The sequence below is a fragment of the Oncorhynchus tshawytscha genome, linkage group LG23 (assembly GCF_018296145.1).
Source record: "Oncorhynchus tshawytscha isolate Ot180627B linkage group LG23, Otsh_v2.0, whole genome shotgun sequence".
Classification (NCBI taxonomy): domain Eukaryota; kingdom Metazoa; phylum Chordata; class Actinopteri; order Salmoniformes; family Salmonidae; genus Oncorhynchus; species Oncorhynchus tshawytscha.
Window position 1 is genome coordinate 15,786,663 of NC_056451.1, and position 72,089 is coordinate 15,858,751.

The following is a 72,089-nucleotide window of genomic DNA, read 5'->3' on the forward strand; positions in this document are numbered from 1 at the left end:
CGGATCGTCTCCTCTGAAGTGCGCTTGTGCAATAACTCAATTCCACCTTTGCATTCCTTCTAAACAGTTTAGTCCACAACACATTCTAGTTTTGGGAACTATGTGCAGAATGTCGCCCAAAATTCATCTCATTCCATCTTCTTCCACGGCCGGCCAGTGGGCTTCCTCTCACTATTATATTCCGTAGTGAGAGGAAACGCCAAGCTCTCCCACAACCGGCCAGTGGGTTTCCTCTCACTATTATATTCCGTAGTGAGTGGAAACGCCAAGCAGATGCTTCACATTTATAAATCCAGTGAATTACCGGTCTCATTGTTCTGTGGTTTTACTGCTCCAACCGTCGCTGGACTAGGACAATGCTGCCATCTAGTGGTCTTCCAGGGCGTTGCACCAAAACGCCTAAATATTGTATTTGCAATGGTGTGATTTTGATAGTACTCATTTAGTTTTAAATAGGCTAATCATACATAATCATTTGTGGGTACCAATGGACCTTTCCAATCCAATGTGAAAGTATGACATACTCAAATACACATCGCAAACATTTATTTTGTTGTGTAAAGAGGACAGTACAATGATGCCACGAGGCAGATAAGTAGCAGGAAGCTACAAAGCGACTCAAAGCATATAAAAGAATACAGCTATGCTTAAGGTTTACCTCCTTCAAAAAACATAGGATTGCACTACCACCTTATCGCCAGGTAAGAGATGATCAAGTTAACAATACAATTTCCCCCCAGTGTGAGACTGAAGCAGTCAGCCCACTGCTGGTTATATCAAGTAAACACAGACACAGAAGAGACAAAAAGACACCACTACACATATTCTACACACACACACCCCTCCATCCCTCATTCAAAAGGCACACTTGACTTGTGAATCAAACCAGGGACAGGGATATTTTATCTATTTATCTATTTTATCTCTTGATTACTTAGTTAATTTATTTTGAGTGACTCCATGACATGCTGGGAATCGCAGCTTAAAGGTCTAATCTAATTCAACTGGTTTGTTTATCCAACAGCACAACAGAAACATCATATGATGTGCATACAGTAAAGTACACATTTGAAACACATTCATATTACCTTCTTAAGGAGAGACCCTCAAGTCAATTCCTCCTTGGCTCACTGCTACTGCTGAGGGCATTAAGTGAAGCTAGGTACATATTGTTTTTGTGTCTCTTCAAATCGACTGAGACATTAACTGTTGTCTGTATATTTTATTCATGCAGGGCAAAAGCTTACAGTAAGTGTTTTAACTGATGCTCCCATAAGAGCTCTTATTTGTCTCATCATGTGTCTCATGGGTTATTATGATGTTCAGGACAAAACTGCTTATGAAACAGGGTTGGGGTCAATTCCTTTTCTATTCAGTCGATTAGGAAGTTAAACATTTTTGCTCAATGTTTCTCTATGAGAACATTTTGGAATTAGAATTTTAGTTTACTTTCAGAATTGACTGAATTGAAATGGGAATGGCCACAACTCTGATATAAGCTACCCGTTTATCTGGTATAAGATACCTGTGTCTCTTGTATAAGATACCTGTGTCTCTAGTATAAGATACCTGTGTCTCTTGTATAAGATACCTATCTTGTATAAGATACCTGTGTCTCTTGTATAAGATACCTATCTTGTATAAGATACCTGTGTCTCTTGTATAAGATACCTGTGTCTCTAGTATAAGATACCTGTGTCTCTTGTATAAGATACCGGTGTCTCTTGTATAAGATACCTGTGTCTCTTGTATAAGATACCTGTGTCTCTTGTATAAGATACCTGTGTATCTTGTATAAGATACCTGTGTCTCTTGTATAAGATACCTGTGTCTCTTGTATAAGATACCTGTGTCTCTTGTATAAGATACCTGTGTCTCTGGTATAAGATACCTGTGTCTCTTGTATAAGATACCTGTGTCTCTTGTATAAGATACCTGTGTCTCTGGTATAAGATACCTGTGTCTCTGGTATAAGATACCTGTGTCTCTTGTATAAGATACCTGTGTCTCTTGTATAAGATACCTGTGTCTCTTGTATAAGATACCTGTGTCTCTTGTATAAGATACCTGTGTCTCTTGTATAAGATACCTGTGTCTCTTGTATAAGATACCTGTGTCTCTTGTATAAGATACCTGTGTCTCTTGTATAAGATACCTGTGTCTCTTGTATAAGATACCTGTGTCTCTTGTATAAGATACCTGTGTCTCTTGTATAAGATACCTGTGTCTCTTGTATAAGATACCTGTGTCTCTTGTATAAGATACCTGTGTCTCTTGTATAAGATACCTGTGTCTCTTGTATAAGATACCTGTGTCTCTTGTATAAGATACCTGTGTCTCTTGTATAAGATACCTGTGTCTCTTGTATAAGATACCTGTGTCTCTTGTATAAGATACCTATCTTGTATAAGATACCTGTGTCTCTGGTATAAGATACCTGTGTCTCTTGTATAAGATACCTGTGTCTCTTGTATAAGATACCTATCTTGTATAAGATACCTGTGTCTCTTGTATAAGATACCTGTGTCTCTTGTATAAGATACCTGTTTTTCTGGTATAAGATACCCGTTTCTCTCTTTGGCAAAATCTCAACATGCTGTTAATTTTTTTTGGCTTCATGAAAACAGTGAACAGCTCAAACCTTGTGGGATACGAACTGTTTCTATCTCTACTTACTGTATAATGGTGCCAAACCATACAATGTTTTCTGACTCTTAAATGTTTTGAATTGTGAACATGTATAATGTGCAATCTTGTTTTAGGGACCTACACTATCCCAATGTTTTAATCAATATGCCCCTAAGGGGATAAATAATGGTGTACTGAATTGAATACCTCTACTAATCACTCCACTAGAGCAGGTAAACACAGCTGAGTGACCAGAGCCTGGATAAACCTCAGGCAGGATAAAGCCCCACATACTAAGTCCTTGCCTGTATTTTTAGCATGCTGGCCTTTCTCTAAAGTGATTTGGATGAACAGTTGGTTGAGAAGGGACAGGGCAGGGTAGGTGAGGGTGGAGAGGGGTTGTAGGAGCAGGTGGGGCATACACAGAGCCCTGAGGGGGGGGGATGCCCGTCTCTAGCCTGGCCTCTCTCATTTAGCATACTGGTGTGGAGTCAGAGCAGAACTCAGTCAGTCTGGTTTTTACATAGAACACATGCTTGAGTATTGTCAGTAAACCCTACACTACAGTAACCTATCAGGCAAAACCTTAACATCTGGATATGATTTGCTTCACTCACATACGCACCTTTAATTTAGTCACACTCACCAACACAAATTCACTGATTCACATACAACCACACATATAAATACACACATGGGATGAGACAGCAAAGAGAAAGGGCTGCAGTTACAGTATGCTGATGATGTAAACACAGTGAGATCACAGGAGGTTGGTGCCACCTCAATTAGGGAGGATGCGCTCGTGGTAATGACTGGAGCGGAATCGGTGGACTGGTATCAAACACATGGTTTGATGCCATTCCAGTCGCTCCGTTTCAGCCATTATTATGAGCCGTCCTCCCTTCAGCAGCCTCCATTGAGTGAGATCCAGGCCTGTATTCATATAGCATCTCAGAGTAGGAGTGCTGAACTAGGATCACTTTAGCCTTTTACTTCACAAGAAATAAGATAACATGGACACTCCTACTCTGAGACACTTTTTGAATACCAGCCATGGTCAGGTGGGGTTAGGGCCCTTTATTCATCAAGCATCTCAGAGTAGGAGTGCTGATCTAAGATCCGCTTCTAGGATCAATTTTGTCTTTTATATTTTAATGAATGGACAGGGGGGGACCTGATCCTAGACCTGCACTCTTACTCTGAAATACTTGATACTTACAGCTCCTGGTCCAACCCAGCCTGTCTAGTCAATGTGGATGGTCAGTGGGGCAGCTCCTGCATGACCTCTTCGGCCAGCTGTGTGATGAGTCGCCAGGCCTCGCGGATGTGACGTGACTCGGTGGTGCGGGCGCAGACAGCGAAGCGCAGCACAAACTGACCAGACAGCTGGCATGGTACCAGGTGGATCTTCCTGCCATTGTTGATCCTCTTCAGCAAGGTCTCGTTCACCTCGTTGGAGCCCTTTTAGGAGGAAAGGTAAGATAGGTTGCCTCCCAAATAGCACCCTATTACCTATATATCCCATTGGGCTCTGGTAAAAAAAAAAGTAGTGCAGTATATAGGGAATAGTGTGCCATTTAGGATGTAACAATAGTCAAATACTTTTAAAAAACTTAAATAAATGTATGCCGGCAATGTGAACTAAAACTATACTATACCATAGACCTAACGATAAATAATTTTAGTCTATTCCAGTCCAAAGATAGTTTCTGAACGTTTATGAACGTTTGATGATCATGTCCTGAACTAACATTCACAGTTGGCTGAATTGTCTTACCTTTAGTCTAAAGCAGACGAGCCCCAAGACGACGTCTGCACTGATCTCAAAGCGCTGGTCAGCGCGAACCAGGCTCTCAAACTCTTTGGCCAACTCCACATGCTGTGAAGGCAGAGAGACAGTCATTCATTCATACTCAGACAGCCTTCCACTGAAGTCTGAGGTGGTGCTGATGGAAATGCGTTACGGTGAACTTCTTGATATGGACACTAGGTGGCAGACTAGTAACTTAATTTGAATGAATTATTTTTCCTATAGGGTGGTGTCCTTACTGCAGCTAGCTAGCTGGCTGTTGTAATATACCTTCAGCAAATGCTGAAACCATACATTGTAGCTACATTGTCTTTCATGTTCATTTACCCTGGAGAAAGGCTCCATTCTCAATCAAAGGGTTAATGTGATGACTGTTAGACATGTGAAAATACTAGAACAACATTAAAGCACATAGCCCTATCCATACAACTCCCTGAATCGAGCAGAAAATGCATTGTTGTTTAGTATGCCCATGGAACCAGATATATCTCAGTCTTAGTACGGAAATTAAAAGCACAAGCTCTTTGACAATGAATCTAGTCATAGAAAGGTTAGTATTAGCCTAAAGGCTGGCAGATGGTGACTGTCCAAAGATGATCTACAGTATGCAGCCGGCTATATAGTTGTATCCCCGTGGATCGGTTAGTACATAAAACAATCTCCATTCAGGCTGCAAAGGCATCGATTTCCTTTTTAACTTGATTTAGTGGCAACAAAATGGTGGCTAATGCTACTTCCTGACATTGCGTACAGCGTTCAGACCAATGGTAAACAACAGTAGGCTGCAACCTGATTGGCTGAACGCGATTCACAACATCCGGGAATTGCAATTAGCCACTAGCATGGTGGTGGGAAATGGTGTTTCATAAAGTAAGTATGCTTATATCCCACGTTTTTTATGCCTTCTCAACATTATATCAAGTTAAGAAGCAAATCGATGCCTTTGCAGCCTGAATGGAGAATGTTTTATGTACGAACCAGTCCACGGGGGATATGAATGTATAGCCGGTTGCATAGATTCCCTTTGGATGATAAAATGAAACAACTCAATATCGCCATCTGCCGGCCTTTGGGCTAGGTCAGTATGTACTTTTATGTTTGTACAAAGACGCCCGGAAATCTGAAGAAAATAACCATGAAATAGTCGTCAAACTGTCCAACCTTCCTTGGAGGGAAACCTCCAAGCTAAATACCATGTCCTATTTCAGCTCACCCTGTTCAAACTCTTATTCACCACAGGATCAAACATGTCATTCATTCACTAATCTGTGTGTGGCATTGAATGCTTAATGAGAACCGAAACGTGCATCATTGCATGTAATCACAATTACACAGTAGTACATCATGATGTACAGTATTTGTAACCAAAGTCTGAGTGAGAACAGCCAGGACAGGGCTATTAGTAATAACTCCAATGCCAACTCAGTCATTAATGAGGCCAAAACTCTGGTCCTAACTGTGATTATTAGCTGACCACTCCACTTTCTCATTCCCAGCCAGTAGGTCACCACCACTATGAGGTTTAATGGTCCGTGTGTGTCCACTATAATTACTTTACTGTTTGTATGTCTATTCAGAAACTGCATGCTGCTGTACCAAGAGGACAGCAAAAGCCCCATACAGAGACATTTCTATGTAATCTGACCTACAGTAGTCAATGGTCAACTTGTTGAATAGCACTGTTTTGTAAAAAGACAACTGTAGCCTACATATGATTGATTACAAACATGCTTTACTGGAGTTGTTCTATCTAATATAGACAGTAGATGAATGCAGTATGCCTCAGTGTATGGCTGGAGGCCTTATGTGTTGCTGCTGCTGCTGTTGCTTCATTTACCGATAGAACTAGATAGACACAGACCAGGCTGATTTGATTGACAGACAGAGGAAGGGAACCAAAGCTGTTTCTCTGCTTTGCTGTTACCTTACGGATGTAGTCCTGAAGGCCTTTGAGCCCATACATCCGGAACACAAACCACATCTTGAGAGAGCGGAACCTTCGGCCCAGTGGAATCTGCCAGTGCTGTGGGGTAGTGTGAGGTAGAGGGGGAGATAGGGTGAGGCAGAGGGGGATAAGTGGGTTAGGGTTAGTGGAGCAAACAGAATGAACTCCTCTGATATGACATCCGGCGTCACGCTTACACATAGACAGAATATAATAATAATAGATAACCATTCAGCTTACCCTGTAATCTGTGACCAGCCCTGTAAATAAACAGATGAGTAATTATACTATTAGCAATTCACAGCCAACATTTTAATTCACTGTAGTCCATCACTTATAGTGTGTGTCTATACCATAGTTATTAGCATATTATGGAATGTTGTTACCATCGCTGAGCTTTATACCAAATCATTACAGCGCCTCTCTCTCTCTCTCTCTCTCTCAAAGCAAATGAGGTAGATAATAAACAAAAGTCAAATAAACAATCAAAATTAACAGTAAACATTACACTCACATCAGTTCCAAAAGAATAAAGACATTTCAAATGTCATATTGTAACGATGTGCAAATACTTAAAGTACAAAAGGGAAAAAATATAAATATGAGTTTCTGTTAGTCTCTCTCTCTCTCAATTAAATTAAAGTCAAGGGCTTTATTGGCATGGAAAACAGATTTGAACATTGCCAGATCAAGTCTCTCTCTCTCCCTCTCTCTCTCATTGCCTCCACATACAGTAGAAAAGCCCTGTTGCAGTGGCAATAACCTGTAATTTCATTGAGCTGGAGCTGGGGGAGCAGTGGCCTACTGTGAGCAGCCTCCCTCTGTGAGGAGAGGTTGGCCAGTCTTTTGTCTTTCTGTCAGTCCAATTAAGGAGGAGGCTTCAGGCACAGCTGCAGCCTGCCAGAGGCAGACTCTTGTGCTGTGTAACTGCGTCCCAAATGGCATCGTATTCCCTACATAGTGCACTACTTTGACCAGGGCCCATAGAGTCCAACATCTAAGGAATAGGGTTCCAATTGGGACACAGACTACATCTGCATCTAAGATGGGTGACACTCTGTCACTGGCTAACACTGGCAGGCAGCGATGCAACAGGACCATTAGTGGACTATTACAGTGCAAATGTTTTGTTGGGAGGACGTGAGGAACATCGGTAATTGAATTGGATTGTTTTAGAGTGACATATTGTGTAAGGCGTGTTATTAGGAGAGCGTTTGGACGCTTTATTGTATTAGCTCTAACACAAGCACACACAAACATACAGTGCAACTACAGTACATGAACACATGCACACACACACACGTTTGTACACACACACACTCGAGCATATGCACACACGTTTCCACGCGTACACACACACACACTTCCTAGCCATATAAAACATGGGGCTATGGTGGTGAGTATTAGTTCATCCACCTTGGGTTTATTAGCAAGCCTAAAGCCAGCAGGATTGTGAGGTGAGTAAGCCGACAGACCCTCAGATCCATGATGCGATGTACTGGGCTCTCACACTAACACCATTCACATCCCATTACATTACAGGGACTCCAGACATCATCTGCACTTGATCAAATTAAACCACTATACTGTAAATAGGCTGATGAGACTATTGCTAGATTTACCACATTTAAACCTAATAGATTGGGAATAACACAAAAAAGTGATGTCAATACAGACTATTGTCAGTGTAAAAATATCTACCTGACTCTTGATGATCATGTTTCAGGTATAGAGGATCCATCTTGAAGGCCCCAATGAGATCAGATCTTTTCCTCACCCTATGGACAGACACTGAATCACTTAAACTCTGTTACCCTATGAGAGCTCCCACAGAAAACAGAAGGGAAGGCTAAAGGGCAAGGCTTTTTAAGAAAAGCACAGAAAACGGCTCCCCCACATACAGAAGGTGTTCAGTGCTACATTAAGTCTTACAAAAGACACACATTACTGAAGTAATTTACCATCTCTATTTTATTGAGGTATATTCTCTTTTTGTTAACTTATATTGAACAATAAAGTTGTATTGTATTGTAAAGTGACAATGATCTAAAGGGACACCCTACAGGGGATGACATAGCAGCATAAATTATGTTTTTGTAAACAATGACTTGGCACAACTTGTGCTCTAGATTTGGTCTCTGAGAATGAGTTGAAAGAATTCTGTTTTCACAATCAGTTGAGCATGAAATAAGGAAGTAAGATTATAAAGTGAGACCAGGGTCTCTCAGTTACACATTCACCTGACGTATTGTTACAAACTGTTATAAACCAATAATACCACACTACTATTCATAAACTGAGATGCTACAAGTAATTTTACCTTTGTTCCAGTTATTAAAATACACTATAGCGTCATAAAAAAAGAAGCAGACAGCTATTTCTGAGCAGACTATACAAGTCTCTCCTTACATAAGTCATTTCCTTTGTGAACTGACTTTGTGAGCTGACTTTGTTAACTGACAACTCACCGGGGATGGAGGAGGGCATTGAGCGTTCTATCAACAAGAAATGTTGGGGTTGTTTGTGGGGTGATGAGAGAGAGGGCAGATGGGATGCCTATTCCCACCCACTCTGTTTAAAGAATGCTTTATGTGTCTAGATAGTACTTCTGGAGGTGACTTTGTTATGACGGCCCATTGTAGAGTAGTGTAGTCAATAGCCACAATAGCAACAGTGTAACTAAGGATGGGGAGAATAGTACAGCCTTAGATTTGAGGTTATAGACACGTATACAGTTGCACAGTGTCGTGCTGAGCTCACAAGGCAGTTTAGATTTGAATCAATATTAAAAACCATGTAGAAGCTGCTCCCCTCTCCTCATAGAACAGACAAGATGGAAGAAATGTTGGGAAAAATATATATATCTATATTATACAAATAAAGATTTTACTTAAGGAAGTTGTATGTTTTTATTTAAATGACCAGCAGGGAATTTTACAGACTGTCTCCCCAGTCAGATAAAACAACCTGTTCATTAATAAAACAATGTTTCTAGAAAGGCTGACTGTCAATCACTTGATAACTTACCACATTGTAGAGCAGTCAAAGTTGACTAACAACCATTTGTGTGGGTTGAAATTGAATGAGTCTGCAAACTGAAAGAGATAAAAGAGTCGGCCATTCAAATCAGCTGATTTCGATGCAAATGTACAGGTCACCATCATAATACACGAGCCATTTTTTTTTCCATTTCACTGTAGGAAAACAGTAATCTTATAATATATTTGACTTGTCAAAGCCCCTTGTTGCCATCACTAGGTTTGCACTGACTGCAGCTGGCTTACCAACACAACAGATAACATATTTCACTAGGATGGCTCCAAATATATGGCGTACGCAGCATATCTAACACCTAGGCAACCTTTATTTGAAATGCTAAATAGAGCATCTTGCACAATAACTCTATTGTCACCACCTTGATTCCTCAAAGAGAGAAATCTCCAGTCTCATCTATTTGCTCTCTATCTCTGCTTTTCTAATATCCTTCCCATCTGCCTTCACAGACGCAATAAAAGCAGACAGCAATAGGAGACAATATCAATCAGGGGGCTCGTGCCCAGTTGTTACCATGCTGACAGATGCAGGAGCCTGCCTATCACTCATATCCTAGCAACCAGCCTCAGCTGCAGAGGGAGCCGGTGTGCCTGACTGCCTGTCATTCAGGTGTGTGTGTGTGTGTGTGTGTGTGTGTGTGTGCCTGCCTCCTCTACTACATCCCTGCCCCCCCACCCCCAACCCCAACATTGTTTGAACTTGTGTCGCTAATAAACAGTGATATTTCTTGGACGAGGAGAGCAGCAGGGTTTTATCTAAAGGTCTGATGATGCCTGAGGAAATTACTTTAGCCTTATCTATGCTCTCAGTGTGTCTCTCCACTCGGCTTCACTCGGCTGGAGAGACGCATGCTGTTCAAAAGGCCAACGGATGCTCTTCTAATTTCCTACCAATTTTTGGGCATATTACTCATTCTAGCACACTTCCCTCTTGACAGTCAAATTAAGTTATTATCAAACACAAATTATAATGGGTGTAAATACAAGTATGTTCACTGACAATTTAACTGGAAGTGTGTGTATGTGTGTATTTGTGGCTGGTTTCTAACCTCAATGCCGTTCAACAGGGGTCTGAATTCAGGACAGATAAAGGAACTCCCAGCATATGCAGCATCAATGTGCATCCAGATTTTCTCTGCATTACCTGAGACAAAAATACAAATGTGTAGAACCAGTAGTACAGAAACATACAGAGCTGGTCCTGAGACATGGCTGTAGAGTAGATTCCTATGTCTTTATAAGTCTACAACCACATGTCAGTGCTAATAGACAGCCTTTAGGAGTGTGTTAATAATGCTTTGAGAATCATACTTACATATGGGCCCAAGTTCAGTAATGTGATCAAATGCACACGAGGGAGTGGTCCCAAGAGTAGCACAGAACTAAATGAAAGAACAAAAATCAACAACTCATAAAGTAACATCTTCATGACAACAATGAGTGAGGTGTATTATGATGGTCTAACAAAGGGCTCTAGCATAACTGAAAATATGCCATAATACATGAACGATATGATAATCATACCTGTAATTTCCTCCTCTAAAGACAGCCATAGAAAGAGATTTGTCCATTCAGATAAACACTGTGATTAGGACATATTTGTCCGTTGGGAGACAGACTAGGCCAGTATAGTAATCATTTACAGATACTGATCTCCTGGCGTTTATCATGGGTTAACAAGATCCAGTTTCATTTGGTTTGGCAGAGGAGGCGATTACAATTAACAGTTCATGCTATTTAGGCCTCAGGGCATGGTACACACAAACATTAGTGGACGGGGAGAGGAAGATGAACGGTGAATTACATCTTTCTCCCAACTGTTGCCACTGTGAGTCTATGTGTGGGTTCTAGGGCTAGACTGTTGTTTCAATATGCATGTTCTTTCTGGAAATATACAGGACATTACATTATATTCATAAGAGTGTGTTTGTGGACTGTATTGGACTATTGGTTATTTCTGATTGACTATTGAATATTGTCTGGACAGGTGATTGTGGCATTTTCTTTATAATAAGGGGAAAATGAATGTGTCCATTCTAAGTGGCAATCTGCCGCCTCAAAGCTTGTCCATGTAAATGGACATGTGTTCTGTTCTTACATAGAAGGGGATGAGTGTGTTCTGTTCTTACATACATTGCCTTGCAAAACAATTCACCCCCTTGGCATTTTTCCTATTTTGTAGCATTAAAACCTGTAATTTAAATGGATGTTTTATATGGTTTTCATGCACATACACAAAATAGTCCAATTTGAAAATAAAAATAAAAACTTGTTTCCAAAAATTCTAAAATAATTCTAAACGGTAAAGTGGTGTGTTCATATGTATTCACCCCTTTGCTATGAAGCCCCTAAATAAGATCTGGTGCAACCAATTACCATCAGAAGTCACATAATTAGTTAAATAAAGTCCACCTGTGTGCAATCTAAGTGTCACATGATCTGTCACATGATCTCAGTATATATACACACCTGCTCTGAAAGGCACCAGAGTCTAAGCAAGGGGCACCACCAAGCAAAACAGCACTATGAAGACCAAGAAGCTCTCCAAACAGGTCAGGGACAAGCTTGCGGAGAAGTACAGATCAGGGTTGGGTTACAGAAAAAATATCTGAAACTTTGAACATCCCACAGAGCACCATTATGTTTTTCCATCGGCAAGGACTGGGAAACTGGTCAGAATTGAAGGAATGATGGATGGCGCTAAATACAGGGAAATTCTTGAGGGAAACCTGTTTCAGTCTTCCAGAGATTTGAGACTGGTACGGAGGTTCACCTTCCAGCAGGATAATGACTGCTAAAGCAACACTCAAGTGGTTTAATGGGAAACATTTAAATGTCTTGGAATGGCCCAGACCTCAATCCAATTGAGAATATGTGGTATGACTTAAAGATTGCTGTACACCAATGGAACCCATCCAACTTGAAGGAGCTGGAGCAGTTTTGCCTTGAAGAATGGGCAAAACTCCCAGTGGCTAGATGTGCCAAGCTTATAGAGACATATCCCAAGAGTCTTGCAGCTATAATTGCTGCAAAAGGTGGCTCTACAAAGTATTGACTTTGTGGGGGTGAATAGTTATGCACGCTCAAGTTCTGTTTTTTTGGTCTTATTTCTTGTTTGTTTCACAATAAAAAAAAATTGCATCTTCAAAGTGGTAGGCATGTAGTGTAAATCAAAATGATATACAAACCCCCTAAAAATATATTTTAAGACCCCTTTTTTAAATTTTCGCCTAAATGACATTACCCAAATCTAACTGCCTGTAGCTCAGACCCTGAAGCAAGGATATGCATATTATTGGTACCATTTGAAAGGAAACACTTAAGTTTGTTGAAATGTGAATTGAATGTAGGAGAATGTAACACAATAGATCTGGTAGAAGAAAAGAAAAAGAAAAAAAAAAACAATCTTTTCCTACCACCATCTTTGAAATGCAAGAGAAAGGTCATAGTTCTAGCCATCACTCTCGTAATTCCGATGGTGTCCACAAGATGGCAACAGTGTATGTGCAAAATTTCAGACGGATACCTTGAAGCGAACTACATGACATTTAGTGTGAAGTCCCCAGGTACATTTGGGAAAATCATGAAGGAGACATTCACATTCATATTCCATTTTTCAACAAGAATATCGCCAAATCTGTATATTTGGACTTTGATTTAGCTTTTGAAGTATTAGTATCAATAATATAAGTTCAACATTTGCAAAACAACCAGTTTTCATAACTTCATAACTCTGAATATCCTTATAATTTTTGTCCAAAATGAAAAGGCAGGTCTGTCGTACAAGCTTAGTAGCTACATTTTACAACATATACATGGATACTCCCATAAAGCCCAGGGCATTGTCTATCGATCTAGCTTTGTTTGACCCTGATTGGTGCTTATTTGACAAAGATACAGTCGTTCAAGTGATGGCCGCCCACGTCATCGGCGTGCCATGAAGGCATCGCTCTCTGACTAAATATGGTGTCCTATAGGATATACTACACACCTAATGATATAGTGAAGTCTGGTTACGTTCTAGGATCTCTGAGGAATACATACGAATGTGATTTGACTCGTTGAAACAACGTTTAGGGTGAGATTTTCACAAATTCCTTTCTTTGCAAATTGAACGAGTGGAAATACAAAATCGATCGCGCATGCTATATGGACCTTTTTAGAATATGAAAAGGGATTTTATCTAACAAAACAACACTTCATGTTATCTCTGGGACCATTTGGATGATACATTCTGAAATCTTGCTCTGATTTAAGTACACATTTCACTCTCAGAGATGAATTTATCAATCCTATCGCGGTGAAAAATATGTTTTGTTGTTAGGAGCACTCCTCAAACAATAGCATGGTATTTTTTCACAGTAATGGCTACTGTAAATTGGACAGTGCCGTTATATTAACAAGAATTTAAGCTTTCAGACGATATAAGACATTTGTTGTTTCTCTACAATCTGCGATCTTGACATCACGCGCTGCATGATTTACAACTGTCCCATTGACGGGAACGCTGATTGAGCTTAAATTTATTTTATTTTTACATGGACAGTGCACATTAATCAACGTTTCAGTAAAAGTGCCGGTTTTAGCCAGCCGGCTATTTTTCAACAGCAGTCCCTGGGCATGTTATTAAAAACAATTACAATATAGACAATCATTGAGCAGTGAGCACACAGAGCAACATAGGACAAGCAAGACGTAGCATACAGACAGAGCAACATAGAACAAAAAGCCGCAAGACAAAATTCATAAAAGCAACAAAGTGTTTCCACACCTCACAAGCAGACAACCTGGAAAGCGGCAATACACAGCTAGGGATTATGTTCACAAATCTGATTGACCTTTAGCCATGTCTTCATGCATTTTGTGAAAGTGTGATATGTGGTGCAGTTAAAGTGCCTTGCGAAAGTATTCGGCCCCCTTGGACTTTGCGACCTTTTGCCACATTTCAGGCTTCAAACAAAGATATAAAACTGTATTTTTTTGTGAAGAATCAACAACAAGTGGGACACAATCATGAAGTGGAACAACATTTATTGGATATTTCAAACTTTTTTAACAAATCAAAAACTGAAAAATTGGGCGTGCAAAATTATTCAGCCTCCTTAAGTTAATACTTTGTAGCGCCACCTTTTGCTGCGATTACAGCTGTAAGTCGCTTGGGGTATGTCTCTATCAGTTTTGCACATCGAGAGACTGACATTTTTTCCCATTCCTTGCAAAACAGCTCGAGCTCGGTGAGGTTGGATGGAGAGCATTTGTGAACAGCAGTTTTCAGTTCTTTCCACAGACTCTCGATTGGATTCAGGTCTGGACTTTGACTTGGCCATTCTAACACCTGGATATGTTTATTTTTGAACCATTCCATTGTAGATTTTGCTTTATGTTTTGGATCATTGTCTTGTTGGAAGACAAATCTCCGTCCCAGTCTCAGGTCTTTTGCAGACTCCATCAGGTTTTCTTCCAGAATGGTCCTGTCTTTGGCTCCATCCATCTTCCCATCAATTTTAACCATCTTCCCTGTCCCTGCTGAAGAAAAGCAGGCCCAAACCATGATGCTGCCACCACCATGTTTGACAGTGGGGATGGTGTGTTGCTTTGTGTTGCGCCAAACATAACGTTTTGCATTGTTGCCAAAAAGTTCAATTTTGGTTTCATCTGACCAGAGCACCTTCTTCCACATGTTTGGTGTGTCTCCCATATGGCTTGTGGCAAACTTTAAACGACACTTTTTATGGATATCTTTAAGAGATGGCTTTCTTCTTGCCACTCTTCCATAAAGGCCAGATTTGTGCAATATACGACTGATTGTTGTCCTATGGACAGAGTCTCCCACCTCAGCTGTAGATCTCTGCAGTTCATCCAGAGTGATCATGGGCCTCTTGGCTGCATCTCTGATCAGTCTTCTCCTTGTATGAGCTGAAACTTTAGAGGGACGGCCAGGTCTTGGTAGATTTGCAGTGGTCTGATACTCCTTCCATTTCAATATTATCGCTTGCACAGTGCTCCTTGGGATGTTTAAAGCTTGGGAAATCTTTTTGTATCCAAATCCGGCTTTAAACTTCTTCACGCCCAATTTTTCTGCACGCCCAATTTTTCAGTTTTTGATTTGTTAAAAAAGTTTGAAATATCCAATAAATGTCGTTCCACTTCATGATTGTGTCCCACTTGTTGTTGATTCTTCACAAAAAATACAGTTTTATATCTTTATGTTTGAAGCCTGAAATGTGGTAAAAGGTCGCAAAGTTCAAGGGGGCCGAATACTTTCGCAAGGCACTGTATGTGTGTCTGATGGCAGTGTATTCCAGACATGGGAAGCTCTCACAGAGTAAGCGGATTTACTAAAGGTGCTTTTCCTTAAGGGAACAATACAGTCACCTCTCATGGCAGACCTTGTGGATCTGCTGCCATATGTTTGGGTTTTCTGTTTAACAAAAATACTGAGTGGAGGGGGAGCCAGGCCATTTAGGATCTTGAATACAAGACATGCGTCGGTGTATTGCACAAGATTTTCCCAACTCAGGAGCTCATGCTTTCTGAGGATGTAACAGTGATGATGGCCATTGGGCTTCCTATCAAGCACTTTGAGAGCCTGTTTGTAGACAGACTGAATATGTTTTAATGTTGTACAGCAAGCTTGGGCCCTACTAGTCAAGCAGTATGTTAAGTGGGGAAGTACAATTTTGCTACCTCTGTAGTCAAACAATTTTGTATAAATCAGAAATTAGCTAGGTGGAATTTGGTTATTTGAATTACCTTTTTCACATGCTTTTTAATAGAGAGGTTGGAATCGAGTATGATGCCAAGGTACTTAAAATTAGATACCACCTGGAGCTTCTCCCCTGACACATAGACATCTGGCTCAGTAGCATCTGTTGCCCTCTTTGTGAAGAACATGCAAACAGTTTTTTTCACATTGAGATGCAGACACGAGTCACTGAGCCACTTTGTAACCTGGACCATTACAGTAGTGAGTTCTTGTGCAGCTTGTTGTTTGCTCTTTGTTGTTTGCTCCTTTGAACTTCAGACCCAGTACAGACAGAAGGCAGATCATTAATGTACAGGCTGAACAGGAGGAGCCCCAGTATTGACCCTTGGGGCACGCCCACATCATAGCCAAGAGTAGGCGACAGCTCATTGCTCCCTCTGACACACTGAGTTCTGCCTTCAAGGTATGATTTCATCCATCTCAAGGATCCTTAAGAAGTTTTAAATTTAAGGCAGCAAAATAGGAAATATGCCAAGGGGGTGAATACTTTCGCAAGCCACTGTACTGTAGAAGGGGATGAGTGTGTTCTGTTCTTACGTAGAAGGGGATGAGTCCTGCAGCCTTGTCTTCCTGTATCATTCTCCGGAGGGTCTCTCCCTGGACAGCGTACTTGTCTGACTGCTCCGTTGGAATCTTCTTCATCCTCACTCCGGCAATCATACCTGCTCGTTCCACCGAGCAGTGAGCCTGTTCAAAGAGAGTAGAGTTAACACAGGTGACTTCAAGATAGCAAACTATGTCACAACCCAAAAAGAGTAGATGATATACATGTAGATCACTTCAAGAAATTGAACAACGTCAGACCAAAGAGAGTAGAGCTCCTAAGATAGCCAACAACATCACAAAGAGAGATAATGATTTTGGTGACTTAAAGACAGCCAACATTGTCACGGCAACCAGATTTAAGCAAGATCATGATAATAGGTTATTTTACAGTATTCTAAATGATCATTCTATCTCGGCATATAGTACTCTACATTTGGCCAAAGATTAAATAATGTTTGTAGTCCGTCCATCATGTAAGATGTTAAAGTACCAGTTGTACTGTGTAACATCACGGCTATTTTCCTCTTCCCCATAAAGGCCAGTGTTGTCCTAGGGGCAGAGCAATAATCTAATCCCATCCTACTCAGGTCAACAGAGCAGAGCTAGCATGACTGTGCTGCCTGACAAACAGACCCATATCACAAGAAAGGCTTACCAAGAAAAACTTCCAAAATGACTAATTCAAGGCAGAAAGGAGTTGGAGAAAGCTACAAAAAAAGCAGAAATGTATTTATTTTAGCTCACTTTAATTCATTGTACAGGATGTAAAAAGGGGTTGTCTCCCTCAGAGTGACCTGACTATTGCACTGACCATTTATAGCCCAGTTGCCCATTGAAGCAAAAGAATATAGGGGTCTCCCGAGTGGGGCAGCAGTCTAAGGCACTGCGCCATTTGGAGGTTTCGGCCAGTGGGGCTTTACTTGGCTCATCGCGCTTTAGTGACTCCTTGTGGCAGGCCAGGTGCCTGCGGGCTGACCCCGGTCACCAGTTCAACGGTGTTTCTTCTGACACATTGGCGTGGCTGGCTTCCAGGTTAAGCTGGCGGGTGTTAAGGAGCGAGGTTAGGCGGGTCATGTTTCAGAGGACACATGACTCCACCATCGCCTCTCGCGAGCCCATTGGTGAGTTGCAGCGATGAGACAAGATCGAATATTGGGGTGAAAAAGGGGGTAAAAAATATATATACAAAAAATAAATAATATTAATAAACACAATATAAAACAATTACGATGATAATATATTTCAAGGTAATTGGCAAATTATAGCACCAAATAATAATGTGCATTTGAGCATGTACAGTATGTGAAATTTGTAGTGCTACAATTAATGAAGCTTTGATTAACGAGACATTATTTATCTTATAATTTGTATTATTTTGTACTAGAATTTGCCGTTTACCTTGAATCATATTATCATTATTATTATTTGCCATTGTTGAGTCTCAATGGGCCACTAGGCTATACATAAATGCAATGGTCAGGTCACTGAAGGAGACGTCATCGTCTGGGCTCTGGCTGGGCCACTCAAGGACATTCAAAAACTTGTCACGAAGCCACTCCTCCGTTAGGAGTTGTTGTCCTGTTGGAAGGTGAACCTTCGCCCCAGTCTGAGGTCCTGAGCGCTTTGGAGCAGGTTTTCATCAAGGATCTCTCTGTACTTTGCTCTGTAAATCTTTCCCTCAATCCAGACTAGTCTCCCAATCCCTGCCATTGAAAAACATTCCCACAGCATTTTGCTGCCACCACCATGCTTCACTGTAGGGATGGTATTGTCCAGGTGATGAGCAGTGCCTGGTTTCCTCCAAACTTGACACTTGGCATTCAGACCAAAGGTGAATTCAAAGAGTTCAATCTTGGTTTCATCAGACCAGAGAATATTGTTTCTCATGGTCTGAGAGTCTTTAGGTGTTTTTTGGCAAACTCCAAGCGGGCTGTCTTGTGCCTTTTACTGAGGAGTGGCTTCCGTCTGGCCACTCTACCATAAAGGCCTGATTGGTGGAGTGCTGCAGAGATGGTTGTCCTTCTGGAAGGTTCTCCCATCTCCACAGAGGAACTCTGGAGCTCTGTCAGAGTGACCATCGGGTTCTTGGTCACCTCCCTGACTTAGGTCCTTCTCCCCTGATTGCTCAGTTTGGCCGGGTGGCCAGCTCAAGGAAGAGTCTTGGTGGTTCCAAACTTCTTACATTTAAGAATGATCGAGGCCACAGTGTTCTTGGGGATTTTCAATGCTGCAGACATTTTTTGGTACCCTTCCCCAGATCTGTGCCTCGACACAATCCTGTCTCGGAGCTCTACAGACAATTAATTCGACCCCATGGCTAAGTTTTTGCTCTGACATGCACTGTCAACTGTTGGACTTTATATAGACAGGTGTGTGCCATTCCAAATCATCTCCAATCAATTGAATTTACCACAGGTGAATTCCAATCAAGCTGTAGAAACCTCTCAATTTAAAGTCTCATAGCAAAGGATCTGAATACTTATGTAAACAAGTTACAATTTCTATATACACACTCACACACACACACACACACACACATACATACATACATACATATATATATATATATATATACACATTTGCAAACATTTCTAAAAAGCTGTTTTTGTGTTGTCATTATGGGTTATTATGTGTAGATTGATGAGGGAAACATTTTATTTAATCAATTTTATAACAAGGCTTTATGTAACAAAATGTGGAAAAAGTGAGGGGGTCTGAATACTTTCCTAATGCAGTGTATATAATATTTTAAACAATAGATAAAGAGGAACTAATACCCCAAATTATAACGATAAAAAGCAAACATTTGTTTATTATTTTGTGAATGATTCCCTCTTTATCTATTGGTTAATAACACACCTGCATTACGGTGGGTCTGATTGGGTTTAAGTGCTCTAAAGTGCTCATTTAGTTTTGTGGCCTGACCTGTTCAGGGTAGGAGTAGGATTAATAAGAGCAAGAGTAGAAACCTGACCTGGTCGGAGGAGTAGGCCACCAGTTTGGAGGTAATGCCAGTCTCTGGACGCTGTGGGTCACTGGCCAGGATCATTCTGACTGCCCTGGAGCGGGCAGCTAGGAGAGCCACCAGAGTCGCCTCACTGGCCGTACCCTTCAGAAAGACAGAGGAAAGTAAGTGGGGTGACTTTCAATGACTTCAGTCAAACCAGTAGGCCTTGCAACATGTACCTCATCTGGTGTCATAGGGAGGGTCAAGACAAACTGTCTTGGGAAGTCTGGTTAGATCAGATACCCAGTGCAAAATGTTCTATAAAACACGTACTTTACATGTGAAATCTGCTCCATACAAACCTGATGGTTTTCAAAGAACTCTTGTTCTTTGCTGAGGCTATTCATATGCACAGCCACTAAGCATCATCAATGCCTATTGAGTCAGCTTGTTGTGTTGTTAGAATATCCTTTGATCCTATCTGCTAGCCTGCCTGTTAACAATAATGTCCACACCTTAATGACTGAAAATAACTGATATGTCTCAGACACCCACAAGTCATTTGTTCAACTATTATTTAGGAAATTGTATGCGACACAACAAATGTTCAGATTGCAAATATCGAGCATGACTCCTGAACTAATGGAAATATCAAGTTAGATCACCTAAATCAATCCATCCTGAGTTTTACAATGGTGTGAAGTGGCGCTCTGGCTGTGGTTTCAGGCGGCCGATAAGTTGGCATGGTGTAAAACTCAGGATGAGGGTGTTTAGTCGATTAACAGGGAGTAAATAATAAAGCCGTCAAAAATATACACTAAAGCTGCGCTGTCAAATAACCTAAACCAGACCTCAATCATGCCTGCATGGGTCTCCCGAGTGGCGCAGCAGTCTAAGACATTTCATCTCAGTAAAAGAGGCATCACTACAGTCCCTGGTTTGAATCCAGGCTGTATCACATCCGGCTGTGATTGGGAGTCGTCTAGCGTCGTCCAGGTTCGGCCGGGGTAGGTCGAACCTAGTCGAACATAAATAAGAAAATAAGAATTAAATAAATAAGAATTTGTTCTTAACTGACTTGCCTAGTTAAATAAAGGTTACATACTGACCCCTGTCTACTAGATGAATGACAGATATTAAAGAGGATACCAATCATTAATCAACATGTTTCATAAAAAGGGCCTACATGAACATAGGCTCCAAATCATTATGACCATCTTCAGGTAAAGCATTTGACATTACATACTGTAATTAGGCTATACACTTTTAAATAATATTGTAGAACCATGCCTAAAGCATTAAAAACCCAGGATACATATTTCTCTCCCCAATGGTATTTAGCAACATTGCATTACCCAACACCACAAGATAATTGGCACTCCCGAACACAGCTTCAGACCCCCAACCTGAGCATGGTCAAAAGGAACAAACAATTCACCTCTTCAAATTCAAGGATTAAAGTAATTGTCCAGTGAAAATCTCCCTTTTAAAAGTTTAGAATCTGTTAACGTATACCCAAATGTTGTTGACTCATCCTATACTTGTATTTGTGGCCAAAGCAGGAATTGGAGAAAAAACTCCACCTCAAACTTGTATCACAAAGAGACCGTTTAAAAATGCGTGCTATTTCCTCATAGAAGATGATATCATCCTCCTGAGAAGGATGAGCTGGCCAATCAAATCAAATTTTATTTATCACATGCGCCAAATACAACAGCTGTAGAAATACTTACTTGTAATCCCTGTAATTATCTATGAATGTAATGACAATGCATAGATAATAAACAGAAAGTAAAAGAAGTGGGACAATGGGGGGCCGTCAATGCAAATCGTCCGAGTAGCCATTTGATTAGCTGTTCAGGGGTAGAAGCTGTTAAGAAGCCTTTTGGACTTAGACTTGCCGCTCCGGTACCGCTTGTGGTAGCAGAGAGAACAGTCTATGACTAGGATGGCTGGAGTCTTTGGCAATTTTTAGGGCCTTCCTCTGACAACGCCTGATATAGAGATCCTGGTTGGCAGGAAGCTTGGCCCCAGTGATGCACTGGGCCTTACGCACTACCTTCTGTAGTGCCTTGTGGTCGGAGGCCAAGCAGTTGCCATACCAGGTGGTGATGCAACCAGTAAGGATGCTCTTGATGGTGCAGCTGAACATTTTGAGGATCTGAGGATCCATGCCAAATCTTTTCAGTCTCCTCAGGGAGAATAGGCATTGTCGTTTCCTCTTCACGACTGTCATGGTGTGTTTGGACCAAAGAAACTCGTTGGTGTTGTGGACACCAAGGAACTTGAAGCTCTCAACCTGCTCTCAATCCACTACATCCCCGTCGATGAGAATGGGGGTGTGCTCGGCCCTCCTTTTCCTGTAGTCCACGATCATCTCCTTTGACTTGATCACGTTGAGGGAGAGGTTGTTATCACTGCCAGGCCTCTGACCTCCTCCCTATAGGCTGTCTCATCGTTGTCGGTGATCAGGCCTACCAATGTTGTGTCGTCGGCAAACTTAATTATGGCGTATTGGAGTCGTGCTTCGCCATGCAGTCATGAGTGAACAGGGAGTACAGGAGGGGACTGAGCACACACACCTTAGGGGCCCCCGTGTTGATGATCAGCGTAGCAGATGTGTTGTTACCTACCCTTACCACCTGGGGGAAGCCCGTCAGGAAGTCCAGGATCCAGTTGCAAAGGGAGGTGTTTAGTCCCAGTCCTTAGCACAGTGATGAGCTTTGAGGGCACGCTGTGTTGAACACTGAGCTGTAGTCAATGAATAGCATTCTCATATTGGGCATTCCTTTTTTCCATGTGGGAAAGGGCAGTGTTAAGTGCAATATAAATTGTTTCATCTGTGGATCTGTTGGTGCGGTATGCAAATTGCAGTGGGTCTAGGGTTTCTGGGATAATGGCCAGCCTTTCAAAGCACTTCATGGCTACAGACATGAGTGCTACAGGTCAATAGTCATTTGAGCAGGTTACCTTGGTGTTCTTGGACACGGAGACTATGGTGGTCTGCTTGAAACATGTAGGTATTACAGACTCGGTTAGGGACAGGTTGAAAATGTCAGTGAAGACACTTGCCAGTTGGTCAGCGCATGCTCAGAGTGCATGTCCTGTGTGGTCACATAGTCATCTGGAACAGTTGGTGCTCTCATGCATGCTTCAGTGTTGCTTTTCCCTCGAAGCGTACATAGATGTCATTAAGCCTGTCTGGTAGGCCTGTGTCATTGGGCAGCTCGCAGCTGTGCTTCCCTTCGTAGTCCGTAATAGTTTGTAAGCCCTGCCATATCCGACGAGCGTCGGAGCCGGTGTAGTAGAATTCAATCTTAGTCCTGTATTGACGCTTTGCCTATTTGATGGTTTGTCGGAGGGCATAGTGTGATTTCCTATAAGCGTCTGGGTTAGAGCCCTCTCCTTGAAAGCGCCAGCTCTACCCTTTAACTCAGTGCGGATGTTGCCTGTAATCCGTGGCTTCTGGTTGTGGTATGTACGTACGGTCACTGTGGGGACGACGTCATCAATGCACTTATTGATGAAGCCAGTGACTGATGTGGTGTACTCCTCAATACCATCGGAAGAATCCTGGAACATATTATAGTCTGTGCTAGCAAAACAGTCCTGTAGCTTAGCATCTGCGTCATCTGAGCGAGTCACTGGTACTTCCTGCTTTAGTTTTAGCTTGTAAGCAGGAATCAGGAGGATAGAATTATGTTATGGTCAGATTTGCCAAATGGAGGGCGAGGGAGAGCTTTGTACTCGTCTCTGTGTGTGGAGTAAAGGTGGTCTAGAGATTTTTTCCTGGCTGGCACATCTAACATGCTGGTAGAAATTAGGTAAAATGGATTTAAGATTTGACACATTAAATTCCCCGGCTACTAGGAGCGCAGCCTCTGGATGAACATTTTCTTGTTTGCATATGGCCTTATACAGCTCAGTGAGTGCAGTCTTAGTGCCAGCATCGGTTTGTGGTGGTAAATAGACAGCTACAAAAAATATAGATGAAACCTCTTTTGGTAAATACTGTGGTCTTACTGCTCATGAGATACTCTACCTCAGATGAGCAAAACCTTGAGACTTCCTTGATATTATATTTCGTGCACCAGCTGTTATTGACAAATAAACACAGACCGCTAGCCCGTCTTACTGGAGGCAGCTATCTTGTCCATGCACGGAAAACCCAGCTAGCTGTATGTTATCCATGTCATCGTTCAGCCACGACTCAGTGAAACATAAGATATTACAGTTTTTACAGCACTCCACTCGCATTAATATTTTTAATGACCAGCATACACCCACACCCTTCTGTTGTTGGGGTACGCCGCCCATACCCTTCCAACATCTAAAAACAGCTTTCTAACATACTTCATTAAACATTTTTGGAAGGAAAACTATTTCACTCATATTGTAATTAATTATAGGTCATATTACATATAAATGTGGAAACACTGTACCATTATGTTGGTCAATTTGCATCAATTCCATAAAGTAGAACATTAACAAAACATGTGCACTTTGTAATGATAACTTTAATCAACAAATAGCATGATTAGAAATATAAAGAGCTAATATTAGCGGAGCAAACAAACAGATGCTAAAAACCAATGATGACTGTGTCTGACTAGAGGCTTTACTGATACCCTCCCTGTGTCGGTCGCCAGGGAGGGGGAGCGGGAGCAGGCGTGACAGTAGCTGTCCATTTATCACCACACACCAATGCTGGCACTAAGACCGCACTCAACAAGCTGTATAGGGCCATTAGCAAACAAGAAAATGCTCATCCAGAGGCGCCGGCTCTTAGTGGCCGGTGATTTTTATGCAGGAAAACTCAAATTCATTTTACCTCATTTCTACCAGCATGTCACCTGTGCAATTAGAGGTGAAAAAACACTAGATCACCTTTGCTCCACACACAGAGACACATACAAAGCTCTCCCTCACCCTCCATTTGGCAAGTCTGACCATCATTTTATTCTCCTGATTCCTGCTTACAAGCAAAAACTCAAACAGGAAATACCAGTGAAGCGCTTAATATGGAAGTGGACCGATGAAGCAGATGCTATGCTACAGGACTGTTGTGCTAGCACCGACTGGAATATGTTCCGGGACTCATCCGATGGCATTGAGGAGTTTACCACATCAATCACCAGCCTGGGTTTCACTTTTGGCTTGTGGGTGTTTGTTTCCGTGTGAGTGTTTGTTGCCACACGGTACTGTTTCGGTTTTGTTCGTTTCACGTTTATTGTTTTGTAGTGTTCAGTTTATGTCTTTAAATAAACGTTATGGACACTTACCACGCTGCGCTTTGGTCCGATCCTTCTTCCACCTCTGAATGCCGTTACACTTATCAAAATGAGATAATAGTATTTATTCTCGGAGCGCGCTCCCATTGAACCACGAACAACAGTTTATATACAAAATATGACATCATAGGTTATAAAATATCATTCCTCCTATCGACCAGGACAAAGCAGGTTCAAAAGTTTATTCCAACCTCCTAGCGCACACACACATCAAGATTAACTTCTGAAGTCTCACCATTATCTATCACTATTCAGCAGACAGTTCCAGATAACGAAAACCTAGGGAATGCTCTTGCTGCCTTATCTAAACGCCCCAGAGTTTATAGTTGAGTCGGTTCAACCATAGGTTAACGATCCTTTTTGCTTACTCAAAACCCACAACCCATTCCTCCCCAACCTAGTTGGAATGGTGTTTATTATGTTTAATTACTCCTTGTTCATGCTACATAATCCCTTCCTTATGAACTAACAATATTAATCAGATATTGTAAAACAGGGTAGAGTTTAATTAGTTATAGTTCTATTTAAATGTAGATATTGTTTAGTCATTATTCATAAAATTCCCATCAATTGTGTATCTGTTATTACTTTTAATATTACGTGCTTTATTTTTCAATTATTTCTCTATTTTCTTTCTCTCTGCATTGTTGGGAATGTCCCGTAAGTAAGCATTCCACTGTTAGTTCACACATGTTGTTTACAAAGCATATGATGAATACAATTTGATATGATTTGACAGTATTATAATTTCACTCGCAATCATGAATGCAAATCTCACTCATTAGCTTCTGTTTTAATAAAACTGCTCCTAAATGCATCTCATACTCTTTCAAATGCTCCTCGCAACATGGTGCATCATGTGATGCACCATGTTGTCACATCTCTCATTAGGCTGGCAACAAGTGAGAAGGCCTATTTGTTGCCATAGTGAAGTGCACTTAAAACCCAGCCATAAACAAAACACCCCTAGGACGAGCCATGCTCCTCGATTGCTTCAATAGAGGGCCAGCCTCTCTCTCTCTGCAGTATCCACAACAATAAATGAACGCTGAACGCTTCACCACACGAAATAAGTACACACACACACACACACAAGCCCATCTTTGGCTGACATATTAAAAAGGCAATTTCCTGCTGTTTATTTGGTGTTGTGAGGTGAAAAATAACAAAAAATATATATGACAGACAAATTGCTGGCAGCAACTGAATCGAGAGCAGTCAATTGCTTTCCCTATTTTCCTAACATCTGCATTGTTTTTAAAGGCAAAGTGTCAGGGACTGTAAATATGGTATTGACCCTACTGTGAATGCTATATGTTCTGTACTTGGCTGTCCTTACTTTGAATCTGACTATGACAAACATCCCATTTAATTGAGTAATTAATGTATTTGAAAGTACGCTGTTGAAATGCAGGAATACAACTGTGTAAATAAAACCAATGCATTGTCTAACCCCAAAAAATGGTGGGTAGTTTTACCATACCTGGATGACGCCTCCTCCTTGTCCGTGTGTCCCGGCGATGAAGTCCTCTGGCAGCTTGAGCATCTTCCCCAGCCAGTCCATCATGACTGTCTCCAGCTCTGTACACGCCGGGCTGGCAGCCTACAGTAACATGGGGTTAGAGACAGGGTCAACACACAGATCTGTACACGCCGGGCTGGCAGCCTACAGTAACATGGGGTTAGAGACAGGGTCAACACACAGATCTGTACACGCCGGGCTGGCAGCCTACAGTAACATGGGGTTAGAGACAGGGTCAACACACAGATCTGTACATGCAGGGCTGGCAGCCTACAGTAACATGGGGTTAGAGACAGGGTCAACACACAGATCTGTACACACCGGGCTGGCAGCCTACAGTAACATGGGGTTAGAGACAGGGTCAACACACAGATCTGTACACACCGGGCTGGCAGCCTACAGTAACATGGGGTTAGAGACAGGGTCAACACACAGATCTGTACACACCGGGCTGGCAGCCTACAGTAACATGGGGTTAGAGACAGGGTCAACACACAGATCTGTACACACTGGGCCTTGGCAGCCTACAGTAACATGGGGTTAGAGACAGGGTCAACACACAGATCTGTACACACCGGGCTGGCAGCCTACAGTAACATGGGGTTAGAGACAGGGTCAACACACAGATCTGTACATGCAGGGCTGGCAGCCTACAGTAACATGGGGTTAGAGATAGGGTCAACACACAGCTATGTACACGCCTGCAATGGCAGCCTACAGTACGTGGACTGTGGAGTTACCACACCATCTGGACATGATGAGCGAAAAATGCTAATATCGGTCCATTGAATTGAATGGGATTTATGCCACAAATGCAAAACAATTTATATTTGGAAACAGTGCCATGGAATCTAAACCAAAGCATGGATTGCTGTCATACCTTGTCCATAAACTGCTTACAATGTAAGGAAGCAAATGTGTAATTTTGTAATTTGGATGAACTATCCCTTTAATGTCTTAAAATGGTGATACTGTTCAAATCACATTCAAAAGAAAGAGAGAGGATGACAGAAAAAGATGACAAGGTCATACATACCCAGGAGAATCCGATGCAACCAATAGCTCCAGACAGCATGTCTGCCAGCATGGCCGGGAAGGAGTTAGCCGTGGGGAAGTAGGCATAGAAGTACGGGCTGTGCCAGTGGGTCACCTTAACACAGGTAGCCTAGAGGTTAGGGGCCGGTTCATATCCCAGGTGTAACCTGATGGAGAAAATCTAACAGGGTGTGTGCTGGCACTCAGAGGTTTGCTGGTATCAAAATCCTGCTAAATAACATATCTTGCCATGGTGCCACTGAGCCCTTGAGCAAGGCACTTAACCCTTAAACTGTTCTAGCCCTCGAGTAAGGCAGTTAAACTGTTCCAGGCTGAATTCCCATCTTGTGCCTGTGTGGGGCACCAAGCAAGAGGCTGCCAGTGTCCCTGTCTGTCTCCCTTACATGCTTTTCCCATGGTGAGTCATTCATTAGACTAACTGGGCTTATTCCACACTGTTAAAAGCAGAGGTGGTAGAGGAAAAAAAGACGATAATGATTGATAATGGAATAACGGCTTTCATGCTACAGCTAAGGAAAGAGTTTGGGTTGGGAGTCGGGGGCAGATAGATTGAAACGGGTTTGTTTCTCTGGCAGTGAGATTATTGTTGTGAGGTTAATCATTCATTTAAAGTCTTTGAACTTTGCCACGTGAAAGGCCACAGAACGCGGGGCATTTTCCAACCACTTGTAAAAACAACTACATGGTAATACGTGTCATATACAGTTAATGTGAGCTTTCATTAACTGATTGCTCAGTACAGACAACAAAGGACAATGGAACGCCTCGTCTATCAAAACGTTCAACACTGAAGCTCCTTACTGTACACCTTCTGAATGATCCCTAAACCACTGTCAACAGACCAGACCAAAATATTTAATTCCATATTCATAAGGAAGTATGCAGAAGAGATTCACAACACCTTTAGGAAACCTGTCATAATGAGTATTGCAGTATGATTAATAACAACAATTATAACACATGTATTCAATATAATGAATAATCTCTTGAAATAGATCTTTATTTATCCATTGTACAGTGGAAATGTGTATTCTTTACTGCCCTGGAAGAGGTTGGGAGCAGCACAGGGTTAGAGGTTAGTGACTGTGTGCATTGACTGTTGTGTATGTTCTGGTGATCGTTCAATGTGGCCCGGATGCCACTGGGTAAACAGCTCATTGGTATCATCAATATTATAATATTTAATTATGAACTTTTCACTGATAATCTGAGAGAAAGCGGATTTCCAATAACAGAGCACCTGACCTAGAGCAAGTTATAAAGGCCTTATGTATGCCACCTTCAAGCAAAGTATTACCATTATGTTATGGTTGTAATCACCCTTCAATCAATAGTCACCTCATCTATAATAATATAATCATCTAAGCCGCCTACCCCAGGCATAATGACCCTCTCAATGTCTTTGACCACGTCCTCGTAGGTGTCGGGCTCCTCAGGGGCCTCCTCAGGGATGAGAGACCGCAGGTACCCAGGCTCCACATCGGGGTACACCGGCCTCTGCTCTATGTTCTCCAGGTAATCTGCTATCAGGTCTACCATCTCCTTCCCTCTCCTCCGGAACTCTGCAGCGTCCATTGTACAACTGGAACAGATAAATGTCCCACTTTATTGTCCCAACCTTTAGTAACAGTCCCATACACTTAATCCCTGAGTACATGCACGTGCGTGCACACACACACACACACACACACACACACACACACACACACACACACCACACACAATTTAGTATAATGTATTATTAAGGGAAAGCCAGCCATATTGTGGACATCAACATCTTGCTTTCTGGACAAACTATAGTTATTTGCCCTGCGGCAAGGAAAACAACACTGAGCTGCAGACGTGGGCCCCTGCCACTCACGAGGACTGTGTGCTCCCGATCTACGTGGCTAAAGCGAGTAAGACATTTAAGCGCTTTAACCCTCGCAAGGCTGCCTGCCCAGACGGCACCCCAAGCCATGTCCTCAAAGCATGTGCAGACCAGCTGGTTGAAGTGTTTACAGACATATTCAATCTCTTACTATCCAAGTCTGTTGTCCCCACTTGCTTCAAGATGTCCACCATTGCTACTGTACCCAAGAAAGCGAAAGTAACTGAACTAAATGACTAGCACTCACTTCTGTAATCATTAAAGTGCTTTGAAAGGCTAGTTAAGGACCATAACACCTCCATCTTACCTGACAACCTAGACCCACTACAATTTGCATACAGACCCACTACAATTTGCATGTAACAATGCTGTTCATCAACTATAGCTTGGCTTTCAACACCGTAATGCCCTCCAAGCCCATCACTAAGCTCAGGGACCTGGGTCTGAACCCATTCTTGTAGAAATTGGGACCTGGACTTCCTGATGGGCCAACCCTAGGTGGTGAAGGTAGGCTACAACACCTCCGCCACGTTGATCCTCAACATGTGGGCCCCACAGGGGTGTGCGCCCAGCCCCCTCATGTCCTCCCTGTTCACCCAAGCACGTCTCCAACTCACTGCTGACTACATAACAGTGGTAGACCTGATTAGCAACAACAGCAAGACAGTCAACAGGGGGGAGGTGAGTGCCAAGGCAGACTGGTGCTAGGAAATAACCTCTCCCTTAACGTAAAAAAACAAGGATCTGATCGTGGACTTAGGAGACATCAAAGAGAGCAAGCCCCCATCCACACCTAGAGCGAGGGTCAAAAGCTTAAAGTTTCTCTGTGTGCACATTGCTGAGGACCTGAAATGGTCCCTTCACATGACATCCGGCCCCCAAGACCCTCACAAACCTCTACAGATGCACCATCGAGAGCATCCTGTCAGGCTGTATTTTCACCGTCTGCAATCTCAGGGCTCTCCAGAGGGTGGTGCGGTCAGCCCAACACACCATCGGGAGCACACTGCCTGCCCTACAGGTCATCTACAGCACCCGGTGTCACAGGAAACACAGAATGGGCATCAACACTGTCACATGACCCGAGTGGATGGATGAGTGAGGTCAAATGACCTGACCTTGATCTCATTCCAGGAAGTCTTCATTCAATTTCACATCCACCCAGTCAGAGGCAGCGCCAAGTATCCCTTTCAAATGAGCATCACAGCATCAAACCTAAATACTTCTTTAGTAATTCATCTTCAACGGGTACAAGTTTATTTTTATTTTTTATTTCACCTTTATTTAACCAGGTAGACAAGTTGAGAACAAGTTCTCATTTACAATTGCGACCTGGCCAAGATAAAGCAAAGCAGTTCGACACTTACAACGACACAGAGTTACACATGGAGTAAAACAAACATACAGTCAATAATACAGTATAAACAAGTCTATATACGATGTGAGCAAATGAGGTGAGATAAGGGAGGTAAAGGCAAAAAAAAGGCCATGGTGGCAAAGTAAATACAATATAGCAAGTAAAACACTGGAATGGTAGATTTGCAGTGGAAGAATGTGCAAAGTAGAAATAAAAATAATGGGGTGCAAAGGAGCAAAATAAATCAATCAATCAATCAATAAAATAAATACAGTAGGGAAAGAGGTAGTTGTTTGGGCTAAATTATAGGTGGGCTATGTACAGGTGCAGTAATCTGTGAGCTGCTCTGACAGCTGGTGCTTAAAGCTAGTGAGGGAGATAAGTATTTACAGTTTGAGATTTTTGAAGTTTGTTCCAGTTATTGGCAGCAGAGAACTGGAAGGAGAGGCGGCCAAATAAAGAATTGGTTTTGTGGGTGACCAGAGAGATATACCTGCTGGAGTGCATGCTACAGGTGGGTGATGCTATGGTGACCAGCGAGCTGAGAAAAGGGGGGACTTTACCTAGCAGGGTCTTGTAGATGACATGGAGCCAGTGGTTTTGGCGACGAGTATGAAGCGAGGGCCAGCCAACGAGTGCGTACAGGTCGCAATGGTGGGTAGTATATGGGGCTTTGGTGACAAAACAGATGGCACTGTGATAGACTGCATCCAATTTGTTGAGTAGGTTATTGGAGGCTATTTTGTAAATGACATCGCCGAAGTCGAGGATTGGTAGGATGGTCAGTTTTACAAGGGTATGCAGCATGAGTGAAGGATGCTTTGTTGTGAAATAGGAAGCCAATTCTAGATTTAACTTTGGATTGGAGATGTTTGATGTGGGTCTGGAAGGAGAGTTTACAGTCTAACCAGACACCTAGGTATTTGTAGTTGTCCACGTATTCTAAGTCAGAGCCGTCCAGAGTAGTGATATTGAACAGGCGGGCAGGTGCAGGCAGCGATCTGTTGAAGAGCATGCATTTAGTTTTACTTGTATTTAAGAGCAATTGGAGGCCACGGAAGGAGAGTTGTATGGCATTGAAGCTCGTCTGGAGGGTTGTTAACACAGTGTCCAAAGAAGGGCCAGAAGTATACAGAATGGTGTCGTCTGCGTAGAGGTGGATCAGAGACTCACCAGCAGCAAGAGTGACATCATTCATGTATACAGAGAAGAGAGTCGGTCCAAGAATTGAACCCTGTGGCACCCCCATAGAGACTGCCAGAGGTCCGGACAACAGACCCTCCAATTTGACACACTGAACTCTATCAGAGAAGTAGTTGGTGAACCAGGCGAGGCAATCATTTGAGAAACCAAGGATGTCGAGTCTGCCGATGAGGATGTGGTGATTGACAGAGGCCTTGGCCAGATCAATGAATACGGCTGCACAGTAATGTTTCTTATCGATGGCGGTTAAGATATCGTTTAGGACGTTGAGCGTGGCTGAGGTGCACCCATGACCAGCTCTGAAACCAGATTGCATAGCAGAGAAGGTATGGTGAGATTCGAAATGGTCGGTAATCTGTTTGTTGGCTTGGCTTTTGAAGACCTTAGAAAGGCAGGGTAGGATAGATATAGGTCTGTAGCAGTTTGGGTCAAGAGTGTCTCCCCCTTTGAAGAGAGGGATGACCCCAGCTGCTTTCCAATCTTTGGGAATCTCAGACGTCACGAAAGAGAGGGTGAACAGGCTAGTAATAGGGGTGGCAACAATTTCGGCAGATAATTTTAGAAATAAAGGGTCCAGATTGTCTAGCCCGGCTGATTTGCTCTTTCAGAACATCAGCTGACTGGATTTGGGAGAAGGAGAAATGGGGAAGTCAGCCACCCGAGCCACGACTTGTTGACCCCACTACCATTTTTTTTAAAATACATTGTTTACATTTTAGTCATTTAGCAGATGCTCTTATCCAAACGCGACTTATTGTAGTAACTACATCTATTTTTCGTACTGGTCCTTCATCTACAAGGCAGACACGATACAGGTGAATCAAAGCTAGGACCAAGAGACTACCCAGTAGCCTACGTTACCCCTTGTCACTGTCACTAGCCGGCTACCACCGGGTACTCTACCCTGCACCTTAGGGAATGCTGCCCTATGTACATAGTAATTGAATGCTGGTCACTTTAATAAAGTTTACATAGTATTTATATATAAACTGCATTAAATGTTTTATATATTTTATTTTTTATTATTGTGTGCTTGTTTGACATTTACTGTATTGATTGATAGGAACTAGGAACATAAGCATTTCGCTGCACCTGCCATAACACCTGCTAAAACTGTGCACGCGACCAATACAATTTGATTTGAACACAGGAACAGCATGACAAATACTACAGACTTATATTGTGAGTTGATGTATTGATCAGATAGATAACATAGTGAGGCTAATACAGGACAGAGAGGTGTTCTGCCCCTGACTGACCATAGTAAACACTGCTACTGATAGTCCCCTGTAATCCGCTCTAATGCAGGTGTGTGTGTGTGTGTGTGTGTGTGTGTGTGTGTGTGTGTGTGTGTGTGTGACCCACTAAGTCTACTGCTCTATTTGATTGCTTGACAGAAAATTCCATTAGTGGTGATTAACCTAATCACTGTGCTGGTCCACTTCTGGCTCTTTATGCCCTATCCAGACTCCAAAATGTACATCTCTAAACTAACATTCAGCAAGTGGTTTAGTGCAGGATTTCCCATGCAGCACTACGGAAACAAAGTGTCTAAAAGAGGTTTCTAATCTGTTTCCGTGGTGGCCTAATCTGAAATGTATGATGAATAACCCATGCAGGCTAAAAATGTAAGGTATGTAAGCAAGTTTCTTGCAGTGTTTACATATTGAAGATTTATCAAAATGGGGAACGACAGCCTACAAAATACATAAAGCTAACTGTAATAGAACAAACGCTCTGATTCAAATGACACAGATCAGAGGGAATTTCAAGAGCAATAGAGAAGCAAGAGAGAAAAAAAAACACAAAAGCAATTGCACTATAGTCTATCAAGCTGTCACGAAACACCACAGTACATCTACAGAAGCGTATCATTCTGAATGCCACCCATGCATGCAACACTCAACAGAGACATATGAACATTGCCCTCTTCTCTTAGAACAAAAGTGCTATCTAGAACCTAAAAGGGTTCTTCAGCTGTCCCCATAGGAGAACACTTTGAATAACTATTTTTGGTTCCAGGTAGAACCCGTTTTGCTCCAGTTAGAACCCTTTACTGAAAAGGTTCTACATGGAACACAAAAGAGTTTTACCTGGAACCAGAAATGGTTCTCCTATGAGGACAGCCGAAGAACCATTTTGGAATTTGTAAGAGAATTTGTAAGTGTACAACCCAACATAGTCATTCAGGTGTTGTTGTTTCTATCAATCCTCTCTGCCAGAGCTGTACGTATCAAGTTAAGGAGTGCTGATATAGGAACAGTTTTAACCTTTGGACCATAATGACAAAGATGATATATACACTGGAGGGACCTGATCCTAGACCAGCACTCTTACTATGATACTGTACATACAGCACCTGGTGTGCATATATTCTGCAGCCCAGTAGAGACCTGCAGTCCTGAAAAACCATAAGAGTATTAGAGCGGTGGGTGGGTAGATGGTGGGTGGTAGTAGGTGGTTGGCGGTGGGTGTACTCACGTTGTCGGGCACAGTCGTGGTCGGGTCCTCCTCTCCTTCAGTCTTCATACACAGCAGCAGTGTGCAGTGGTGTACAGCAGGAGCGACGAGCACAGCTCTTTTATCTGCCCAGTGGCCCCCCTCAGCCAGCCAATGGGAGTGTGGCTCCTGGCCAAGGCAGTGTGCACAGGCAGGAAGGGCTGATTCACAAGGAGTTAATGAGATCCTACTAATTTTCCACACAGCCTGATCGACACAAAGGCTTAGTACACACCTGTTGCACGGCACTGTTATAACTACTATTGTTAATTGATATTACTGTTAGTATTACCACTTACCAATTAAGCCTCATAATCTTGGGTTTTGGAAAGCAGTTAACTGACAAGCATAATTTCAACCAATGGGGTATAACTGTTTATTACATACTTATAAACCATCTATAAACTACTAATTTAACGTTTACAAACTACTTATAAACCAGGTTATGACTCATTTTAAGTATACCGTTTCGGTTGATATTTGATATAGTTAAATCAATAAACCAAACTCCTTTGTTGATTTGTGGTGGAAATCTGGGTAAAATGCATTACATTGATAAAGTAAATTGAAATAATGTGAACCATGTTGACTTTATACATTTTTACATTCAGGGTTAATATTTTAGACTTAACCCACTGTCAACAAGCTAAAACTAGTTCCAAAATCTATGTGGTTATGCATCCTCTAGGGTCTGTGGATATCGTAATGCTTAAATACACATTTTAGTTTATACAGACTGGCCAGATGTCAATCTGATGAAAGACCTCAAGCAAGATAACCTGATACCTCGTCATCTGAAAATCAGAGTACATCTCAATTCTCATCTGCATAACCAGGATGTTGATTGATCTACATTCTCTTATGGGGCCTGGATGATTGCTCCATTCTTATGCTGCATTCATAACCACGTGGCAAAGTGGTAATTACCAATTGTGAAGTTGAGAATACGAGTTAGATGAATTCACGTCCCTTGAACTTGAGAAACGTTGACTAATGGCAAAAAAGCCACATCAACCATAAACTAAAAGTACAGCTAGTGCTCGCAAACAAATTAAAGTGTTCACAAACCAAATTAATAAATCATGTTTTGTTGTTTCATTTAACTGCCGAAAATACTGTTACAGAGGTCATATCCTTAGTGGATTACGTCAGAGTTCAGCATGGGAGAAGTCGGAGCTCAGGGATAATAGAACAGTTTCCTAGTAATTACCATTTGGAGGGGCGGTCAAGTGGATTTTTCTTTACAGTTGTATGCTTGTATTTACGAATTTACAAGATGTTATTAACACAGCATTAGGTCTGTATAGAGTACATTTTCCAAGTCAAATTCTGTGCTTCTCAGCTCTTAACCGTTTTGTGCCAACATCTGTAATGCTTTTGAATTAATATTGATTGCTGGGACGTGAACAATCATGAACATTTGTAAGTTAGTTCATGACATTTGTCTCTTAAAGGGGCAATCTGCAGTTGCTACATCATTTTTTGGATTTATAAATTAAGTTAAAATAAGTAGCTTCCCACTGATTCTTGAAGAATATAACTTATAAATGCCTCATGAGCTTAATCCAACTGTCATACCCCCACCAGAACCCAAAACATAAGCTTGTTTTACTGCAATGTTTGTAAACAAAGAAAATGTAAACAAACTACATGGCCTCAAAACAAACTTTAATTGCTATATCATGGTCAGTCCTTGCATCCATAGCTCTGTCTATGAATTTGAGAGTAGTTACTCCAGCCCCATCCCTCAGCTTTTTACTGGAACATAGTGTGGGGAATATGCTTTGTTATTGTTTCAATGGATGATTGCCCATTTAAGTAGAGTATTTGATTCGCTATAGTAGTTGTCTGCCATCTAGTGGGCAAACAGGGTGAAGTACAAACCCATTTCAAGCAGACATTTCAAGCTAGATGGAAATATATAACTAAACTCATGGAAAGTTGCAGTAGATTTGTAATCCCATCTAGAAGTAGCATTTGCAATAGTATTCAAAAGAAACACAATGATTTGCAAATAGAGTACAGTGATTTAAATGCATTTGTAATTACCTTGATGAGGACTTCCCTACCAAGAAAAAAACAGCACAGCTTAAATGAATAGCAATGTATTAATGTTTTATTCTAATTACAATAAACAGAACATATCAGTCCCTTATTTGTACAAAAATACCTGAAAAGGTTACAATTAAGAGATATAAGCCATTCAGCTATTTACAGATGGAAGCAAAGCACAGTATGAATACAGGATCTTTCTCTTAAAAAGAGATACAGGTTCTTGTTTTTTGTTGCATTCCCTGAAATACATAATCGTTTATATTTATATAGATCTATATATATTTGCTTTACTCCTTTGTACAGTCACTATATCTTGCATTGTGACAATATATGCAAAGCACAAGAGTCATTATCGATCACTGGAAAAGGTTCCCATGAACGGTCCAAAGTCAGCTCTGGTTTAGTGCAGAGAAAAAGGTCATCAGAGGCACCTGCTGCGTTTTAGGCTTCTTGGGACAAACAGACTTACACAAGAGAAAAGAGGACACCTTAAATCAACTGTGCTGTACTACTGGTTTGGAGAAACTACTGGTATGCTGAAAGAATATCATAAAGGCCAACCTACTTACTAAAGAAAATATTGTTTGGTGAAATACTATTAACCCCAAGTTGATCAAAAGAACTACAATGTATTCGTTGCACATACAAAGTGTCACTGGTCTGACGATATGACCAGTTTTCAACAGGCTCCATGTCAACCCTGAGCAACCCAGTTACATTCATTTCTCTGACATAAAAAAGTACATTTACTCAATTCACTTTCATCAGTTCACTACTTTGCAGGTGATTCAATGTCACTAGCAACATTCTACTAGTTCATAGCAAGACACTATGTGAGAGAACTCGCCTCTGATATGAATGTTTCTGAATATGAAAAACACCTATGTATCTGTATCTGACAGGCCTAAACAGTTAGTGTTGAGAAGTCAGTGATGTCTGAGTAGCTTAGGATGACTTGCAGGAACTATGAAAAGATCCATGCCCAAGCCAACTCCAGTTCCATACCAGCAACATTTCAATATTACAGACATTTGTGAAGGTTTTTCCATGAGAAACACGTAAGAAACAAACTCGATATGCACATTAAACCAAATGATAAAAATAAATGAAGTTTCTTCATTTCATAAGTAGTTAAGAGTAAGCCAATGTGGTAATAATAGTGATCTGTAACCTAAATACAGTGTTGCATCTACATGGTTTCATATGCTAATATGGTACATTGATTCAGTACACAACTTGTACATGAGTTGCATATAACATTGTACAGCTAAGATTACCATCGGAGGAGGCAATCCTAACTGATTTCTACTGAAATCATTATGACCAATGGGAAGATATATTGTCCAACGTTTTGACCGAATTTAGCATAGGAGTAGGAAACAGCTTTGGCACCTAACCTGCTCATTGTATAGTCATAATGATGCCACACCCAGAGCCCCACATTAACATATATTATATATTCACGACTCTGGTCACACCCAATAAACAGTGAAGTGTAGCTCTCAAAATTCCATGGAAAAGGTACTGCAGTGGGCATCTAGTGGTGCCATCACATCCAAGCCTCTCTAATTGGATAATACACACTATGCTGTGGAAAAGACTTGGCCATTTAACGTACTGTACACCAAGTATTGTAAAGGTATAGCTTCACTTCTGACAAGAAACAAAAAGTTCTGATTAACGCACAGTTTAAAGAGTGAACATTCTGTAAAATGGAAGACAACTAACTGTAATGAAAAGGGACAGAGCAACTGAACTGACAGCTCAAAAAACTATGAATTTGAAAATCAACTCATTAAATATCCAGATATGAAATTAGTTCAATTGACAGCATCAGTGAAAGTCACACTTAAGAAGAGGTCAAATATTTAAATATGGTAAAAAAAAATGTTTTTTAAAGTAATCTAATTCAACCTGTGTGTTTGAAATTTTCTTGAGGAGTTCATGTGAAAAGATGTCCTAATTGTAGAAGAATGTGTGAGAGAAAGGCATTAACCTGAATATTGATGTGAAACCCACTGTGACTGAAATATTAGTGACTTTTATTCCCCACACTTTTTCTACTGACACCAATTTGGAATGAAAACCATTAGGGAACACCACTTGAATGTTACTTCATAGTAAGTGTTGGTGATAAAATAGTTTGAGTGTTCAAACATAAAAAGCAAGAAATGAATTATAGGCTTTGTAATAGATGCTATGTAATAATTACGCGGTTCAATCATTCCATGGTAATGATAAAACAGTAATGAACAGCACTGAGAAAAGAGCTACATTTCAAGTAATCACTCACATCCAGGTAAATAAATACATTTGCAAAACAATACTTGAAATGATTGAGTCATTGCATCTTATTTTTTGAAATGTCATTGTGCAGAACTTGTAGATAGTGTGGCTAATATTCTGTATGTGAATCTATCCAGCTTAAGACACCACAAATAAAATAAAAAGATGGCTCTTTCTTAATGTTGCGTTACAGGTAAAAACATCTTTACAAATCTGTGTGTTCACTGCAACCTTGGACGAGGCTGGACAGTAAAAACGCTTCCACTTCAGGGTATCATCCATTACTAGGGCTTCACAGTGTCTGTTCTAAAAACAATCATTCAATCACATCATGGAAAAGAAAAGCAACAAGTCCAAAATGAACGGACGTCGGTCTCAAATGGCACCCTATTCCCGATATAGTGCACTACTTTTTGACCAAAGCCTTATGGGCCCTACTCAAAAGTAAGGTAATGCATTATGTAGGGAATACGGTGCTATTTGGGACGCACACTTGGATTAAGAAGATGGGTCCTCACAGCAGATGAGTCGATTGATTCCAGTTCAATTCTACAGACAGCACAACAGACAGACCGACCTTGGACTGTACACATCAACTCTGAGCTAGACAGATCCCTCTAGTGGATCATAAGAGGTTGGTGTAGTGGTTATATTTCCCTGTGTTCTGACGGAGGGAATGCAAACAGGTGGGTTTAAAAGAAAACTGTGGCACCCTCCCCATTGGCCTAAGTTTTAGTCATATAATCATAACCATGTCTTCAGAGTGCTTACAACATGGAATTACAGTCCACAAGATGGCCATATGCTTTCCAATGTTTTACATATAGATTATTATTGCATTGACACCAAGAGAGACCCAAGAGCAGAGCCTTCCTTGGCTGTTATGTTGCTTGTTATCACCTGAGGAGCAGCTTGGTAGCCTAGTGCCATTCTGAATACGTACTGTAGGCAACAATAGAAGGGTTGGTTATAGCACACAGTATAGGACTAGGCTAGCAGCGTGGACCTCAACAGCTACCCATTACGTGGACTTAAATGAGTGGATGAGACGGGGAGTGAATGAATACCTGTAGTAGTTTATATTTTGGGGGGGAAGTTCATGTGGTTGTATGTGGAACACCGGATGGTGGAGCTGATGATGGATTGATTTAACACTGTGACTATTGTGTGACTATTAGAAATCTATACGCTCCAGACTACTGATAAGAAACTAAAACGGAATAAGAACACATTTGATGATGCAGTACTAAAATGTTATGAACACAAAAGCCTGTGAGGTCACCAAAGAAAGAAAGAAAGAAAAGTCCTAAGAGAGTGGAATGAATGGATCCTGTGTAGTCCTTGAGTATCCTTCAGCTCCATCCTAAGTTACCAGCTCCAGCCTCTCCTTTCCCACAGCTTGACAGAGACAGCTGGCCTCGTGATCTGTCTCATGATGTTCTTTTTACGAATATCAGATTGTCCATCCATCCCTCCAACACAGGAGGGATTTGCCATTGTTGGTAACGAGAAGAATGAGACAGTAGAGGAATTCTTATTCAGTCAGTGTGGAAAGGCCTGTTCCCAGTTTCACAAGCGCCAAACTAGAAAACAATCAGCTTTTCAAAAAAAGGTTGTAGTATAGATGATTTGTAACACAAAAAAATACTTTCATTATGTAAAAAAGTGACCCAGACTAAACAAAGTCCTGATGATTGGACAAGGAAAATAAAAACTACTTTGATCTCATAAACTGTCACTAAACCGTGTCAGTGGATCAGAGCTTATTGGTGACTATGAATACAAACTTGAACATGTTTTTTTTTTTTTATAAGAGTTAATAACAACGTGGTGCAGCTTTTTGCTTTATTTTTTGCTTCTTTATCTCCTCCTTCCTTCCGGAACACAGAGGTCACTGAAGTCCACTAGAGTCCATCCTAACCCCCCAACCACTCAGTCCTGTTCCATCCGCAGTCTCTGGCAGCTCATGACACATCAACAACATGAGTTCATCACATCAGCTTCTCCTCAAGAAAAAGTATTGAGTTTGTTTTTAGGCAGAGTCCGGTCAAGTCATAGGTCAGGGGTCATAAGGCTACGAGGGTGCAGGGATGCTTGAGTTTACAAGGCAGGACTCCTCTGTTGAGCTGGTAGAACTCCACCAGCTGGATCAGGTCGGTGAATTTGGTGGACCCGTCGTCAAGGCTGAAGAAGATCTGGCCGTCCTCTTCACACTGCAGGACGGACCATAGAGACAACAGTCAGGTGAGAACAAGAGGAAGTAATGAACAACAAAAGTTACTTTACTCCATAAAATTGTTGGCTGTTTTACTTGGTTTTCTAGTGTGCCTGTAGACATAAGAGAGAGGGGGAGGTCAAAGAGAGAAGCCCAGAGGCAAGGTAAAGCTCACTTACCGGTAAGATCTGGAAATGCTTAATTTTCTGGTGATGGCACAGTGTGAGGACAAAGGCCTTTGGGTTGCTTTGACTGTCCCTCAAGAGAAACAACCTGAGCAGAAAATCAGTCTTTGGTGAAAACTTCAACGTCTGTCAAATTTACAAATTTAAATCCAACATATGTTGGCATGTGGGCTGGACATTCTGAAGATGCAAGACACTTTAATAACGAAATAAATCCTGATCAAACATTAGGTTGGCAGTGTGGTTGCAGAGACTGAGGAGCCTTACCCGTCCACCTGGCCTTGTTGGTGGATCATCCGATGGGACTCTTCTCGCGTTATCCGCCCATGGAACCACAGCTGTGTTCTGTGAATAACTGGACGTGGAAGTGGAAAGGAGAGCTTTAGGACAGGGTCAAGGCTTTATCTACACAGAATGTAGCCAACTCAAATAACACAGGGATTGTGAGAACTTATGTTGTTGAATTACCTGAGTTTAATAAACAGGGATGTAGTGGACTGGGACTACCTAGAATGTTCATCCGTTGACTTCTCTTCTGAGATACAGAACAAACAAACATGGATTAGTTTGTTAATAAAAAGGTTCTCCGTGACGGAGAGCATGATAGCTTTGTGACAAGCATGATCCATAGAAAAGTTGTTGCACTCTTGCTCAGATTATTTATAAAATCACCAACGTTTCAGCAGTAAATTTTCTTTCAGACCATAAGGTCATATAAGCATTGTAATATCTTAATAACGTCGGAGTGGCATTGTGGTCACGTTGTAGTAACATTGCTGTAACGTAGCTACGTTGTAGTAACATTGCTGTAACGTAGTTACGTTGTAGTAACATTGCTGTAACGTAGTTACGTTGTAGTAACATAGTTACGTTGTAGTAACATTGCTGTAACGTGGTCACGTTGTAGTAACATTGCTGTAACGTAGCTACGTTGTAGTAACATTGCTGTAACGTGGTCACGTTGTAGTAACATTGCTGTAACGTAGTTACGTTGTAGTAACATTGCTGTAACGTAGCTACGTTGTAGTAACATTGCTGTAACGTGGTCACGTTGTAGTAACATTGCTGTAACGTAGCTACGTTGTAGTAACGTTGTAGTAACATTGCTGTAACGTAGTTACGTTGTAGTAACATTGCTGTAACGTAGTTACGTTGTAGTAACATTGCTGTAACGTAGCTACGTTGTAGTAACATTGCTGTAACGTAGCTACGTTGTAGTAACATTGCTGTAACGTAGCTACGTTGTAGTAACATTGCTGTAACGTAGCTACGTTGTAGTAACATTGCTGTAACGTAGCTACGTTGTAGTAACATTGCTGTAACGTAGCTACGTTGTAGTAACATTGCTGTAACGTAGCTACGTTGTAGTAACATTGCTGTAATGTAGCTACGTTGTAGTAACATTGCTGTAACGTAGTTACGTTGTAGTAACATTGCTGTAACGTAGTTACGTTGTAGTAACATTGCTGTAACGTAGCTACGTTGTAGTAACATTGCTGTAACGTAGCTACGTTGTAGTAACATTGCTGTAACGTAGTTACGTTGTAGTAACATTGCTGTAACGTAGCTACGTTGTAGTAACATTGCTGTAACGTAGCTACGTTGTAGTAACATTGCTGTAACGTAGCTACGTTGTAGTAACATTGCTGTAACGTAGCTACGTTGTAGTAACATTGCTGTAACGTAGCTACGTTGAAGTAACATTGCTGTAATGTAGCTACGTTGTAGTAAGGTTGTATTATTGTTGTAGAACCATTGTAATAGTAACATTGTAGTAAGGTTGTAGTAATGTTGTAGAAAGAGACTCACCCTCCAGGCATTGCCCTCCTCCATGGCAGCGCTCTGGGCCTCCAAGGGATTGTCGATCACCCTGCCTATCCTTCCTGAGAAATCCATGGCAACCAGAGAATTCTCGGACACACTCCGCTAGGGGGAGACAAAGCAGTGTCAATGTCAATATACTTCCAATGTAGAAAATGCCCTGTTACAGTACTAGGGCTATTTCTCAATTATCTGACATTGAAGTCCTCCTCTCTCCTCAAATGCACTGGACAGGGAACCTAGCGGTTAAGAGTGTTGGGCCAGTAACCGAAAGGTTGCTGGTTCGAATCCCCAAAATAGAGGACACAAAGAATCAAGAAAGACAACCGAGAAAGAGGCTGGATGTTAACAACAGTTTGGCTGGTACCTGTAAGGAGCTAAAAGGAGAGGCTTACCACTGGTGTTGAAAAGTGTGACAGAGTTTTTCTCTGCTGAGGAATCTTGTAGTTCTGATAGAGGACTATTCCATACTGTGAAGAATAAGGAGAATATCCACAAATGAAAAGGTTTGCTTTTGTTTGGGTTAAGTCAACCAATAGGAAACCTTACAAAATATTCATCAAATTCATAAAGATAGATAGTTATACCATGCAACTTTAAATACTGATTCTCACAACAACCCAAGTGAACTGGCATCTGATACAACCCTCTGGTAATAACTGAGGCACTACTTTTGCAGTGTATTGAGGGCTTGTTGCCATGGCGTTGGTACCTTGAAGAGTCTGAAGGCTGTCATCCAGGATGTTCTGCTCTGTTCGTCTTCAGTACACAACATCCTCAACTCTTTCAGCTCAGTCCTCTTGTTGGGCTGTCAATTAACACACAACAACCAATTAGAGAGACCAAATAAACACCCCATAATTAGAAACAACCATTCAGACAGTATGGTTGTACTAAAACCCTCCTCCCTCGTACACTAACATATTCCATGAGATGATAGATGATCTTGTTCAGGGTTGGCGGGCGGGGGGGACTGTAATCCATTATGTTAATAGCAAAATATTGTAATCAGATTACAGATACTTTTGAAAAACTGGATGATTACTTCTAGGATGACTTTGAATCCACCTGAGCGAGTCAGAGACCACTATGATGACACACCAAATGTGTTAGATGGCTTGCGGGAATAGAGCAGGAATGGGCTTTTGTAGACTACAGTCCAAAGATTGTTCAACTTGAATAAATGCGTAGAAGTAAGGATGACAGTAGTGGTGTAGCCTACAGGCGATACGGATATCACGTGTTATTGATATCTACATGGCACAATGATGTGAATCACACCGCTGCTCTCTCTATTAGTTATTTACTCATTACGGATTGTGATTGTTGTAGATGGCTATTTACAAATGCTTATGTGTATTTTAACCCAATAATGGTCGAATTGAAGTTTAAGCTGCCTATCAATCATTGTTTTTGCAACCAGTTGACAGCGAGTGAAAAGAATGCACTCCCTCAACAGCTGTATAGTGCGGATCCCAGCCTATGGAATAACAGTTTGAGTTGCTCCCTTCTAAACTCCTCTGTGGTATTGTGCTCCATTATGTCAAAAACAAGTTTCATTTAAGAAGACCACAAGTGGGGCTTTTATTGCTCATTCTAATTTGTGCGGATTCAAAATGCCCATGGGCCTAATGGATACATGATCAAACTCACACACTTAGACTTAAACAGCTGCAAATGATCCAGATACCAAAGTGTTACCAACAAAAACATATACAATAGGCCTATAGCAAATGCAGCATACGGCATACATTTTTTACATGCAAATAGCTCTTTTCGGGAAGCTCTCAAAGCATGCCATTCCATGAGAGCAGCATTTATTTATTTTACTTGAAGCAATGAGCCCAATCAGTCCTCCATGAAAACAAAAACAACAGAGTAGGGCTGGCTAATAAGTCCTTTGTTTTTGGGTTGTGCTCGGGTAAAACAATTTGCCTAATCTATACTTCCATATTTCTAGGTCTTATTCTTCAAGATAAAGGGGTATTAAATGAATTGGAATGGCTAAATACTGTAGGCTAATTGTATTATTATCTGTATAAAATGAGAAAGAATGGATTAGAAGAAGCCAACATAACAAACCCATAAAGTAAAATGAAACATTAATTTATGGCCAGTTATGTAACCTCTAACATTGATTTATCCTGCAATAGATGTTGTTCAATTGGTAATATGTTTCTTCTTCTAATGCCTCTTAAGGGGAAAGTAATCTGCATGTAATCAGATTACATTAATTACCGAGTTGAGGTAATCCAAAAGTGTCCAAAAGTTATGTTACTGATTACAATTTGGGACAGGTAACTAGTAACTGTAACAGATTACATTTAGAAAGGAACCTACCCAACCCTGATCTTGTTGCAGAATAAAATAGGATTTTGTTCGATTTTGGATTGATTCTCTATCCATTTATTATATAGCCAGAAAGTGGGTCAAAACAGAGCACACAATGGCAGCGAGGCCTGCCTCTCGTCAGGCATGTCTCAGCAAGATACAGGATGCATACCAAATGGCAACCTATTCCCTATATAGTGCACCATTTGGGACGCAGACACAGTCTAGACACGACACTGTTCAATAACTGTAATAGGAGACGGCTTGTCCTCCATAGAAGACAGCGGAATAATAGACAACATATGAGCATCTGAATGACTTGCAATGCCTCGAGTGCAGAGGCCTTTCTTTCTCTTGAACGTACCTTTATACAGAACTCGTAGTCTGTCGGCGCACTGTGTAGCTTCTTGCCTGTTGTTACTGTGAAGACATTGCTGTCCTCCAGGTCTGCTAGTAACTGTAAATGCCTGGGCTCCTGTGGAGGATAAATCAATAGCCGATGTCATTTCATCACAAAGAAACTTAAGCCTGGAGGTAACAGAGAGCAGAGCTCCACTTAAATCAATAGCAGCATGTGTGGTTGTATGGGACATAGAGAAGGCAGGTCTCTCTGAGCAGCAAGAATGTACAGATGATTGAGGCAAGCAGCCTCTGAACTAACAACTAAAGTATTAGACTTTGTAGGCCATTACTAGCGCAGTTTAAATGTGGGATATTGGCTCAAGGATTTGGCAATACAAGCCTAACACTAACAGAGTTAGTGTACTAAGCCTACAGTAGAAAGGGGTTGGCCAAATACCTTCGACGTTCCTTTCGTAGAAAAGTAAAGTCCTGAGCGTCTAAGGAACACGTATAGCTTCTTCCAGGATTTCCTGCCCATCTCTTTCACGTATAAAAAGCCCTGGATCTCAGGACAACTGCTGGAGTTCAAAAAATTCTGAGAGAAGGAGAGAGAGAGAAGAAGGCTTTAGCACAAATCAAACATCTTCATTTTCATGGGGCTCGGAGCCAGAAAACAAACATTTATATAACGAACAATCTTGGCATTCTTGTGATACCAATTTTTATGAGCCACTTTAAACATGGGAGAGAAATGTTCAGACAGATGTTCTGTCTTATGTAACAGTATCAACCAAGACACATACACACTGTAGAGACAGACAATTCAACAAGGAGTTCTGATTCTGACAGCAAGTTGTTGCAAGAACTGACTGGAGCGATAAGATAAGCACCTACTGGTTTTAACATGCCCTGCAGAATACAGAACTCTCTCTGCCACATTCAGACACGGTCTCCTGACCTGACAAGACACTAATTAAAGGTGCAATACGTCACTTTTTGACGACCCGACCAAACCGACATAGAAATTTAAGTTAAGGATCTGACATTCTCATTGAATGCAAGTCTAAGAAGCGGTAGATGTGTTTTATGTGTGCCATTTCATTTGCTTCCCATTCTTAAGTTCCGCTTTTACGTCTTTCACTCCCGGCTCTGTACACCAGCTTCAAACAGCTGAAAATACATCAATATATTCTTTTTGGTCATGGTTATTTTTGGTCAAAAGTTATTTTACAGTGGTTTAGACAGCACCCTGATTCTCTACATAATGACTGAAAGTAGGCTAACTATTAGAATTTTTGCAACCAGGAAATAGCATAGTGCACCTTTAAGTGATTCACTGTTTATGATCTGCCTTCACTGGATTCCTGGAACCGCCCCCAGCCTGCTCCTTCAATCTGACCATGTCAAGGATGGTATCATTTTAAAAGCTTTCTGCCATAGTGGATGGATTCCAGTCATGGGCCTTTTAATAACGCTTTGTCACACTGCTACATTTGCAGGCTGAACATGTAAACTTCATTCCATTAGAGCCTCAGGTCTTTAAAGGCACCATGCAGCTGCGCTGTGCTGCCTGGCACAGGATGGGAGAATGTTGGCCTGATGCGCTGTGCTATAACATTCAGTACGTTCCTTTACTCTCCTCTCACAGTTGCATCCCTTCAGAAGCTGTAATGTCTGTCTGTTTGTCTTTCTGTTAGGCACACGCCTGGCCTGCGTGTGCAGAGACACTCGTATGTCAACAGAACATCAAGTGTTACAGTCTGTTCTCTGACAAGACATGTACAAGGAGGTCAAAGGTGATATTTTTGAAGGAGATCAGACACAGTACACAACACAGACTGGAGTAGGCAGTATGCTGAGGTAGTGGAGTCTTTACTGTTCTACGGCACATACCTGTAATAGTTGAGATGGTGGGATTGCACCATTTGTTTCCTGGCACCATGCAACCATATGCTCGGGAAAGAAATTCTGTTGGTAAGTGTGAGACGAAAGCAGTCGTTTAGCAAGGAGGTTGTGGGTAAAAGGAAACTCAGAAGGATGGAGGTGGAACGCCAAGAGACATTAAATGAATCCCCTTTCTCAAATGAAAATGAAGAAAAACATTAAACATTAGCTTTTCAAACTAGTTTCAAACTGTTTCTTAAATAAGTATGTTTAGGGACAGTTTCCCGGACCCTGGTTTAGCCTTTCTGAGTCCAGGACAGTTATAGCCACCAGTCTAACAGTATTATCACAATCTGTTAATGTTTCTGAGTGTGAGTGGGTACATTCCTATAAAGTGAGTGAAAGATGAGGCCCACTTGATTGTGAGAGTGTAGTAGGATTTTTCTGGGTAATATGCTAAATTTAACAAGCCCAACCAAACATTCTCCACTCATTTATGAAATGCATTGCTTGTAAACAAAAAATAAAATCCAGGCTGTTTAGCTTGTTATAACTGTTTCCACATGTAGAGAATATAAATAGGACAAGGAAAAACACGAGCTCTGGGATTCCTTGGAAACAAACAAACAAAAAAACAACCTACCAAGGGATTTCTGAAGAATTCATATTTGGCATAGTTCTTCCTGAACAGAAATCTGCCCTCGCTGGTCATGGATGCCTGCACTTGTACCACTAGCTCATGGTCCTCCAAGCACCTCTCTGTAGAGAGAGAAAGAAGGAGCTAGTTACCAAATGGAAGCCTACAATAAGGACACAATATCACGTCTTTAACAAGAAAAAGAACAACATTGAAATCATTTTCATGTCCTGAACATTGGGTGTAGAGCAAACAATGAAAGAACGAGCAGTTCAGCCTATGAACTGGAATTGGGTTTACTTTCTGAATTGAACCCAACCCTGCTATAGTCCCCCCTCCCCCCACATTCACTTCCCCCTCTCTCAAACAATTAGTGGGGCTATGCTATACAGGCCCTGCTGTCTGCCCACTGACCCTGCCTGGCCCACTGACCCACTCACCCTGCCTGGCCCACTGACCCTGCCTAGACCACTGACCCTGCCTAGACCACTGACCCTGCCTAGACCACTGACCCTGCCTAGACCACTGACCCTGCCTAGACCACTGACCCTGCCTAGACCACCGACCCTGCCTAGACCACTGACCCTGACCCTAGACCACTGACCCTGCCTAGACCACCGACCCTGCCTAGACCACTGACCCTGCCTAGACCACTGACCCTGCCTAGACCACTGACCCTGCCTAGACCACTGACCCTGCCTAGACCACCGACCCTGCCTAGACCACCGACCCTGCCTAGACCACTGACCCTGCCTAGACCACCGACCCTGACCAGACCCTGCCTGACCCCCTGCCTAGACCACTGACCCTGCCTAGACCACTGACCCTGCCTAGACCACTGACCCTGCCTAGACCACTGACCCTGCCTAGACCACTGACCCTGCCTAGACCACTGACCCTGCCTAGACCACTGACCCTGCCTAGACCACTGACCCTGCCTAGACCACTGACCCTGCCTAGACCACTGACCCTGCCTAGACCACCGACCCTGCCTGGCCCCTGCTCTCTCTGCAGCAACACATGTTTCACATCCAACTGTGGAAGCAGGATTCCTAAATAGATTTTGGCAGCAGGAAAGGAGACACTGGGGACTAGGGAGGAAGGGCCCAGGCTTTCTTGGACATGCAGTAAGATACTCACACTCATTAAAAGGGAGAAAAAGAGGAAATAGACAATGTGGACGTATTCAGAAACTGTGGGTAGTATCATACTGATGTTGCAACCTGGTTGGATTCTAGTCCGCTTACATCCCAAAAAATGGAGAGTCAATCCAGTACCTTCTCTACCTTGCCTTTACTGAGGCTCTTTGGTGAGTCACTTCCTCTCTGACCATGAGTCAGTCAAGACCCTGACTCACTAGCTTAAAGCCTGTAGAGGTTATAACCCTTTGTGGGGGAAGCTGAGGGAGGGTCATTGGCCATTATTCTTATCAGCTATTCTATTCACCCGATGACTGACAGTGGCCTTCTCTCTCTCTCTCTCTCTCTCTTTCTTTCTCTAAGGAAACACCCCCACTGATTGTGGGGTTGTCTTTCAACTATCTCCCCTGGACTCCGCCATTCTGAAGAGAAGATACGACTTAATAATGAGTCGTAGCCTTCTTTATACCAGGGAGTCAGGGACTCCGTCTCCATTGTGGATCTGTGTCTCCCCCTGTCTTTTCCAGTTTCCTCCTTAGCGAGGGGATTGGGAGCAAGGTTGGGAAAGCAACATATCTAATTGGCTGGATGTCATTCTTATACAACAAAGCCCATCTGGACAGGCCTGGTCAGATTAAGGAGCAATTAGGAAGAGTGACCTTGCCTCTAGTAGACTGGACTCACCAAAGAGAGCCTGCCCTAGCTCCATTCAGGTGGCTTCTAAAGGTCAGATCAGCCCTGGTTCCTTTTACAACGAATGGAAGTTGTGCCCAAATGGCACCTTATAGTGCAATATTGTGCCTTGTAGTTCACTATAAGAAAAGAGGGCCATTTGAGATGCATCCAGTCTGTAGAATTTTGCCATTGTAGAGGGATGATGTTATACTGGGTATCCCTACGCAATGACACCAAACCAATCAGAACAGGTCATGTGACTGTATTTCTTAGAGCTTTAGAGGCCTGTGCTTCAGATATGTAATATTGTTGTGTTCTAACCGCCATATAATGTTATTAGTTTGAAGATTTTTAAATATGCCATTTCCTTTGGACTATAATGCGCTCAGGATATCAAAAGGAAATTGACGTTTATGAGCAAATTCATTTTTTTTTTTACTTTCAAAACCTGGATAATTCAGACACACATATCAATATGAATTACACCCTCTTCACATATGCAACAATAAACCTAAATAATTACTGCATATAATTGTTACCCTTTATGTTGTGCGTACATATTGGGTAGCCTATTTTTCAGTGTTTAGGCCTAAACATTCCCAGAAATACAGTACTCTCATTTTACCCATCTGCTGTAATGAAGATAAGCCCAGACACAACATGTGTTTTATAATTGCTCGTTCCTTAGGGGTTTGAAGTTTGGAGCATTCTGCTTCTCAGAACTCTTAACAAATCGCTGCAATGCCGCCACATTAAGCATTCTACGTCTTGACTTACACAACCTAATATCAATGAATCTAACATTCAGTGAGACGAGTGTTATCCTGTTCAGCTATGGCATAAGCCCAAAGTAAAGTCCCTGTACAGATGTTGGCTAGATATACAGTAACTAGACAGAGCAAGGTACCTGTATGAGCCAGTGATCACAATTCCTGGTCCAGAATTAGATAAAAGAACATCTCTAATCATATTATTACACGTGACGATATTATGGTACATTCTTATCTCTAACTGTAAGTGACCGTATATCCGTTCTCAGGTACGGTAACAAACTAAGGTTTGGGAGGGTGATGTCAGGAGGGTTCCTGGTCCTGCACTAAGAGCACGTTGTCTCAGACTACATCGCAAATGGCACTCTATTCCCTACATAGTGAACTTCATCTAACAGGGCCCATAGCGCTCTGGTCAAAAGTAGTGTACTATATAAGGTGCCCCATACACCAGACTCTGAAACCGTCTAAAAGACTAAGAGCAGGCACAGACAGGCAGCTAATGACTGTTAACCAAAATAATGATATACAAGAGAAAATATAGGCTACAGATGTAGGCTATCTATTATTTATGATGACTCTTGGTTTCCATAGCGAGACCTCTGTTGACTTTAACATGAGCAGGAGAACATGTTCATTATCCAGTTGGCTTCTCACAGAGCGAGGGCCGAGGGGGGAGGGAGCGCTAGGCTATGTCCTGCCAGCCAGCCTGCCCACCAGCCCACCCATCCAGCGCACCAGGTTGCCACTTACCTAGTCCGAGGAGAGGGTGATGCTCAACAAGTGCCCAACTGTTGTCGTCCACACAATGGCTTTTGTACACGAGGAGCTGGCAAAGATCTCTTGCAGTCATGTCGGCTGGTATTTCCACTACTTTCCCCATGCCGTCCTCGCTGAAAATGTTTATAATCTAAAAGAGGAAAGAAAAGGCCCTTTCATGTTAGAACTATTCCCAGACACAACCTCGTAGGCAGACAGACACAATTCAGATAGATGAGACGCATAGTTCAGGCGTAGACAGGCACAGTTTTACATAGAAAGCATAACTAGATAGCACAACAATATAATACCAATTCACTTTCATTCATAACCATGCGTGTTTGATGAGCATCCCAGACATATACAATCCATTCTCAATGGCAGCGGTTTGTGGGAAAATATAGGTTCTAAAATCATAAAATGTGACACTCATCAGAATCATACTTCAAGCTTAAATACTAAGGGAACTCTTTTAGTCCTTCAATCCACACCACCTGCTTCCATAGAGATTACCCACTGACTGAAAGATACTGCATAGAAAGATTGTGTATAGAGATACATTATACTGTATAGAAAAATACTGTTATAGAACAATACAATATAGAACAAGATACTGTATAGAAAGACACTGAAATAAACTATATAGAAAGATACTGTAAAGAGGAATATAGCACATTGATAGAAACAACAGATAAAGCCCTGATAAATCCCCCTCTGAGCACGGATCCTATTCCCTCTGGTTCCTCCAAAGAGATTTTAGTCGGATTTGAGCGTCCTTAGCCTTCCCACTTAGGCTAAAGTACGCACCCTTTGAACATGATGCCTTATAAAAATACATTCTCATTCCCTTCTCCAGCTATAACTTCAACAAATTCAAAGCCTTACAACAGAACATCATATCTTCTTTCGACAGGAAAGAAAAAAAACGATTCCTCCTTTCAAGCTTCGATCCATTCTGAGCCTCTCACACATTCCCTCCTCGCTTGTCATATCTTTAAAAAATAATAAAAAAAGACAAATTATCTTCGACCTTTAAAGCAATTACTTTGACCCTCGCCTCAGCTAACCTTTGTCAGACTTGGGAGAAAAGGGGAAAAGCGGTTAAATATGTCTCTAAGAGCTTACCTCTACGGCCTGTAATAGGCAGCAGTCCGGAGAGCACGATGGCATTTTTGGAGTGAGCTGCCTCCGCACAGAACACACACAGATGAACAACCCTCTCCACAACTTGGTCGAAAAAAAGACTAGTACAGCACGGTTCCTTCCTCTCTGTCAGTGGCTGCCTGTTATGGTACCTGTCACATAATCTCCTCTCCTCTGCCTAGTGCAGGACAGAGCAAGCAGATGGCACTATTTCCAGTCCGGCTAGTTGACAACTTCCCTCTGCTTCTCTCACAAAGGGTTACAGCCATGGGCTTTTAGGTAGTGAATCAAACCACACTTCCTTAACCAATCATAGGCCCCGCTCAGGCTGATGTAATCATTCCCACACAGTCGCCTCTCTCTCTCTCTCTCTCACACACACACACACACACACACACACACACACAGTCATGCACAGACACAGTCAACTTTATCAGGCTGCAGCTCTGAATAGCTTTCGGATTCTTTTTGAGTAAAAGTGAAAATGATCATTTAAGTGGGTGTGGGGCAGAGCGAAAGAGGCCGTCGTTTTAACCTCCCAACATGTTCTGAAGTTTCAAGTGAGGGCTTGTTTCTTTTCTTTTTTCTATCTGTGGCTCAGCTTTGAACTTTGCAGTCAGAAATCTCTCTCACGACAGCGCAAGGCTCATTACGGGCTAAATGAAACAAACCTGAGTACTTGAACTTCTCGTTGGCCTCCTCGAGTCTAGCTTCATGCCAACATTCTTTCTCTCAAAAGAACAAAACCCGAAAACTTAGTGTGTTCACTATTCGGCTTGCCCCCCACCCCCTTTTGTTTTACTTCAGATACTTAATACCCCACTGACTGGACTGACAAAGGCTCTGCCCCACCCTGTCTGGAGTAGACATTTAGCCAATGTCCTTTCAACCTCCTCTCATCTCAATGGGTCAATATCTATATACAAACACTATGCTGAAGGGAGAAGGAGGATAATGGGAGGTCTTAAATAACAGTTCCCTTCCTTCCAGTGTAGGAAGCAGGAAGCAGCCATAGTGGTCAGGGAGGATGATTTAGGGTTTCACTACTATTGCCACGTTCAAAACAACTGGGACCTCGAAACTAGGAAATCTCTGACTTCTGACTTCAGTGCGTTCAAGACAACTGGGAACTCCAAGTCAGCAACTCAGCCTCTTTCTAGAGCTCCGACATTCCGACCTGAAGATCACTGACGTCACGATTCAACCTCGATTTTTTTCAGAGTTTCCAGTTGTCTTGAAAGCACCATAAAGCCTTAAAGAGAGCGGGGCTGTGGCAGGGGAGGGGAGTATGACCAGACAGAGGAGGGTGGGAGGAAGGGAGATAGAGACAGAGAGAAGGGGACAGAGAGACAGAGAGAAGGGGACAGAGAGACAGAGAGCGGGGCTGTGGCAGGGGAGGGGAGTATGACCAGACAGAGGAGGGTGGGAGGAAGGGAGATAGAGACAGAGAGAAGGGGACAGAGAGACAGAGAGAAGGGGACAGAGAGACAGAGAGAAGGGGACAGAGAGACAGAGAGAAGGGGACAGAGAGACAGAGAGAAGGGGACAGAGAGACAGAGAGACAGAGAGAAGGGGACAGAGAGACAGAGAGAAGGGGACAGAGAGACAGAGAGAAGGGGACAGAGAGACAGAGAGAAGGGGACAGAGAGACAGAGAGAAGGGGACAGAGAGACAGAGAGAAGGGGACAGAGAGACAGAGAGCAAGAGTCCCATGCCAATAAAGTCCCTTAAATTGAAATTTAATCGAGAGAGGGAGAGAAAGTGCGAAAGAAGAAAGATACAGATACATAGAGAGGGGAAGAGATAGTGAAAGATGAGAGATAGGGGGAGAGAGAGAGGCAAAGAAAGAGACATAAGTAGAGGAAGAGTGTGAGAGGGAGAGCGGAGGGAGGGAGAGAAATAGTGAAAGAGAAAGAGAGCAGATACACAGAGACAGACAATAGTGAGAGAGGTGAGAGGCTGAGGTGAGTGAGAGAGACAGTGAGGTGAGAGAGAACAAGAAATAGAGAAAAAAGAAGAGAAAAGAATGTTCTGTGATAGTAGTAAGTAAGGCTATGCGTAGTGTACATGCCACTATACTAGACTTCCAGTTGTCACTGCAGCCACACCCCTCTCCTCATTGACTTAGCACTACCTCACTACTGGCTTGCCTGGTGAGTCAGTGGGGAAAACCCCATGTCACATACCTACCATGCTGTACTACAACAGGACACACTACCACTGCCAGCAGCAAACACTCCTTATGTGGAATGAGATAGCACAACCAGCACTACACCACTATGCCTATTACATCACTATTACATCACTATTACATCGTATTATTATCCTAGAATACATACTGTACTGGATATTATGAGGAGAGGAGTCACGTGCTTTGACATGTGTGTAGAGGAGTTAACAAGTACACACTTCAGGGGGTAGAGAATTGGAGCACATGGTCCTAACTTAACCGAACAAGAGCAGGAACATTACCTCTCAACCTCTAAGTGGAAAATGTTTCAATCCAACATTGCATCCCAATGCGATGAAAGGAACAGAAAGACATTCAAGTGAGTGATGAGGACTGAGGAGACACGGCACGCTTCCTTGACCTACTCCACTTCTTTTTTCTAAGAGAAAAGATGTCCTTGTGATAAAGAGAGAGAGGGAAAGAAAGAGCGAGAGGAATGGAGGGAGGGGAAAAATAGAGAAGGGAAATGAAAGGAAGGGGAGGGAGAAAGAGAGAGGCAGAGAAGGAAAGAGAAAGACAGAGAGAGAGCGAGAGAGGGGGGGTGGGGGGGGCGTGCTGGGTTGTCTTCCTGTTCTTTCTGAACACTATTCTCATTCAGTGGTGGGCCTCCAGGATGACTCAGGACTTGTGATGTAATTACCCAGGGACAAGCTGCTGAGAGCCCCAAGCTACACACACACAGGCAATGTCCCTCTTAAGCCACTCTCATTCTCTCACAAACACACACACAAACGCACGCAATGTCACTCTTCAGCCACTCTCATTCATACACATTACAAGTGCATTAAAAGCACAACATTAACATCAGGGATGTGTTAAAAATGCTAGATTACTGGTTATTACTGGTTACTAGCCTCTTAGGGATGATTAACCTCAGTCTACTATGGAGATCTCTATAAGGTTGTGGTGACACATCAGGTCCTCTCTGCTTATATCCCACACAGAAAAGAATGGTGAAGTAATAGAGGGTCACCAGTGAATAGGTTTTACCATGCTAAGTACTGTAAATGGTGCCATTTGGGATGCAGCCAATGAAGATGGCACTGATATCTTATTTGGGTCTTAAGCAGGCTACAGTGGGGTAGTAGTGGTAATGCAATAGAATTAGAATGCGTAGAACATAGTGCACCCATGAGTTTACCATTGAAGTTGCCAAAGTCAGAGGTTCCAAGTCTATTCTGTTCATTCTATTTCTATGGGTAATTCCTCTGATGGAAACATCTGACCTGATCTCTTTGAGGCATTTTATATTTATTATAGCCTACTGTACCAGGCCATACAGCAACGTTATATTGGCTATGACATAAGAAGCAAAGAGTAAGTGGTGGAACCAATTAAATAGGGCTGTGACGATACCAGTATCTCAATATTTCCATGTCCAAAATGAAAACACGAAGCAGACCTGCTGTATGTAATAAATACATGTGACTCTGGATGACAACACAAGGATTTTTGTTTTCAACATTAGGGCTGTTTCCTAAATAAGTTTGTATTTTGTTTCCTTGCCACGATACTGACGAGTATCGTGATACTGGTATCTTCCCAGACCTACAATTGAATACCTTTAGGCATAAATCTTCTTCATAAGAAAACCCTGAGTTCAATTAAATCTCTAAGGAGGCACTTCTAAATCTAGTGCTTCTCTGTAGGCTAACTCCATTATCTCCGTAAGTTATTAAAAACCAAAACAAAAGAAGTGGCTCTACTCTCTAATCCCCCAAAAGAACAGCCATTGATTAAACAGTGTTGGCTAGCGGTCGACTGAGTGGTGGTCTTGCCCCCTCTCTGCAACCCACCAACAAACCAGTCCCGTTTACAAGTACCTCTTTAATGAAGCCAAATGTACTGTGTGCTCTGTGTGGTCTCTGAACTGCAATGGCCATTGACATCCACTAATGAGAATGTGAGACAAAACCTGGAATAAAGACAATAAAGACAAAGCTTGTCATGTCCTGAGCTTCACTCGCTGCCTGCAGCCGGCTGGCCCGGGGAGAAGTGCTGGGCTGAGTGGGCTCTGAAGGGAACGGCTGGCCCGGGAGAAGTGCTGGGCTGAGTCGGCTCTAAAGGGAACGGCTGGCCCGGGGAGAAGTGCTGGGCTGAGTCGGCTCTAAAGGGAACGGCTGGCCCGGGAGAAGTGCTGGGCTGAGTCGGCTCTAAAGGGAACGGCTGGCCCGGGAGAAGTGCTGGGCTGAGTCGGGCTCTGAAGGGAACGGCTGGCCCAGGGAGAAGTGCTGGGCTGAGTCGGCTCTGAAGGGAACGGCTGGCCTGGGCTGAGGGAGAAGTGCTGGGCTGAGTCGGCTCTAAAGGGAACGGCTGGCCCGGGGTCGGCTCTAAGAAGTGCTGGGCTGAGTCGGCTCTAAAGGGAACGGCTGGCCCGGGGAGAAGTGCTGGGCTGAGTCGGCTCTAAAGGGAACGGCTGGCCCGGGGAGAAGTGCTGGGCTGAGTCGGCTCTAAAGGGAACGGCTGGCCCGGGAGAAGTGCTGGGCTGAGTCGGCCTCTAAAGGGAACGGCTGGCCCGGGGAGAAGTGCTGGGCTGAGTCGGCTCTAAAGGGAACGGCTGGCCCGGGGAGAAGTGCTGGGCTGAGTCGGCTCTGAAGGGAACGGCTGGCCCGGGGAGAAGTGCTGGGCTGAGTCGGCCTCTAAAGGGAACGGCTGGCCCGGGAGAAGTGCTGGGCTGAGTCGGCTCTAAAGGGAACGGCTGGCCCGGGGAGAAGTGCTGGGCTGAGTCGGCTCTGAAGGGAACGGCTGGCCCGGGGAAAGTGCTGGCTGGTCGGCTCTGAAGGGAACGGGGCCCGGGGAGAAGTGCTGGGCTGAGTGGGCTCTGAAGGGAACGGCTGGCCCGGGAGAAGTGCTGGGCTGAGTCGGCTCTGAAGGGAACGGCTGGCCCGGGGGAGAAGTGCTGGGCTGAGTCGGCTCTGAAGGGAACGGCTGACCCGGGGAGAAGTGCTGGGCTGAGTCGGCTCTGAAGGGAACGGCTGGCCCGGGGAGAAGTGCTGGGCTGAGTCGGCTCTGAAGGGAACGGCTGGCCCGGGAGAAGTGCTGGGCTGAGTCGGCTCTAAAGGGAACGGCTGGCTCGGGAGAAGTGCTGGGCTGAGTCGGCTCTGAAGGGAACGGCTGGCCCGGGAGAAGTGCTGGGCTGAGTCGGCTCTAAAGGGAACGGCTGGCCCGGGGAGAAGGGCTGGGCTGAGTCGGCCTCTAAAGGGAACGGCTGGCCCGGGAGAAGTGCTGGGCTGAGTCGGCTCTAAAGGGAACAGGCTGGCCCGGGGAGAAGTGCTGGGCTGAGTTGGCTCTGAAGGGAACGGCTGGCCCGGGAGAAGTGCTGGGCTGAGTCGGCTCTGAAGGGAACGGCTGGCCCGGGAGAAGTGCTGGGCTGAGTCGGCTCTGAAGGGAACGGCTGGCCCGGGGAGAAGTGCTGGGCTGAGTCGGCTCTGAAGGGAACGGCTGGCCCGGGGAGAAGGGCTGGGCTGAGTCGGCCTCTAAAGGGAACGGCTGGCCCGGGAGAAGTGCTGGGCTGAGTCGGCTCTAAAGGGAACGGCTGGCCCGGGGAGAAGTGCTGGGCTGAGTTGGCTCTGAAGGGAACGGCTGGCCCGGGGAGAAGTGCTGGGCTGAGTCGGCTCTGAAGGGAACGCTACGTAAATACTGCTGACTCATGAGGTGGACATGAACCGCTTCTTGTTGTCATATTTTTGTGTCAAATTAAGCAACCCCAAAGAGGGGATTTATCCAGGCTCACTATTGTAGAAAAATGACCAGAACATTGGCCAAGGACTAAAATGGGGACTTTCAGATGCACAATACCAAGTCATGTACTCTCACTCCAAAGCAGTTAGTTAGTGAGCTAGGTACAGAACAATAAAACAACAGAATATATAATAATATGGATGATTTGAAAGGTTTTGAAGTACTATCGTGCACGTTTAGCAGATGCTGGGGCAGTTAAAACAGTACTTTTATACTTTCAGAAGTGGAGAGATGTGGATGAACTAATGCCATACTGTGGTTTACATCTAGGCCACAGTGACTACTCATCCCCATCGAACTCCCACATGCAAACCACCCAGCTCATGGCTGAAACTCAACCATATTCCAGTGATATAACGAATGTTAGCCATGGGAGTACAGAGTACAGTACAGGGCAGCCCAGCCAAAGGGCATGGTGAAACAAACTTCTCTCTTTGGAAAACAATGATTAGGTTATAATATATGACTAACTCTGTATATATATATATATATTTTTTTTTAATCTGGTGGTTCCAGATATCAGTGCATGTTCCAAAAATTCAGAATAGCTTGACTCATTAACTCAAACTCAACAAGCTACCATTATGGAACGCACTCCCAAAACCAAACAATCCCTCAGTTCCTTAGTCCCTTCAAACCAGAACAAACCACAAGCAAAAAGACCCACAGTTGGTGTCTATATATAGATCAAATAGAGGCTGATCCATCAGCTCTGTGCATTCCTCTGGGAAGAATCCCCCCCTGAGCGGAGCCTGAAGCTCCCATACCTCCTCCCTGCCACACACATCACATCAGCCCCAGCCTCCAACCCCAACAATCCCCTTGGAATGTCCGAGTTCTTTCTCAGCGGCTCCCTACTGAGATCAATCCAGAGAGGAGACAAACATTTCTCCAATAGGAGCAGACTGGTTAATTGCACAGCAGGGGCCTGGGTAGCACCCTTTCAGGCCACCACACCACAGATCATTGTCCCCTTACGGGACTTTAGGGACTGCCATTGGGCACTCACAAAAAGATGACATCGTTCAACTACAACTACACATCGTTCAACTACACAATAAAACCTGCCGCCCGCAAGCCACACTCACTGTACTTCTACTTGCACTGGTCACCCAAGCTGTAAGGCCAGGCCAAGGCCAGCTAGCTGCTGGTGGTGGCACACACTCACACACAATATAATGCTCTACGCTGGTATAGGCCTACCTATTACAATACAAGAAGTCAGCAGCAGAATTAGTTTATTAAAGGTGAGTGCTGAGAAACGGTGAGAGAGATTTGATTTCAGAGATTTAACATAGCTGTACATTGTGTTCCAGTATAATTAGGTGTTTCTGGAGAGAAGGCGAGATCAGGCCCCATTCCAATGGCGCTGCTCTGCTCACTACTCTGGACTTAGTCATGACTGCTATTTGAATTAAGCCAATTGTCTGTCTGCATTTCCTACAATGGTTGCCTTTTCAAAATTGAACAAGTTAGAGATTAATTGAATGTATATGCTGAGAGTGTGGGAGTATTGTTGCATCTCTTTTTTCCCTCCTCTCTCTGTGAACACTAGTTCCACTTGAGAGAAATCTGAGCTGCCCTACTTTCCTGTATGAGAGAGAGTTGAGAGAGGGAGAGGCAGAGAGAGATAGAGTTGAGAGAGAGGGAGGAAGAGAGACGGCAGGGCAGAGAGAAAAGCAGAAAGTTGAGAGTGAGAGTTGAGAGTGAGAGAAGCTGCCCTCTTCTCAGTTTAGAGAGCAAGAGAGTTGTGAGGGAGAGAGGCCTGCTCTGCCCTGCAGTGGAGGATTCCATGCAGTCTCCATGACCTACATGAGTCCAGCTGAAGCTTTGCGGGCCCGCTGAGACACTCTACTCGGGCCAGATGAACTAACAGCTTGCAGCAACACATTCCACCCTGTCAAGCCTCCATCCTGGACACAGAGCAGGGCAGTTCACATTCCCTCCAGTAAAGTCATGCAATGATGAATCAACTGGTCTTTTCTCACACGTTCAATATAGGCTAAACACACACTTCTATATATAGACGGCTATTGTATAATGTTCTCAGACTAAAACTGTGGCCCATGCAGGAACTTTGGGAACATATCCATGCTTGACACTGGTGAAAAACTATCCGTGTGTGTTTATTACAGACGATCACATTAAAATACTGAAAATCATGGATTAATTTCCCCAAAGACGGAGTGAAATAGGTCATACTAACCATAACAAAACAGCAAATCTCTAAAACAGGGACAGGATCAGGGACTGACACATGATAGAGCAGGGTTCCCAACTGGTGGCCCGGGCTACAGGCCCAATTCAAATCAAATGTTATTTGTCACATGCTTCCTGAACAACAGGTGTGGACTACTGAAACGCTTACTTACGGGCCCTTCCCAACAAAGCAGAGAGAAAGAAAATACAGAAATATTAGAAAAGTTAAACATGTAATAATAAAAGTAATAATAGATACATAATGAGTGAGGACTACCAGTACCAGTTGATGTGCAGGGGTACAAGGGAAGAGGTAGATATGCACATATAACGAATAGTAAACAGCAGCGTATGTGAATCACAACAGTTAGTGTAAAAAGGGTCAATGCAGATAGTTAAATAGCTACCCGGACTAACTATTTATCAGTCTTATGGTTTGGGGGTAGAAGCTATTCCAGGTTCTTTTAGTTCCAGACTTGGTGCAGAAGGTACCGCCTGCTGTACGGTAGTAGAGAGAACAGTCTACGACTTGGGTGGCTGGAGTATGACAAATTTTAGGGCCTTCCTCTGATACTGCCTGGTATAGAAGCCCTGGATGGCAGGGAGCTCGGCACCAGTGATGTACTGGGCCATATGCGCTACCCTCTGTAGCGCCTTGCGGTCGGATGCCAAGCAGTTGCCAAACCAAGCGGTGATGCAGCTAGTCAAGATGCTCTCAATGGTACAGTTGCAGAACGTTTTGAGGATCTGAGAGCCCATGCCAAATCTTTTCAGCCTCCTGAGGGGAGAGAGGAGTTGTTGTGCCCTCTTCACAACTGTGTTGGTGTTTGGATCATGATAGATCCTTAGTGATGTGGACACTACAGCCAAGTCGATGTGAATGGGGGCGTGCTTGGCTCTCCACGGTCGGCTCCTTTGTCTTGCTGACGTTGAGGGAGAGGTTGGCTATAGGCTGTCTCATCGTTGTCGGTGATCAGGCCTACCCCCATCGTGTCTGCAAACTTAATGATAATGTTGCGCGTTGTGCAACAGGGAGTACAGGAGGGGACTAAGCACACACCCCTGAGGGCCACGTGTTCAGGGACAGTGTTGCGGATGTGTTGCCTACCCTCACCACCTGCAGGCGTCAAGAAATCCAGGATCCAGTTGCAGAGGCAGGTGTTCAGTCCCAGGGTCCTTAGCTTAGTGATTAGAAAGAAATCAACCCACAGCTGAATCTAGTTGATGATCCCTGTGCTATAGTAATGAACAGGTCTGTACTAAGTGAGGGAATTGTTCTGGCTTCTAACTTTACCTGCTAAGAGAACTCACCGTGTCTATCTCAGTTAAGATAACATGACACAGCTAACCAGGGTATCGTCTAGCAGTCTCAAAATAAGAGAAATAAAACACAGAGGGACAAGTTTGTTACTTAGTTTGACCTGTGACCTGGCAGGCTCAGTGTACAGAGTGAGGGACCTTAATGTCCTTCTCCTAATGGGGGACCACAGCCAGCCAGTTTGTCCAGCTACGCCTACATCATAGCAGTTAGTGTTTAGCATAGCCTATACTAGCATGGTCTAGTATAGCCTAACCCCCTGCAATTCATATCTGGACCTCAAAGCATATCATTGTTCCCCTCTAATCAGGGACCGATTTAAACCTGGGACACCATGTTGGTGCAATTCATTATCAGGTACGTAGAACAGAAAACCAACAGTAGTCTAGCCTGACGCTGCCCTGTCGTTCACTACCTACTTTAGTAGTAATTTCATTGTAACGGTTTGTGGTGACGAGGGGCGTTGCAAAAAGAGTAAGACATCATCGATTGGATCATCTCTAACCAATCAGGCCCAACCGATCAACCAATCAGGCCCAACCGGCTCAGGCCCAACCGGCAGGTTTCTAGACCAATCAGAGAAGGCCGCGGAGGTACTCAGGGACGCATTGCGGAGAAGAAATTAACATCCGTAGGCGTGGCATAGTGTTTGGCTGAAGCAGTCGTCCGGACCTCGGGTAAGATTTAAATACCCTTTGCCTAGCCTAATATAGCGTAGCACAGCGTCTCTCAGTTCCCCAGAATGTAACACACAAAGCAGGGCAAGGCAGGGCTGTCAATAAAACAGTCACAGATATTTGTCACTGTATGACTGGTGCACTGGCCAAGTAATCCAAGCAGCAGGTCGAGGCTTGTCTTGCTGGGTAAGTGGAGGGTTAAATATGGCCTGACACATGAGATGTTCCAGAATAAACCACAAGCTCCCTGGCACGCCTCCAACAAGCATTTGTTAACAACACAGTTGCAATTTGTATCTCAAGAGTGCTGCCAGTCAGCGTGCAACACATAGATATACACACAGACACGTTGTCTATGCGGACACGCACATACACACACGTACGCAGGCAATTTAAGACCTGCAAGTGAACCGCATGCTTACTTCACCCACGTATGAGATTAGATACTGGGCTACAGTACAGCAGCCTCTCCTCCACAGTACCTCTGCCTGCAACGTGCCTCAATTAATTAAATTGAACCCAAACAATTCTCTTTGGGGGTGTTGAGAAAGATCTAGTCAGAGCCAAGCCAGCTGAAAGTCCTACAAGCAGTTGCAGGAGGAATGTTCTCTCCCAGCAGCAGCACAGAATGCCTAGTACTGACTGGTCCCATGTAATCCTTCCATGTTCCGTTTGGGAACATTCTTTGGGAAGGAGAAACAATAAGCATGCATTGCTTCCATACACGGGGCTCTGAACAATTATGGGCCGTGATTACATGATACTTTGCCTAAGTTCCAAATGGGACTCTATTCCCTACATAGTGCACAACTTTATTTGCCCTATGGCCGTGACCAATAGTAGTGCACTATAAAGGAAATAGGGTGCCATTTGGCCTGTCCACTAGGTCAGCCCGATGTGGGATCTGGGATGTGCTGCTTCACTCTTGGTGTGGTTTAAGAGCCTGTTAAAACAGACTCCCTCTAGTCTAGAAGCAAGGCAGCACATTTCTGGCACTGGTCACTTTGATCTCCAACTCAGCGCTGCAGAACACATTAACCTGAAATTGTGTTCCAACGCAATTAACCTAAACACTCAAACGAGCCAGCATCAGCAAAATACCAACATTTTATTTACAGTGGAAAAATGTGAACTCTGACCCAAACTCGGGCATTCCTGAATCCCCAGCAGCCAAGTATGATGCTCAGCTGTGGAGGAGATAGAATGCTGCACATCCCTCCTAACATGTAGTGAGTTTACTGTGACATTGATGAGTGGCCCCATATGCTCTGCCATGGAATTTACAACATGTACAATTTTGCACATTATATTCATTCTGTTCTAATTAGCCAATTATTACAGTCCATACACAGCCATTACTGTTCATATGAATCCAAACAATGTGGATGACATGAAGTGGAGACTCCTTTCGCAGTGTCAAGTTCTCCCACTATGCCACCAATGTCAAGTTCTCCCACTATGCCACCAATGTCAAGTTCTCCCACTATGCCACCAATGTCAAGTTCTCCCACTATGTCACCAATGTCAAGTTCTCCCACTATGCCATGTCAAGTTCTCCCACTATGCCACCAATGTCAAGTTCTCCCACTATGCCACCAATGTCAAGTTCTCCCACTAGTCAAGTCTCCCACTATGCCACCAATGTCAAGTTCTCCCACTATGCCACCAATGTCAAGTTCTCCCACTATGCCACCAATGTCAAGTTCTCCCACTATGCCACCAATGTCAAGTTCTCCCACTATGCCACCAATGTCAAGTTCTCCCACTATGCCACCAATGTCAAGTTCTCCCACTATGCCACCAATGTCAAGTTCTCCCAGTTCTCCCACTATGCCACCAATGTCTAGTTCTCCCACTATGCCCAATGTCCTCCCACTATGCCACCAATGTCTAGTTCTCCCACTATGCCGCCAATGTCAAGTTCTCCCACTATGCCGCCAATGTCAAGTTCTCCCACTATGCCACCAATGTCAAGTTCTCCCACTATGCCACCAATGTTAAGTTCTCCCACTATGCCACCAATGTCAAGTTCACCCACTATGCCACCAATGTTAAGTTTGCCCTCTATGCCACCAATGTCACTCACTAACTGACTGAGTGGCTACTATTCCAAGCCTCTTACCTCACCATGCGTAAATATGCATCGCCACAGTAAGGAGCTCAGAGGCTATTAACCATATTGCTCGTCTCTCTCTCCACACACTCCTACTCCTCTTCTCCTTTCAGCGTGCGTGCCAGCTGCTGAGTTCACAGAAACATTTAAAAGGATACAAGGGAAGAGGCGGAGGGAGGGGATGGGAGCGAGAGGTGAACCTGTGTCACCGGTGTGTCAACATAACAACAGTCTAATAGAAACAGAAAGGAGGCCAAGCTAAGGAGGACTAGGCACCAGGCATGACAGTGCAGTTTATTAACCCAGTAATAGGGCTGCGTCGTCAGGATTAGGGAGGGTTTGGCTGGCAGGGATATCCATGTCTCATCGCGCACTAGCGACTCCTGTGGAGGGCCGGGCGCAGTGCACGCTGAGCAGGTTGCTAGGTGTACAGTGTTTCCTCCGACACATTGGTGCGGCTGGCTTCTGGTTTGGATGTGCGTTGTGTCAAGAAGCAGTGTGGCTTGGTTGTGTTTGGGATGACGCATGGCTCTCGACCTTCGCCTCTCCCGAGTCCTTACGGGAGTTGCAGCGATGAGACAAGACAGTAACTAACTACTACCAATTGGATACCACAAAATTAGGGAGAAGGGGATAAAATAATAATACAAAAAATTATTCAAAACAATTTTAAAAAACTCCATCTCCAGCCCAGTTAACAAATCATGAAGACCCTACGCCACCAGGGTTGTCAAAACCAGCCAGTGAACATCCATAACGAAACAAGTCTGTTATTTGTTAACACTACCATTTTAAGAGCACGGCTGGGGTGAGACCCAGAGAGAGAGAGAGAGAGAGCTAGGTCATTGACCGAGACTTTGGAGGGGAGGCAAATGAAAATCATATGGGCATCGTATAACAGACTGCGCAGTGATCCCTGACAGGCCAGCCGGCAGCGCAGCGTTCGCGTGCCTCCAATGCGCGGGGGCTGGGGAAGAGGAATGAGAGCCTGTCAGAAAGCGCCCAGAGGTCGGAAAATTCTGTAAACAGCTAACTTCTCACCAGCCCTACTCCGCCAGCCAGCCAGGCCTCCAGGGTCGGCATGCAGGCAGGCAGGAAGGCAGAAAGACGGACGAACAGACAGAGACGATTCTAAAGGACAGGCACTGCATGCTGGGAGAGGAAAGCAGAGCCAGCTGTGGAGCAGGGCCCATCTCTACGACCCCCAACCTCACATGTACACACACACACACACACAAATGCACAAATGCGCATACACACACACTCAGACAAACACACACACACTATGCAAAGGTTTGTAGGCAACATATTTCTTTATCTCAGTATCGTGGACCAATCACAAGCTGGAAAAACATGCTTTAGAACTGCTTTACCAACGCTGCATGTTCTAGCCAAATGTACATAGTACAAATAAATATATGGTTATTTTCCATCTCCAGCTCCCTGCATCTACAGACTACAGCTCATGCTGCCAGTTCTTACAGACCAGACCTGGGTTCAAATAGTATTTGTCTTCTGTCAAATACTTTCATTGAGCCTGCCTGAAGTGCCAGATTGGCGGTCTTGCACTTTCCACGGGTTCCATTGAGCCAGGCAAGCTCTATCAAGCAGCTAAAAGTATTTGAAAGAAATACAATAATACAATTTGAACCCAGGGTCTGCTAATACAGGCTCTGAACCCCAGAGCCATAAAAGTTGAGTCAGGATTAGCCAGGGACATATTTATTCGAAATATACATCCCTTTCACAGTAATCTCGGCTCCGTTATAGTAATGACTAAGAGTGACTCTCTTCCAAGAAAGAGTTCACTGCAGCCTTCCCATTTCTTTCAACTAAGGTGGGGTAGTGGGCGTGGCCAATGGTATGGTCTCCAACCAAACTTTTTAAAGGCTGTCCTCTTGGCCGCAGAGGCAAAATGTTGAAGTTTAAAAGCTAGTTTCCTACAAATTTTGCCATGTCTTATGCCATGCTCTTATGTTATCTGAGTGACTCAAACATTATTTTTTTTAAATCAATGGGGGCCCATGACATGCCATTTTTTTAATTTTAGATTCTCCCTGTCTAGTTTTTATTTTGGTGATTTTAGTTCTCAAATATGTTCTTATTTAAAACCATATAGATCCATTATCTTTTCTACATACTTTAAATCTGGTATTAGTCGTTTAAAGTTTACACTAAAAACGTTTTACCATCCCGAAAATGTATTTTTAATAAAACAAAAAGACATATACAGTACCAGTCCAAAGTTTGGACACACCTACTCATTTAAGGGTTTTTCTTTATTTTGACTATTTTCTACATTGTAGAGTAATAATGAAGACATCAAAACTATGAAATAACACATATGGAATCATGTAATAACCCAAAAAATGTTAAATCAAAATAGATTTTAGATTCTTCAAAGTAGTCACCTTTTGCCTTGATGACAGCTTTGCACACTCTTGGCAGTCTCTCAACCAGCTTCATGAGGAATGCTTTTCCAATAGTCTTGAAGGAGTACCCACATATGCTGAGCACTTGTTGGCTGCGTTTCTTTCACCCTGCGGTCAATCTCATCCTAAACCATCTCAATTTGGTTGAGGTTGGGTGATTGTGGAGACAAGCTCAACTAATGCAGCACTCCATCACTCTCCTTCTTGGCCAAACAGCCCTTACACACCCTGGGGGTGTGTTTTGGGTCATTGTCCTGTTGAAAAACAAATTATAGTCCCACAAAGCGCAAACCAGATGGGATGGCGTATCGCTGCAGAATTCTGTGGTAGCCATACTGGTTAAGTGTGCCTTGAATTCTAAATGAATCAGACAGTGTCACCAGGAACAACAACAAAAAACACCATCACACCTCCTCCTCCATGCTTCACGGTGGGAACCACACATGCATCATCTTTCTTTCACATACTCTGCGTCTCACAAAGACACAGAGGTTGGAACCAAAAAATCTCAAATTTGGAATAATCAGACCAAAGGTTATATTTTCACCGGTCTAATGTCCATTGCTGGTGTTTCTTGGCCCAAGCAAGTCTCTTCTTCTTGTTGGTGTCATTTAGTAGTGGTTTCTTTGCAGCAATTCAACCATGAAGTCCTGATTCACACAGTCTCCTCTGAACAGTTGATGTTGAGATGTGTCTTTTACTTGAACTCTGTGAAGCATTTATTTGGGCTGCAATCTAAGGTGCAGTTAACTCTAATGCACTTATCCTCTGCAGCAGAGTTAACTCTCGGTCTTCCTTTCCTGTGGCGGTCCTCATGAGAGCCAGTTTCAATACAGCGCTTGATGGTTTAAACGACTGCAAAGTTCTTGACATTTTCCAGATTGACTGACCTTCATGTCTTAAAGTAATGATGACTATTGTTTCACTTTACTTATTTTTATTATAGCAGCATACCACCCTGCATACCACTGCTGGCTTGCTTCTGAAGCTAAGCAGGGTTGGTCCTGGTCAGTCCCTGGATGCGAGACCAGATGCTGCTGGAAGTGGTGTTGGAGGGCCAGTAAGAGGCACTCTTTCCTCTGGTCGAAAAATATATATATATCCCAATGCCCCAGGGCAGTGATTGGGGACACAGCCCTGTGTAGGGTGCCGTCTTTCGGGTGGGACATTAAACGAGTGTCCTGACTCTCTTGAGGTCATTAAAGATCCCATGGCACTGATCGTAAGAGTAGGGGTGTTAACCCCGGTGTCCTGGCTAAATTCCCAATCTGGCTAAATTCCCAAACCATCACGGTCATCTAATCATCCCCAGTTTACAATTGGCTCATTCATCCCCCTCCTTTCCCCTGTATCTATTCCCCAGGTCGTTGCTGTAAATGAGAACGTGTTCTCAGTCAACTTACCTGGTAAAATAATGGATAAATAGTTGTTCTTGCCATAATATGGACTTGGTGTTTCACCAAATAGGGCTATCTTCTGTATTCCATCCCTACCTTGTCACAACTCAACTGATTGGCTAAAACGCATTAAGAAGGAAAGAAATCCCACAAATTAACAAGGCACACCTGTTCATTTAAATGCATTCCAGGTGACTACCTCATGAAGCTGGTTGAGAGAATGCCAAGAGTGTGCAAAGGTGTCATCAAGCAAAGGGTGGCTACTTTGAAGAATCTAAAATATATTTAGATTGATTCAACCAAATGGTTACTACATGACTCCATATGTGTTATTTCATAGTTTTGATGTCTTCACTATTATTCTACAATGTAGTAAAAATGGTAAAACTAAAGGAAAACCCTTGAATGAGTAGGTGTGTCCAAACTTTTGACTGGTACTGTATTTTGGAGTGGCGGAAATGATTCACCAGAGGCAACCCGTCACTGCTAAATGAATATAGGGGAAACACTGATTCTGATTAGAGATAATGACCATGGGAGAAATAAACCAAACTGCTGTGGTACTGTAAGATGTGCGATACCATACTTTAGTGGCCATTTTCAAGAACAATCTTCATGGTTAGCTAAGCTACCATATTAAGGAGTAAAGAGAAGGGTCTCTGACTTACGTATGTGCCTGAGGGTTGACACGGAGGTAAGGACCCAGGGCTGAGGACAGGAGAGCCAGAGAGCTCGGGAAAGGGGTTGGGGATGGCTGGCAGAGAGGACGTCCGGAGCTGCTGCTCCTCTTCCTGCAGTCTCCTGAGAATCACAACATTCAGGGATGGACATTAACAAAGTGGGGGACAGACACACACAGACAGACTGAAAAAGCTGTTATGAAGCAGATGAATGGAGAACATGAGGACAGTCTCCCCTGATATAAACCCAATGCTTTGTGGCTGAATATGAATAATGAATAATCCATGGTTTCACAGTGAGTGAGACTGCTGCCGAGCCGGGGCCTCATGCCCATTTCTCTCTGATCACTGCACTGTGAGCTGATTCTTTCTGCCACACCACAGGAACACTGCCAGCGTTTGAGGAGCTACTAATTACATTCAATATTCATCAAACCATTATTTCATGCAGTTTCAAGAGCAAAGTGCCCATTTCATGACCTGCTGCAAGAGCAACAGCCTGTTCATTCACTGTCTGCCTGTCAATGAGAAACCGACTAGGGCTGTGCCCCCAATGGCATCCTATTATTCCATTTATAGTGCATTACTTTTGAACAGGGTTTATTGGGCTCTGGTCAAAAGTAGTACACTATGTAGGGAATAGGATGCCATTTGGGATGTAGCCCCTGACTGTCAATCAGAAAGAGACTAGAGGTTGGCTTGGCTTTATCAGATGACTAGCATCTGAAGTGAACTGCAGCAGCCAGGCAGATAGCCATCATTAGCATCTCTCTACACTTTCTCCAAACCCAGGCGGGGAGGGGAGTTCAAAAGGAGAAGTGTTTGATGCAGTTCCATGTGAGGCAGGAGCAGGGTGCTATTCGGAGGTCAGGACTGAATAATAAACTGAACCGTATCATTTCAATCTGACAGAATACACCAACGATACAGCTCATTACCAGCCAGTGCCAAACTTTCTCTAGGGATCCAAAGTAATGGATGCTACAACTCTGACAGACTGGTTTAGATTTCATTAAGACCAGAGGTGAATCAAAGTTCCTCTCAGCTTATGGGAGTAGTTGACACTCTGTTTCTAGAATTAAAGAGAATTATAACTTGGTCTCCCCCTCTGCTATGCTATGTTAGGACAGGGGAAAGTGATGGGTGGGATGGGTCACGCAGAGATTGCTAATAGGCAAAACGATGAACACATAAGCACATATACCTGTCCTCACAGAGCATGCTGAGAACATGGTCCCTTGTTTAGATGTAGAGGACTTGTATCTATCAGGTGTGTGTGTGCTCACTAACAGCATGCCAGACAAACAACTGTGTCCAGTAAGTGCTATGTGTGTGTGTGTGTGTGTGTGTGTGTGTGTGTGTGTGTGTGTGTGTGTGTGTGTGTGTGTGTGTGTGAGAGAGAGAATGTGCGTGTGCCAACAGTAGACATACCTGACGGCGAGGATGTGCATGGGCTGGGAGCGTCGACGTCTCTGTTTGGGGGAGGTGGTGCTGTGCTGCAGCTCGCTGTTGGAGGTGTGGGTGTGGGGGGGCATGGGGGCGATGCGGTGGTGGTCGCGATGCACCTGGCCGTTGTGCTGCAGGAGGGGAACCGACTCAGACTGCACGCTGCTGCATGTTGAGTACAGGCTCTCGAACGAGGAGTTCATGTCATTCACCAGCGCCTCCAGGTCCACATCATCTTCTGTAGGGGGAAGAGGGAGAGAGAGACAGGAGAGAGAGAGTTTGTGAGTGATATTCAGAGAAACACAAAATTGTGTTTGTGTGTGTTATATCATACGCACATCCCAAAAATCTCTAGGGCACCAGGTTGACCTCTACTGTTCACGTGCTTTATTCCTGCATGTCGGTTACATGTGTAAGAATCTACTTCTCTCAATACTTCATGCACACCCGTCATCACCAACCAGTGTAGCTGCACACACACAAAAACCCTAACATGACGTAGCTTAATCATCATCATCACCAACCAGCCAGGCAGTGAACCTAATTCACCTGTTGAAACACTCCTTAAGTTAACTACATGCTCTCTATCTCTGGGGAAGACTAGAAAACAAGCCGAGACCTGTAGTCTCAATACTCCCATCCTTCAGCATAATCACTTCTGGCCTCAGGGTAAGAGATCAAACCAGGCCATTGGTTAAGAGGCACAGAGGTCACTCCCAGTGAGTCAATGGTGGATGGAAGTTTTGACAGTTCAGAGTTATGTCCCAAATGGCACCCTATTCCCTATATAGTTCACAAGGTAAGGAATAGGGTGCCATTTGGGACGATAGTTTCATTACTGTGGGGGAGTGTCTGCAGGGCATGTCATCTCCTAATAATCATTATCTCTGAGACAATGAACAGCCAGTAATAGAAAACTACTGATACTTTCTCAAGTTTCCCCTTTTATTCACCATTGCTATACTGCAGTTACCCATTTCACCACTAGATGCTGCTCAAACTCTACCGTGCAATTCAGGGCTTTGGATGTCCACTTTGGCAATTAGAATGTTCTGCACTGTATGCTATCGTTGCCTGGCTGGACCGGGGTAAGTAGAAAGACCAACGCAATTCTTCATTCA

The 72,089-nt window shown here is 43.2% G+C and overlaps 2 protein-coding genes across 15 annotated transcripts in view; both read right to left on the bottom strand.

Annotated features, from left to right (window-relative positions):
- Window positions 1-531: 531 nt before the first annotated feature.
- Window positions 532-34,574, bottom strand: LOC112222811 (aromatic-L-amino-acid decarboxylase). Of its 9 annotated transcripts, XR_006079724.1 has the most exons (16): window positions 34,476-34,574; window positions 28,939-29,146; window positions 27,545-27,658; window positions 26,470-26,589; window positions 19,723-19,857; window positions 16,740-16,889; window positions 10,752-10,818; window positions 10,486-10,580; window positions 9,411-9,478; window positions 8,085-8,161; window positions 6,624-6,643; window positions 6,363-6,461; window positions 4,406-4,507; window positions 1,782-4,159; window positions 1,650-1,671; window positions 532-1,591 (listed from the first exon to the last, which is right to left on the bottom strand). XR_006079724.1 is itself a non-coding variant. In XM_024385601.2 (14 exons), exons 2-14 carry the CDS (start codon window positions 29,137-29,139, stop codon window positions 3,889-3,891), a joined length of 1,449 nt encoding a protein of 482 aa, XP_024241369.1. In that variant the 5' UTR covers window positions 29,140-29,146; window positions 34,476-34,574; the 3' UTR covers window positions 532-3,888. The 9 variants fall into 9 exon arrangements, 2 of the variants coding, with proteins under 2 accessions (XP_024241369.1, XP_042160644.1); XR_006079723.1 differs by having other exon boundaries at window positions 532-2,397; window positions 2,522-4,159; XR_006079718.1 differs by having other exon boundaries at window positions 532-2,481; window positions 2,522-4,159.
- Window positions 34,575-36,587: 2,013 nt separating this feature from the next.
- Window positions 36,588-72,089, bottom strand: part of LOC112222535 (growth factor receptor-bound protein 10) — an 84,646-nt gene continuing 49,144 nt past the window's right edge. For 5 of the 6 annotated variants that reach the window (XM_042304712.1, XM_042304711.1, XM_042304714.1 and 2 more), the window contains exons 4-17: window positions 70,954-71,206; window positions 69,511-69,643; window positions 51,587-51,743; window positions 48,256-48,371; window positions 47,622-47,696; window positions 46,186-46,323; window positions 45,751-45,861; window positions 43,768-43,863; window positions 43,451-43,525; window positions 43,044-43,160; window positions 41,703-41,769; window positions 41,502-41,589; window positions 41,229-41,322; window positions 36,588-41,047 (exon numbers count right to left, since the gene is read on the bottom strand). In XM_042304712.1, coding sequence (XP_042160646.1) covers window positions 40,901-41,047; window positions 41,229-41,322; window positions 41,502-41,589; window positions 41,703-41,769; window positions 43,044-43,160; window positions 43,451-43,525; window positions 43,768-43,863; window positions 45,751-45,861; window positions 46,186-46,323; window positions 47,622-47,696; window positions 48,256-48,371; window positions 51,587-51,743; window positions 69,511-69,643; window positions 70,954-71,206 — 1,667 coding nt within the window. In that variant the 3' untranslated portion in view covers window positions 36,588-40,900. Of the gene's footprint in view, window positions 41,048-41,228; window positions 41,323-41,501; window positions 41,590-41,702; window positions 41,770-43,043; window positions 43,161-43,450; window positions 43,526-43,767; window positions 43,864-45,750; window positions 45,862-46,185; window positions 46,324-47,621; window positions 47,697-48,255; window positions 48,372-51,586; window positions 51,744-52,717; window positions 53,073-69,510; window positions 69,644-70,953; window positions 71,207-72,089 lie in introns of those variants that run through there. The other variant, XM_042304716.1, reaches the window with a different exon arrangement.

What these genes read in the sequence shown, in the direction of transcription:
- LOC112222811 (XM_042304710.1), bottom strand. Translation starts at nt 29,139, where the DNA reads ATGGACGCTGCAGAGTTCCGGAGGAGAGGGAAGGAGATGGTAGACCTG. An exon ending in AAGGAGGAGGCGTCATCCAG is followed by an intron (nt 19,858 to 26,469) that starts GTATGGTAAAAC and finishes GTCTTTCTGAAG; the next exon opens with GGTACGGCCAGTGAGGCGAC. An exon ending in TTCAGGACTACATCCGTAAG is followed by an intron (nt 4,508 to 6,362) that starts GTAACAGCAAAG and finishes CTGCCTTCACAG; the next exon opens with CATGTGGAGTTGGCCAAAGA.